Here is a 72089-nt window from a genome sequence, read left to right as displayed (position 1 = left end):
ACGTTAAGCAATACACATCAACCATCATCATTAATTCGAACGCAACACCCACAGGAGCGTCTGCGAGATTATGTTAGGGCTATGCAGACGCCTTTTCGTATGGCGGACCCCACTGCACCTGAGGCCGTTAAGGTCTCGCAACTTATTCGGCGATGCCACCGCCGTTTCCCGCTGCACCTGTTGGGCCGCTCTTTTCCTTACCCCAAGAAGCTTGCTCATTTTACTCAGCAAATTGCCGAGCCATCTACATCGACCGTACGAACCGTCACGGAGGAGGGAGGTGAGCTCAATGAAGGCAAGGCAGAAGTCCGCTGGTGTCGACAGGATTCATCGGGTGTCGCTGACGTTGGAGCGGAGGCTCAGGTGAGGTGGGATTTTGACGCGATACGAGACAGCCCTGCGGAGCGAGCGAGGATAGCGATCATGAATGTGGTCACAAAGTTCCAGGATGACGAAGCAGCCTCTACACTGTGTTTCGGCCACAGGAATGTTTTATTCGCCGTTCAGGAATACATCACTGCGACTGAACGGTTTTCTTGCTAATTTACGGTTTCAATACTTTTCTCTTTATTTCTTTTTCCGCAAATTTTCAATTGGCACTTCAAATAAAAATAAACAAGGTTTTTAGGATTGATGCAATGCTGAAGGTGTCGGGCAATTTCACCTTATAATCTGCCAATCCACTCCTTTGGGTACGAGCCATTTGCAGAGGAAAACAACAACAACAACCGAGAGTAATGGAATTCAGGGACACGACAATAATACCAGATGGATCAAAGTCTGGTGCCGAGGCGGCCCACGCACGTGACATTGAGAGGAACAAGAATGCCGTTGAACAGCATGCAAAGGCTTCCGCCGAAACGGTGACGCTCAAGGACAGGTATGCCGAGGAGGTCTCAAAACTCTCCTCCGCACTCAAAGCGAAGTTGAAAAAGACTGAATCACTCCAACGCGCATTCCGCTCTCTAAAGAAGGAAAGAGATGAGATTGCAGAGAGCATTGGGAGTGCCAGCTCAGACTCAGCACTCGACCCGAGCACCGCGATTCGGCGACTCGCGAATTTGAATGAGGCGCTGTGACGGGAGGCTGAGTCCGCCCAAGCTGAGTACGAGTACGAGAAGCTGCTCTCTGAGGAAAAGGCAAGGCTGAAATACATAGGGGAGGCCGTCCGCATGAATTACGAGTCCACGCTGCAGACTCTCGTGGAGAAGCTTCGGGAGACCCAGACCAAGCACAGGAGAACTGCTTGCGTGTTGAAGAACTGCTTGCGAGCCAGGAACAGTACCAGGAAAAAGGGAGGTTGAAAGACGAAGGGCTGCTTCGGCTGAAGCACAAAATGCATTAGTACGCCGGTAGGCTGAGCTTTCAGAGGCTTGAGTACGCCCCCAAGTTGGAGAACATTGAGAGGAGGCTGCATGTCAGGCACACTGCAGAGATGGACGCACTGATGTCGGAGCCCAGGGCCTACATTGACGCACCGAAAGAGAGCCTGCAACAAGAGTTGTGGGACATCAAGGCCGGCTACGAGAAAGAACAGTGAAAGCTGCGCAGAAGCCTCAAGATCGAGCACAGCTTGGTAGCTAACTCGCAGAAGGCAGAGTTCGGGCTGGCGCTGGAGGCCCTGAAGAAAGCACACAAAGCGCAGATTGAGAAGTTGAAGGAAGACTATGCGAGTGTCATGGAACAACTAGCGATAGGAAGAGCGTAGGTAGAATTGCACATGGCCACGAAGATGTCTGCCATCCAGGAAAGGAAAAAAAAAACAGGGGCTCACTAAAAAGAGATTGCCGACACCTCATGGGTAGAGTGTGCCTCAGGAGTCAAGCGGCTGCATGACAAATTGGTGAAGGTGTAGCAGAAGCTGCGTTCCTTACATGAACGGCACGAGAAGGACCCACCAAGGGAGGAGAAAGTGGTTGCTGCGAAAACTACAGGTTTTTCCGCTCACTTTATTCCAAGTGCCAGCTTTAATAATCTACTCGCCATGGGAAATCATCAGAGAGCCGAGGTATTTATTCTATGTGCCAAACATTTATTCTAAGCGCCAACTCAATGAGGCCGCGTGCCACCGTGTTTAATCCAATCGCCAATGTCTCTAATTCAAGTGACAGTTTGTTTAATCCATGCGCTAAAAACACATAGTTTTCCGCTTCATAGAGTATAAATGTCCGAATAATGTAAGCATGAAGTCAAAGGAAGAACTTTTCCCTCGCCTATACATGGTAGCGTTTGTGAAATGAAGTGTGCAATGCTACTTCCCCTTACCATTTTGGTGTCATAGCTTCAGAAAACAGTGTATATTAATTGCATTCACAGGTACTAAATGAATTTTTTCATAGAGTATATGTTAGTCTATGCTTCATCGCTACTGCATTATTCCAGCTATGTACACCATCGCATATGCAGAGATACATGTCGTCTGCTTAGCAGAGGGAATTGGGCTACTTGTTCGCTGTCGTCTGCTCAGCTCAGTGATAACAACGGTAACTGACAGATGATATTCATTCGTTTTTGAAATCAGAAACAACTATTCAAAACTTAACTTAGGGTTCATGTAGAATTAAGTTTCTTGAAAAAGTACTCAAAGGAGATACTCTTGTTTTCATGTAAAAGACGACGCTTGTGTTGATAAAGCGTGTTTGCTTGAAACACGCCTTCATCAAATACACATAATTTTGTTTGAATAAAAAGATAACTAATATGAATGTAAGATAAGACTTCCAATTTCCAAATCAGGATTATGAGTTTACGCCTTATGTGCACTGCTGGACGAAAACCTCTTCGAATAATCAGTAATCGACTCTGCCCTGTGAGGGCCCCCTAATTTATTGAACATGTACCTGCTTTTGACTCATCAGTGCCCATGGTCAAGTTTTCCATATCTTGGTATGCATTCCGGCACTACAATAACAATATTATGTTTTTCGCATCACATGACCTGGCCTGGTCGTGTAATTGTATACAAATCCAATTATGAGCTTTGTTGACGAACACAAAATATTCGTTAACACGCTCCTACTTTTTCTTTTGTTGCCATTAAGATTACTCAACCCCGGCCAAGGACTTATGTACAGAAATGTAAATAGCAAGGTATGAGCACTCCAAACACGGCTGAAGCAAACCGCAGCCGCAATTTTTCTTTCCACGAACACTCCAGGCGAATACCAAAAATAATGAATAATTCTGCCTTTCGACTATTGGCTTTTATATTGTAAGAACTTCATTTCAAATGCACTGCCATGTTTACGCCTGGTATTGTGCTTTTGGTGCATGGAACAAACTGAATGGCACCTGAATTTAAGTCATTGGCAGTTGTATTTAACACAGTGGCACACGGAATAAATTCAATGTAACGCAGTCTGACTGAGTTGGTGCTTGGAATAAATGTTTGGCACATGAATTAAAGAGCTTGGCGCTCAGAATCTTTAAATGGCGTGCAGATTAATTAAGCTGGTACTTGGAATAAAGTGAGCGGTAAGACCTGTAGTTTGTCTGCGGCAGAAAAATCTGTAATGGCTGTGTCACTAAATAGTTTAGATGAGAAGCTTCCAAAAGAAAAACCCGAGAAAAAAAGCCGTTCAGGAAGCAGTTGAGGAAAAATACCACGCCACTGCTTCTGTGCCAAAACATAGGGAGTGCTAGGCAGAATGTTCGAACATTTCGATGTAGGACATCCTGTACGAGCGGTCTGAACTGATGAAGCAGCTGAGGGGCCTCAGCGCCGTTGCGGACAAACTTTAGGATGAATGGGATGAAAAAGAAGACTTCTGGAGTCTTTGGAGACAGCGACAGAAAGGGCGGACATGTTCAGGAAGGAAGTTGCAGCAAACGCAAGTAATTACACAGGTGTGTGTGCCCTGCACCGCAAAGTGGCTGTCCTCGAGGTCCGAAAGTACGTCGAGGAAGGCGATGAAAAGCGATCTGGCCTCAACATCAGCGATGAGAGATGTGGGTGCCAGAGGCATTACGAGTCACAGCCTCTGCAGGGACGTCACGCTTCTACGGCTGCCGAGCTTGCCAGCGTTCAATGACTACTACGTTGAGGAGTGGCCAGCCTCTGCAGGGACGTCACACTTCCACGGCTGCCGAGTTTGCCAGCGATCAATGACTACTACGCTGAGGAGTGACCACCACCTAGATGTCAGAGATCCGGGTGGCTACAACGGCAAAATATACAGCGAGATGCTTATTACGACCACGGCACCGTGCAAAAATGTCAGCACCAGGAGGTATACTTTGACTACTCTGGATTGGCTAGCTCGGTAGGACCAGATCCGCACCAGAAGCATCGGTTTCCCGTCGTGTTGTCACCGACGACCGCAGTCACTAACGTGCCTGAGACCGATCCGCCTACATCTTTGGGCGGCAGTGTAAATGGTACCCCTGCGGGAGTCAACGACTATGATGTTTGACAGCCCATGAGGTATCACGAAGTGTCGTTTGACAGACCAGGCATAAGTTGTGGGCACCACGTGCGGTCCGCCATGGCTAGGGATAGCCCCTGCAGCTATGCGACATGTCCTCTCCACTTTTCCCGACGGGAGGAGGCAGTATGAGAACGGCGGCTACTAGCGCGCCGACCTTAAAAGAAAGGAAGTGGACAAGGACGATCAGGTGTGCATGGGGTGGCACGTACAGCGGCTGGTAGCAGGCAGTTAGCTCCCCGTCTTCCCTGCGGGGTTCGGGGCCGAGTGGCCGTGGAACCCCCTACAATAGATCGATAGAATGATTGATTCATAGATAGATAGATAAATAGATAGATAGATAGATAGATAGATAGATAGATAGATAGATAGATAGATAGATAGATAGATAGATATGATCAAGCTCGCTGAAGTTTGCTAAGAAATGATTTGCTTTAAAAAAGTGTGCAAAAAAGACACCACCTTGCGGTGCTTCTTTTTTCTTGGACAAATGTTTGGAAAAGAATGCTGTTCACTCGGACACCCAAAGTCTTATTTGACAAGTAAGTTTCGATTATGGCAAACATTCTGCCACACACGCCAAGGTGGGACGGGTCTCTGTATATAGCAAAGTGTCATGCTGTATCATAAGCCGTTTCGATATCAAGGAACACAGAAAGCAAGTGTTGTTTGTGAACGAAAGCATTTATGATCTGTGCTTTGATATGGAGAAGGTGCTTGGTGAATCCACTCTCTTAAAACTCGCACTGAAATTGGTCAAATTATTTGCTTCAAGGAAAGGTGCAAGTTAGCAGTTTACAATTTTTTTCGACAAATTTGTACAGGCAGCTTGTAAGTGCGATAGGTCTATAACTTGAAACTGAAGAAGGGTCCTTGCCATGTTTCTAAATGGGAATAACAATGACCTCTTTCTAGGAAGTAGGAATAGCGCCAGTAAATTAGGTAGCATTATACAAGCGAAACAAGGTTTTGCGTTTCGATTGGTAGGTTTTTCGACATTTCATACACCACACGGTCCTAATGTGGGGAGAAAATGCTGCAAGAGATTAGCGATGTTTGGAGCTCATCTAAGCTGAAACAATGATTTGGCCTCTATTTCGTACATTTGCGTTCTCGTTTCTGATTTGCGATTTTTGTTTTCCATTTTTAGGAAGTGTCAATATAGTGTTTCAAGCTGGGCACCCGTTCGAAATGTGCACCGAGAAAGTTCGCTGGATCTTTCAAGCTTTCACTCTGTGTGTTTACGAGTGGAAGTTTGTGTATTTGTTTTCCTGCTACCCTACTAACCACAATCCAGACTTTAGCCTCCTGTGTATATGATAGTATCCCGGATAAAAACTTCTGCCAGCTTTCTCTTCTGGCCTCTCGACGCATTCTCCTGCTTTGAGGCTTTCTTTTCTTAAAGCTGTGAAGATTTCTGGCTGTCAGTGATTTGTGAAGCAACCTCCATGCCCTGTTGTGCTCCTTCCGCGAATTCCTATACTCAGTGTTCCACCAAGAGAAGCGTCGCCTGCCGGGCAGTCCAGGTGTTTGCGGCATTCACTTGGCTGCTGCGTCAGTAATAAAAGCTGTAACGTATCGCACAGCTTTGTCCATATATGTCACTGTGACTTAATAGTGCAGTGTTGTGAAACTGTTCCCAGTAGACTTTGTTTATCCCCCTTAAGAGAACATGTGAAAGACATTCACTTGATGTTAGTGAACTAAAGGAACTGGTCACTTCTACATGAAATATTTATGATTTTTAATTTCAGTCGTGGTAGAAGTGAAGAAGGTATGATACTGAGGTCTATAGACGAATATGCTTTGTTGGGGAGGTTATAGAACGTAGGCTCTATCCTAAATAACAGACAGGCACCGGAAGAGAAGAGAAACTGTTCAGTGTGGTGACCTCATGAATCACAATAGGAATCAGCCCACAGACCGCTATATGCATTCAGGTCCCCAAGGACCAGATAAAGTTCACGTGGTTTGTCTATTTAGGGCTTGAATTCATGTTGTTCAAGACGGTGGTGTGGAAGTATGTACAGCGTGCAGACGGCGACGAGCTTGTTCAGCAAAACTGCTCGGACAGCCACCGCCTCAAGAAATGTCTGGAGCGGTGAATGAGTGTCATTTACTACTTAACTATAATCGCCGCGCCACCAGATGACGTCACAACATCATCTCGGTCCTTTCGAAATAAGACGCAAGCAGTATATTTTTGTATAGGGAGACTTCAGGTTTATTTTCTGACCAAGCAGAACTTTTGCTGAGTGTTTGTATAAGAGCTCCTAGACATCATCCCCGTTTTGAAGCCGCCCTTTCATGTTCTAGTGCATAAAATGTGTTTCCATGCTGGAACAAAAGGTGTGCTATGTGTATGTTAAGAGAGTGACTTGTGTAAGGTGAAAGTTTGAACTCAAGTAACAAGGCTGTCATCGGGCCCTGCTATCAGCTTTTTAGTTTTCTTGGCACGCTTCAAGGATCTGCACTGATCTTTCGGAACCTGGGCTATCGCGGTGTTCACTACCTACTGGGAGGCAGTGGATGCCCACACGTGCGAGCAGGTGGATTGAGTTTGGGGCTACGCCTGGTGAGATGAGGCGTTGGTACCTGACGAACCTAGAGCCACCGGTGCTTGTTCGGGAATTGGCGGGGCAGGCTGGGGTTCTTCCGCCAAAAGCCGAAGTGTCGCAGACGACGGCTCGCTACTAGCGTGTCGTTGGTGTGGCAAGGGCTGATGAGGTTCTGTCTCTTTGCGCACCACTCAGCGTAAGGTGTGCTCTGAAACGGTGAGCCGCTTTCACGTGCTTCGAGAAAAAAATTTGTTTATACTTTAATGTGCTGATATCTTTTTTAGTTTTCACCAGTTTGGACATGAACGCGATTATGCATAGTGACTGTCATTACAGTTGACTCTGCGTGCAGTGTCCATACAGTTGTCGGATGAAACACGTTTTAGCCCGCAGTTAGCACGTTTTATGGCCGCGGCAGCCTAGCAATCCAAGCCCGAATCTTCGGCACTTGAAACAACATATAGGACTAGGAAAGTATAACCCAACAGTTAATTTTTTATAATTTGTTTGAGATTTTGGTAAGAACACTGGAAGCAAATAATACGATTAGAAGTTTTTGTTTAGATTCCTTTTTTTGTCGTCTAATGATCATTCGCTTTACGTCTGCGACATTTTATCTATTTTTTGCCTTTAGCAGTTCTGCTTCAGACAAGTTAATGGGGTCTCCTTCCGACAGAATTCCACCTGAGCTGTTCATAAATCTTTGTGGTGTCACTGAAACTGGTATGCTCCCTTGTGATACGATATTGTTGAGCTTCTGATACTCTTGTTTCAATGAGAGTTTAAGAAGAAGGTGGCAAGTCGCCATTTTGGTCACTTTTTAGCCTGGCTTCAAGGCTTCGCTCAAGGAATTCATAACAATGAATAGTGAGATAGTTCTTGTAAGCTTACCATCCTTATCACTGAGTAAGGCGCGAAATTTAGACAAGTTTTCTATTGGTCGGATCAGATATTGGAGGATATCTTTATTTATCCCCTTTTTAAGGGAAACGATTAAGGAGGCGGAGAAGAAATTTGTTTTCATAATAGTTTTGTGTACTTTGGCAGCAATGGTGCTGACGCAACGTGTAGGCCTTCTTCGGGACGCTGCAGCACTTAGTATGCAAGGCTGCTGACGCCACTTGTACAAAGCCATTATAATCTAATATAGCTTTCCAAGAAAACACATATATAGGCAGTTAGCCTAAGCCACTTACAAAAACGAGAAAGTAATTGAAGTGAGTAGGTGACAGGAGAGCAAGGAAGAAAATAGGAAAGGAAAAGTTCAAAGAAGAAGGGTAGGAAAAGTTGGGTTTTAGCAGCGCGAAAAATGCACGAAAGACAAGAAAGGGACGAGACAAGCACTGACTTCCAACTAAAATTTTATTGACGGGAAGACCGTTAATATGCAATGGAGCACAAAGAGTGAAAAAATGACGTATTTTAAGATACAAATTATCAACTAACGCCATGCCTGCTGCGCCTACCCTCGCACCTCAAGAAACATATCTCTTTATCTGATAGGGCGACTGAAGGCTTGCTTACACATGCGCTGCTTTCAAGCTCCATTTGAGCAGCCTCATAAATTATACGCACGTTTTCCTCTTTAATCTTGCATAGAACTGTTGTTTTTTCAAACAGCGGAGTGCACCCACACGTGCTCACGTGTTGCGCTAAGAAGCCATCTTTTCCGCCACGAACATTATTGGCATGTTCCCGTAAGCGATCGTTAAGGCATCTGCCCGTCTGGCCCACATAACATGCACCGCAAGAAAAAGGGGTCCTGTAAACGACACCTAACGCGCAGTCCACAAACTGCGTTCTGTGCCTCACCATACACCGTTTCCCCATACTCTTTACGGGGCAGGTCCTGTTTGTCAACTGGGACAACTTATCAGGGGCACTGAAGACCACTTTCACATTGAGGCGCTGTCCTATTTTCTTTAGGCGGTGTGACACAGAATGCATGTACGGAATAACCGCTACCTTTTCCCTCTTCTCCGCTGTGGTGCCAACACTGTTGCAATCAGTGCCCAATCGTTTCCTTTTTCTGTGCATTGCCTCCGCCACGGAAATGAGCAAAGTGCGAGGGTACCCTTCTCTTTCTAGGCGCTACGACTGTGCCAAGAGACTAGCTGCTAAGACGTGGTGACACGACCTCTCTAAAGCATTGTGAAAACATGATTGAACAATGCCTCTCTTTACTAATTTGCTATGCGCAGACGAGAACGGAAGAACAGGCTTCTGCGAGCGAGGCTCGTAACACCAGCACGTGTGGTTCTCCGAAAAAGAAATCTTTAGGTCAAGAAAGCGGATGCTTTAGAGAGGTCGTGTCACCACGTCTTAGCAGCTAGTCTCTTGGCACAGTCGGAGCGCCTAGAAAGAGAAGGGTACCCTCGCACTTTGCTCATTTCCGTGGCGGAGGCAATGCACAGAAAAAGGAAACGATTGGGCACTGATTGCAACAGTGTTGGCACCACAGCGGAGAAGAGGGAAAAGGTAGTGGTTATTCCGTACATGCATTCTGTGTCACACCGCCTAAAGAAAATAGGACAGCGCCTCAATGTGAAAGTGGTCTTCAGTGCCCCTGATAAGTTGTCCCAGTTGACAAACAGGACCTGCCCCGTAAAGAGTATGGGGAAACGGTGTATGGTGAGGCACAGAACGCAGTTTGTGGACTGCGCGTTAGGTGTCGTTTACAGGACCCCTTTTTCTTGCGGTGCATGTTATGTGGGCCAGACGGGCAGATGCCTTAACGATCGCTTACGGGAACATGCCAATAATGTTCGTGGCGGAAAAGATGGCTTCTTAGCGCAACACGTGAGCACGTGTGGGTGCACTCCGCTGTTTGAAAAAACAACAGTTCTATGCAAGATTAAAGAGGAAAACGTGCGTATAATTTATGAGGCTGCTCAAATGGAGCTTGAAAGCAGCGCATGTGTAAGCAAGCCTTCAGTCGCCCTATCAGATAAAGAGATATGTTTCTTGAGGTGCGAGGGTAGGCGCAGCAGGCATGGCGTTAGTTGATAATTTGTATCTTAAAATACGTCATTTTTTCACTCTTTGTGCTCCATTGCATATTAACGGTCTTCCCGTCAATAAAATTTTAGTTGGAAGTCAGTGCTTGTCTCGTCCCTTTCTTGTCTTTCGTGCATTTTTCGCGCTGCTAAAACCCAAGTATGCCATACCAACTAGCCCAGTCAACCGCTCTATTAGGTAGGAAAAGGTTACGGCCGATTTCCCTTATGTGGATCATTGCAAGGGTGGAATTTATGTGAAGTTGGAGCCAAAGAGGTGTGTTGTCTCTACCGAATGCCTTAAGGTCCAATCACCCAGCGTTCGCTCAACCTCCAGTATCCTCGTTTCTCTGGACACGGTGCGGCCACGCACAGCTAGGCATGAACGGAAGCTTAAAAGCCAGCGTTAGCTCGGGTCTGTGCTGTAGCTACACACCAAACGCCCACTTGTGCCCACGCCCTGTGGGATATAATCCAAAATTATCAAATGAGTACGCGAGTGTACACAAACTAGAGTGACAGGCATGTCCCTCGAGCTATAGCATAAATTGATATTCTAGTCACGCCGGTCATGGAATTCTTTTCTTAACGGAATCGTGAAGCCTTCGCCAATAATTTTAAACTACGTGTGCTCGACGAATCCTGGCAGTTCATTCAATACTATACCTTGACTCATTTGATCGTTTGAGCTCGATGAATACATAAAAATCACAAATTCGGTTTCCCATCTCACGCTCTCGTCAACTGCGCAGCCGACGTCACTTTAAGACAGCCAATGAAGGTTCTCTGTCACCGACAAAACATGAGGACGCAGCGATGTTTTTGAGTCTTACTCTACCGTGGTTCCTAGCATCACCGTGTTTGGCGCCATCACTACCATCCAATTTCCCCGAACTACAGCGTCGTCTGCTTGAGGGGAGTCGGCTCAAGAACACGGGAGCGACAGGGGTGACGACTGCGAAGGAGCCTGCGCCCTGCAAGCACTCGTATCGAGACTGCGTGGCAGAACCTCCGCTTGCGGAAGCCCCGACCACAAGTTTCCACTCTGCATGACCATACTATCGAGGGACATCGTGGTTGATAGCTCGAAGCAATGCTTAGCGCTGGGCAGCTTGTGAGAACGAACGTTGTTCGCACTTTGATAAGTTGTGCGTGCGGCACGGTCTGACGACGCACACGCTTGACGTAGCGAGGGCTAAGCACTCGACACATAGTGCGATTCAGCGTCCGATCCGGCGTGCGATGCCGCATGCCGCACGCGACGTACGACGATTCACGACACATGGGGGCGAATGAGTCATCAGCGCTTACGCTCCGCCATGAACGGCATCTCAGCTTGCACACTCGGAAGACATCGTGTCCCCTTACAAAATAAACAACCTCACACAGTCATGGTTCGTTGCCTGATAACATTGATAACAAAGCTACGCCTTCGCCAGTGACAATCGCCACAGCTTACCTTCCTTCCCGACTCCAGGCGTAGGCTTAGCAAGGCTGTTGTTCTGGGTGGTGCCGCTCGCTTTCCAACGTGAGCTCATAGTCGAGCGCTTCTTTTTGCAAACACGATAAAAACTTGTAGATTCATATATAATGCTTTACCAGTGCAACTAGTGTTGTCGACGGTCTCGATCTAAAGAGCAACGAAGGCAACGAAGCCAGCCGGTTCGCCAAGACGGCCGGTCCCACTGTTTGTTTACCTTCGAAATCGCCTTCCATCACGGCTCAATATCTCGTTGGTAGCTCGGAAACAGCCGTTGCCTTGCAGAAAAGCACACTTCAAGCATCAATTTATTCAATCATCAGTTATTTCTCATCAAAAACAGTTTATCAAACGTTTTTCGTGCGGGCGAACACGACGATATTGCCACGTTCCATTTCACAAGTTTTTGTTATCGTTCCGAAACACCACACGATTCTCGGCGCAAACCACGCCTGCAGGTTTCGAGAAGGTTCCGGACTGAAGTAGATCGATTCGATAAGGTCACGCCCACTCTGCGAACGGTACGGATTGTTCTGGAACCTACGCCACCGCCAGCGATAACGCTAGAACATTCGACGGCAAGGGTATAAATGCCGACGCGCTTCGCCGCTTGTCAGTTGTTGATCGAAGGCCGACGCTCCGTTCGCCGCTATCAGTCTGAGACTGCTATCTGTGCGAGACTGCTGCTGTAATTGGACTTTCTGTTTACCGGGCACAGGTTCGCCCAAATAAACAGTTAAATCCCAACAAGAAGTCTCCTGTCTTCGGCCACGTCACGACCCCGTGACATTTGGTGGAGGTGCTGCTTCGTTCATGTACCGGACGCCCCCGTCAAGCCGTGAACCCAGCCCACGTCGCGGAGAAGACACCGACGCCAACCAGGAGCAGCGAACAAGCCGCCGACAGCAAGGGCTACCACCGGAGTACGGGCTTCTACACGACAAGCCGCGGAAGACCAAGGCCATGACTGCGACTGCAGCGACAATGACAACCGCAGCGTCCCAGCCCACGATGGTCATGCATCAACCCAGGGAACCACCAATTTTCCATGGGTCATCATTCGAAGACCCGGAGTCCTGGCTAGAGACATACGACCGTGTGGCCGCCCTCAACCACTGGGACCATGACGAAAAGCTGCGTCGTGTGTTCTTCTATTTAGAAGACACCGCAAGGACCTGGCTCGAAAATCGGGAGTCCACGCTCCGAACGTGGGATGCTTTCTGCGGCGCATTCCTGCAAACGTTCGCGAGCGTCGCTCGAAAAGAGAGGGCCGCTGCTTTATTAGAGACCCGGGTTCAGCTACCAAATGAAAATGTCGCCATTTTCACAGAAGAAATGACCCGACTATTCCGTCACGCTGACCCAGACATGCCTGAGGAGAAAAAAGTTCGTTTCCTCATGCGAGGGGTCAAACAGGAGCTCTTCGCGGGGCTGATAAGAAACCCACCGAAAACCGTCCAAGAATTTGTAGCCGAAGCGACCACTATTGAAAAGACCCTGGACATGCGCACCAGGCAGTATAATCGTCGCCTGACTGCAGACTGCGCTGCTGCTCAAGCCAGTAACTCCGGAGACCTGCGTGAAACGATCCGAGCGATCGTGCGGGAAGAGCTGCGCAAGCTGTTGCCTTCAGCGCAGCCTCAAGTGGATTCGATCGCCGACATTGTGCGAGAAGAAGTTCGGCAATCGCTTCAAATTCCCCACGCACCGCTGCCCGAGCCGGAAGCTATGAGCTACGCCGCTGCACTGCGCCACAACGCTCCTCCCCGTCCACGCCAAAACGCCGCCCCATCGCACTTCCGTCGACAGACGCCACCGCCGCCACCACCCCCACCGACGTCATACCGTTCGCCAGCGGCCCAGCGCAGTGCACCGAGGAAGACTGACGTCTGGCGCACCCCTGACCATCGCCCGCTCTGCTACCACTGCGGCGAGGCCGGACACACATACCGCCGTTGCCAGTACCGACAGATGGGATTGCGTGGCTTCGCCGTCAATGCACCGCGCCCACAGCCAGGAGAACGACCACGTGACATCGCCGACTACCTGACAGGAACTCGGTGGACACCACGAAGCCCTTCCCGTTCGCCGTCGCCCAGCCACCGCACGTCACCGCACCACCGACAGTACTCTGGCCCAACGCGGGGCCGGTCTCCTAGCCCGTATCCGGGAAACTAAGGGCAGCAACCGGTGGAGGTGCGGTTGCTGTGCGACGAACTACCGAAGATCCTCCGACGACGACGACGCCGCGACGGAGCTTTCCGAACACAACGCCAACCAGGCAAAGCCCTGACGGCGAAAGCTCACTTACCGAAGGTGGCCTGACGACGCAACATGGAAGCAGCGGAACAAGCCGACGCAGCCGTGACCCGACGCCACGCCCTAACTGTAATGCGAGACGGCGAATTAGTGACCTCGACGTTCTTATCGACGGCCGCAGTGTGACCGCTCTCGTCGATACTGGAGCCGACTATTCTGTCATCAGTGGGTCGTTCGCCGCGAAGTTAAAGAAAGTTAGGACAGCTTGGAAAGGCCCTGAAATCCGCACAGCCGGAGGTCATCTCGTAACGCCTGCAGGAATCTGCACAGCGAGAGTCACCATTAACGGCCGTATTTATCCTACAGACTTCGTAGTCCTACAGCGTTGCTCGAGAGATGTCATCCTTGGCATGGACTTCTTATGCCTCCATGGTGCTGTCATCAACCTAAAAACAAAGTCGATAACGTTATCCACAAAAGAAGCACTACCGCCGCACACGCCGTCTGGACACCATGCCTTGAATGTGCTGGAAGAACAAGTCACCATTCCGCCTCGCTCAAGCGTCATTATTTCAGTCGGCGCTCCTGAATCACCTGACTTCGAAGGCGTCGTTGAAGGCAGTCAGCATCTGTTGGTCACCCGAAATATTTGCGTCGCAAGAGGAATTGCAGAGTTGCGGGGAGGCAAAGCAACGGTTATGCTCACAAATTTCAGCAATGAGTACAAACATGTGAATAAAGGAACAACGGTCGCATACATCGAAGAAATTGTCGAAGCCACCAGTGCTTTCGCCCTCGCCGATTCTGCGGAACCTGCTCAGAGGAACCAAGCCCCTCCCATAGCTTTCGACGTCAATCCCAGACTTTCGAACGATAAGCAAGAAAAGCTGAACGCCCTGCTCCTGCAATACGAAGATTGCTTTTCGTCGTCATCAAAAATTCGGCAGACCCCAATCACGAAACATCGCATCATAACCGAAGAAAATGCCAGACCACTCCGTCAAAGTCCATACAGGGTTTCGACGCGAGAACGTGAGGCCATCAAGAGACAAGTTGATCAAATGCTGCGGGATGACATTATCCAGCCGTCCAAGAGCCCATGGGCATCCCCCGTGGTGTTAGTGAAGAAAAAGGATGGGACCCTACGTTTCTGCGTCGATTATCGCCGCCTGAACAAAATCACAAGAAAGGACGTGTATCCTCTCCCACGAATAGACGACGCACTTGATCGGCTCCATAACGCCAAGTACTTTTCGTCAATGGACCTCAAGACTGGCTATTGGCAAATCGAAGTCGACGAAAGAGACCGAGAGAAGACGGCGTTTATAACACCGGACGGCCTCTTCGAGTTTAAAGTGATGCCCTTCGGCCTTTGCTCAGCGCCTGCAACTTTTCAACGCGTTATGGATACAGTACTGGCAGGATTGAAGTGGCAGACTTGCCTTGTGTACTTGGACGACGTCGTCGTGTTTTCCTCGAGTTTCGACGAGCATCTTCGGCGCCTTGAAGCTGTACTTCAAGCCATCAAGACTTCCGGACTCACACTGAAGCCAGAAAAGTGCAGATTTGCGTACGAAGAGCTCTTGTTTCTGGGGCACGTTATCAGCAAGTCTGGAGTTCGTCCTGATCCACGGAAAACAGCCGCCATCGCCGAATTCCCGCCGCCCACTGACAAGAAAGCCGTGCGCCGATTTCTGGGCCTGTGCGCCTATTATAGGCGGTTCGTGAAAAACTTCGCCCGCATCGCCGATCCTCTCACTAACCTTACCAAGGCCGACGTGGAGTTCAAGTGGGAAACGCCACAGGAACACGCTTTCCAGGAGCTTAAACATCGCCTCCAGACGCCTCCGTTACTTGCCCATTTCGACGAATTCGCCGAGACAGAAATACATACTGACGCAAGCAGCGTAGGTCTTGGCGCCGTTCTTGTGCAGAGGGCTGACGGACTTGAAAGGGTTATTAGTTACGCCAGCCGATCGCTATCCAAAGCAGAAGCAAATTATTCCACAACAGAAAAGGAGTGCCTCGCCATCATCTGGGCTACGTCGAAATTTCGCCCATACCTCTACGGCAGGCCTTTCAAAGTTGTGAGCGACCACCACGCCTTGTGTTGGCTAGCCACTTTGAAGGACCCTTCAGGTCGCCTCGCACGATGGAGCCTGAGACTTCAAGAATATGACATTACTGTCATTTATAAGTCTGGCAAAAAACACTCCGACGCCGACTGTCTCTCTCGTGCGCCTGTCGACCAACCGCTACCCGACGACCCGGATGACGACTACTTCTTGGGAACGATAACTACCGACGACTTCGCTGAACGACAGCGGGCCGACCCGGAACTTAAGGCCCTAATAGAATACCTCGAAGGCAGGACCGCCGAAGTCCCGAAGGTATTCAAGCGCGCACTTGCGTCGTTTTTTCTACGAAACGGTCTTCTACAAAAGAAAAACTTTTCACCGCTTCGGGCTAAGTATCTCCTTGTGGTGCCTTCAGCTCTGCGACCAGAACTCCTGCAGGCCCTGCACGACGATCCGACGGCAGGGCACCTCGGTGTTTCTCGCACGCTCGCGAGGATACAAGAAAGGTACTACTGGCCGCGTCTTACCACCGACGTCACTCGTTATGTGAGGACATGCCGGGACTGTCAGCGACGCAAGACACCGCCGACAAGGCCAGCGGGACTTCTGCAGCCAATTGATCCACCTTGCCGACCTTTCCAGCAGATTGGTATGGACCTACTGGGGCCGTTCCCGACGTCGGCTTTCGGAAACAAGTGGATCGTGGTAGCTACCGACTACCTCACCCGCTACGCCGAGACAAAAGCCCTGCCAAAAGGCAGTGCATCCGAGGTAGCTAAGTTCTTCGTCGAAAATATCGTCCTACGTCACGGCGCCCCGGAGGTCCTTATCACCGACAGAGGAACGGCATTCACTGCCGACTTAACTCAAGCGATCTTGGCATACAGCCAAACAAACCACCGCCGGACGACAGCGTACCACCCACAGACCAACGGCCTCACCGAGCGGCTTAACAAGACGATCGCCGACATGCTGTCAATGTACGTCGATGTCGAACACAAGACGTGGGATGCCATTCTTCCGTATGTGACCTTCGCATACAACACGGCGGTGCAGGAGACGACGCAGATATCTCCATACAAACTGGTCTACGGAAGAAGCCCGGCAACGACGCTCGATGCCATGTTACCCAACGTCACCGACGAAGAAAACCTCGATGTGAGCGAGTACCTTCAACGCGCCGAGGAAGCCCGACAACTTGCGCGTCTTCGTATCAAGAATCAACAGACGACCGACAGCCACCGTTACAACCTTCGACGACGCTTCGTGGAATACCAGCCCGGTGAACGTGTTTGGGTGTGGACGCCGATACGCCGACGTGGACTAAGTGAAAAGCTTCTGCGACGGTACTTCGGACCGTACAAGGTGGTTCGACGTCTCGGCCCACTTGATTACGAGGTTGTCCCCGACGGCATCACGAACTCTCAACGACGCCGATCGCGACCTGAAGTCGTCCATGTCGCGCGCCTCAAGCCGTTTCATGCACGTTAACAAACTGAAACAGTGTTTTTTGTATTATTGTTGTATTGTAATTTATTCATTTTTTCTTGAATTATTATTGTACCTTCATCTTTAGTTAAAGCATCGGGACGATGCCTTTTTTCAGAGGGGGGCAATGCCACGTTCCATTTCACAAGTTTTTGTTATCGTTCCGAAACACCACACGATTCTCGGCGCAAACCACGCCTGCAGGTTTCGAGAAGGTTCCGGACTGAAGTAGATCGATTCGATAAGGTCACGCCCACTCTGCGAACGGTACGGATTGTTCTGGAACCTACGCCACCGCCAGCGATAACGCTAGAACATTCGACGGCAAGGGTATAAATGCCGACGCGCTTCGCCGCTTGTCAGTTGTTGATCGAAGGCCGACGCTCCGTTCGCCGCTATCAGTCTGAGACTGCTATCTGTGCGAGACTGCTGCTGTAATTGGACTTTCTGTTTACCGGGCACAGGTTCGCCCAAATAAACAGTTAAATCCCAACAAGAAGTCTCCTGTCTTCGGCCACGTCACGACCCCGTGACAATATGCACAAATACCAGGGCAATCGGGGCTATCGGAGCGGCGAGAAAAAAGCTTGCGACGGGATCCCATACATGGCACCCCTTTTCACGCTCCGCACTGCCATTGGCCGCGGCCATCAGACCAGTGCAGATGCCGCGCGGCTAAATTCAGCAAGTTGGATGCTTGCTCAGCAGATCACTTATTTTAACTGCTCATCATACAACTCAAAGCGCAAAAATCGCTCTATTACTTTTTTCCTTGGTTGTTATCAATTATTGCTTCGGAGCAATATGAAGCTAGCACTGTGTTTCTAGCTTCTTAATGCGACGTTTCATAGACACCACATATTGATTCCTATAGTAGCCGATGGTCGCGCGTGGTCGCTAGCGATCCCCAAAAACCTGCAACTTTCAACGGTCGTCAATAAATATAGAATGGATATTGTGCCGTAATATTTCGGAATTGGCATGTTTGATTTCTAATACATCAGGGAAAATTCAAACCAGAAAGTTTAAAGTTTCGTTTCCCGACCCCTTTGTGTCAAGTAGTGCGCACGCCCCTGGGCCATAGAATACTGGATGTGTGCGCCACGCAAATGTTCTAGGTTAGCTTTAGATCCTTGTTGCTCAGAAAATCTTCATAGATGCAAATATTGAAAACGACGTATACGTTCGGAGTCAAAACCACCTATTTCGCTTGGGCAGTAAACTATCACAGACTCCCACCTATGGTTGAAGCTTCAGCAGAAAATGTTTATTAGGTATGTCTGGGCAACGTCCAATGCGGTAGCGACGTTGGCTAACATCTTTGATAAAAATGTAATAAACATTACACTACACTAATACGACTTTATACTTAAGCATTGCATGTGTTGGAAGTACAGTCGCATGCAGTTCATTCGATGAAACCTATTGAAGATATGTGCACCAATATCTGTAGCAATGTGACATAGTATCGTGTACTAGCCTTTAAGCGTCATTAACTCCACATCCCTCGCGATTCTTCCACTTGCGGAACTGCTCAACTGGCGCACTGAAAGTCAAATAGATGTACCCGTAACGCTTTGCTCAAAGCGGAAAGTCTAGCGCCGCTGGCTGCTCCGCACGAACTTGATCGATTCTCGCAATGCATGAAATGCAATGGGACGCAAAAACTTTGTTTTTGTCTTGCAAGACAAACCATTTCTTTCCAATTCTTCCTTTACTCGCTTATTTTCGACCTTCCATGCATCCTCGCACATACGCACTCATATCAAGGCGAATGCTTCAGTTGATAATTAAAGGCTGCAATGCCCGATCAGTTAGTGCCGGAGAGATATTTATTTATTTATTTATTTACTTATTTATTTATTGTACCCTCAGGGCTTTACAGCATTGCAGAGGGGAGCGGGCACTGACGAATAATGTTAAAGAAAATAATACATAGACAAGACACTAGAACACTATTAAACACTGGAAAGCAACTATTATCAACTGCAACTACGTTATACAGCCAGTAGAATATACAAGAAAACTAACAACAAAATCAAACGTTTACATTTCCAACACCAAGTATGTTATCGAGCGAATTTTTAAAACTACAAGGCGAGGTGATGGATGCAACTGATTGTGGGAGGTGGTTCCAATCCTTGCAAGTTTTAGGCAGGAATGAGTGGGAATATGTTGATGTCTTGAAGCGAGGAACAGCAACTTTCTGCGCATGGTCAGTACGAGTTGAAATGTATGATGGTGGGGTTATTAAAAATGAACGCAGAAGGGAGTTGTTGTAAATTTTGTGGAAGAGTACGAGACGGGATATCTTACGGCGTGTATTGATTGATATGTGGGGTTTAACGTCCCAAAACCACTATATGATTATGAGAGACGCCGTAGTGGAGGGCTCCGGAAATTTAGACCACCTGGGGTTCTTTAACGTCCACCCAAATCTGAGCACACGGGCCTACAGCATTTCCGCCTCCATCGGAAATGCAGCCGCGTCTTACGGCGTGTAGCGAGTAAAGGAATGTTAATAATTGATTTCTTGTTTGTTACGCTAGCGATACGGCGATAATCTGATAATATAAATCTAACAGCGCGATTCTGAATGCTCTCAAGTTCTTAACTAAAGTGATATTACCAGGGTCCCATATCGATGACGCGTATTCCAAATTCGGACGAACGTACGTAATCTAAAGAAGCTTTTTTAAATCAACAGGGGCCATGTAAAAGTTTTTTCGCATAAATCCTAGAACCAGGTTTGCCTTACATGTGACAGAGTTGATATGATGTTTCCAAGATAAGTTGTTAGTAATATGGACACCAAGGTTATAAGAGGGGACGGGATCGAGTACGGTGCTGTTAAGGAAATAATTTGGACATGCGGTAAAATTACGTGATATGCGCATAGACTTGCACTTCGAAACATTTAATTCCATTTGCCATAATTTACACCAGTCAAGCACGTTAGTCAAATCTGTTTGGCGGGTAGTGATGTCATTATTATTAGATATTTGGCGATAAATTACACAATCATCCGCAAATAGGCGCATTGTTGAAGAAATATTGTTAGGCAAGTCGTTAATGTAAATTAGGAACAGCAATGGCCCAAGGACGGACCCCTGTGGCACTCCGGAGTGAACTGGTGTAGTAGACGAGTCGAAATTATTAGCCGATACCTATTGGGAGCGGTTGGTAAGAAAGCTACGGATCCAAGCGAGCACATATGAGTCAATGTTTAATAGGCTTAGTTTATGTAGTAGTAGGGAGTGAGTTACTTTATCAAAGGCTTTGCTGAAATCTAGAAAGATGCAGTCAGTTATTGTTCCAGAGTCAAGGGATATGTGTAAGTCATTAGTAAAAAGTAGAATCTGTGTTTCACACGAATACTGTTTTCGGAAGCCATGCTGAGCGTGTGTAAAGAAATCATTGTCATGAAGAAACTTGATAAAGTGAGAGTAAATGACATGTTCTAAAATTTTACATGGTACTGATGTGAGAGAGATGGGACGAAAGTTACCTGGATCGTGGGTTGTTCCGGACTTATGTAAAGGTACCACCCTATTAATTAACCAGTCGTTAGGAAGCACTGCCGTAAGAAGAGACTGTGTGAATATTCGTTCAAGGATTAGAGAAGAATACTCTGCCGTGTTTTTCAAGAATTTTGTGGTGATACCATCGCAGCCACATGAAGATATAATCTTTAGTTTATTGATGATGGACCGTATTCTTTCCGAGCTAATGACAATGATGTTCATGATATAAAGGAACGAAAACGAAAAAAAAAACATCAGTAAAAGCATGCCTCCCCAGTGTATACTTTTCTATATATTTGTTAATATAGACAGGGACCCTGTCACCTTATTGAAGTCCCGATAATTATAATGAGATTTCAAATACCGAAACGAGGATATATTATATTACTGAAGGGCTTCAGAAATTTCGATCAGGTGTTTTTCAACGTGAACTCGCATGGCACGGTATGCAGGGTCATCAAGCATTTCACCTCTATCGAAATGCTACTGCTGACCAGAAGGATGCCGGTGTCAAACCTGCGTCGTTCAGGTCAGCAGCCGAATACCGCAATCGCTACACTACCATGGCTGTTTTTTTATATGCCTGCTGCGTACCCACAGAGCACCATGCAGCTACGTGGTTCCTTATAACGAGCCAGCCTAGTGGGCTCACACGACTTAGAACTAAACACGTGGAGCAGAAGAGGGGGAAAAACTTCATGCTTGAATACTGTTTGCTAACGAAAACATAAAGGTTGAGAAAATAAAGACACCTGTTTCCTGTTCAATTTCGATCCGACACGCATATGTTGGTAGCTGTTGGCAAATTTTTTCCGAGCTGCATCTTGAGAAGCAAGAGCTAGGATAGGGTGGAACTTAAGATCCTCCTGACCATTTCAACACAACACGTCTAAAGAAAGGAGGGAACGTGTTATGTGTCGTTATGCAAAGAAAGTTGTGCGGAATTCTGCAAAGAAAGTTGTGCGCACGACTTTTTAGAGCTCTCATACAACGCTCCTACGAAGCGAACACAGCTACAAGAGTGCGCGAAGAACTTCGAGAGTTTTCTAATGGGCACAATATTTCCATTTTGCCGTCTAAAATGCGAAGCACTTCTTCGAAAACTTCGGTGACTTCGAGCATTTCTATCTATCTAAGCGCTTACGTTTGGGTGCTCTCGTGGCCATTCTCTTAGCGTGAACTAAAGTTACGATGGGAGAGTAAGATGGTTTGACTAATATGGCGCGCTGGTCAAAACATGAGTGATGTCACAATCTTGTCGCATAAGTCATCAAACGCTTCCCGCCAGACCCACGAGCCGGTATGTACCGCTGGCTTGCGGGCATGGGCCACAGGTGATTTACACTTAGTAGTAGGAACGGCGAGAACACTCATGGGCAATTTTAACGCGCGAGCGTCAAAAAATGCCCGACATCAGAATTTTCGACCAGACGAATGCAAGAATAAAAGAAAGCGTCCCAGCTTGAATCGAGCCTAAGCATTCTGCATGCAATGAAGCAATTTACCACAGAGCTACGCCTGGTCTAGGAACTACTTTTCAAATGGACGCTAATCTTCGTGAAACGTAACTAGTGGCTCCAGTGCTGCCTACCCCAATTTTTGATACTTAGATATGTACTCCTTTGATACAGCCGTCACGTCGGTTTAACACTATTTGTGGTTAGTTGCCATGCGCTTAAATTTAGTTATGTGGCAGTGTCCAGGAACTGCATCCTCAAGAGCATCAGCACTTCATATCTGCTTCTGGTGTTACTAATACGCATGTTCCAGCTGACATTGTTGCGCAAGTTCGAACAACTCGTTATATAAACATCTTCAACTCTTCACATAAGTCTGTGCGTGCAACATTTGTATACGTATTTATCGTCATTTCATTGCCTCCGCATGCTTCACCTAACGTGGATTCCCAGGTGCGTGGGATCTGCCGAATTTTTAATTCTTACTTCTATTCAAATGTTTGTTATTACAACTTTATTTTCTTTCACTTGTTTACGCATGCCTGCCCCTAAATGTCTGTTTTTCCTCTTTTCTGCTGTTCAACGTGAGTTTGTGAACACGACTTTCTTAAAATGAGTTTATTCGACTTAAACTCGAAGCCCCAATCTTCTACATATATGTTTTGTACGCGCTGTATATGTGACGTTATGAAAATTTTAACGTGACCGCATAGTCCCCAGACCCATTTTTTCGAGTTCGAAATTTATCGGTGCCACGTGCGCCAAACCAGCGCACTCATGTTGCTTCCACAATACTTCGTGTTAGCGCGAAGATCTTGTGGGGTTGCTGGCTGACGCGTGTGAACGAAGCGCACCAGCGAGTGGCTGCGCCCTCTGGAGGGCGTATTGTAAACGCTTTCAACTTCAGCACGTTCTTCACAATACTGGAAAACTCGTTCTAGCCATATATAGTCACATACACAGGGCGGCCCGCATTTTCAAGTGTTATTTCAGAAATACCAGATACCAATTATGAATTTTCTTTTTAAAGAAACCAAATGACTTGTGTTTGTATACTTTGGCACATATTACCACTCTACTGACGAGAACACATGTTCAATATTTTTTTCTTTAAATTGATGAATATAGAAACAACGCCGGAGTTTATGGAAGAGTCGAAGAGGTGGAGAGAATTTATTGAATGACAGCGATGGAAAAGAACCCACAACTACCGAAAAGGCAAAAACAAAATAGGGAGCAAAACGGTTCATGATAATTCAAAAGAAAGCACTTTACTGTTTGAAGCGAGTTCGGGTTTTCTTAGAACGAGTAGTTATAAAGCGGAATTCAGAAAAGAAAAACAGTGTACATACTGTGGGTAGTTGAGGAAACGATGGAACAAGTTCTGATTGAATGTTACGATATCCATTCAGTTATGCGTGTAGGTACAAGCCTACATGATGGATGGATGGATGGATGGATGGATGGATGGATGGATGGATGGATGGATGGATGGATGGACGGACGAACGGACGGACGGACGGACGGACGGGTGGGTGGATGGATGGATGGATGTATGGATGGTTGTATGGATGGATGAATGGCTGGATGGATGGATGGATGTATCCGACTGCATCCTTTAGGTCGGGTGGTGGCTTACAGAACCTAGCGATAAAGATAGGTAATATCACGATGTGTTTAATATTTGAATTTCACTCGCACCTTGATTTTTGTCCCCAATAAGTTAGCCTCCTCCTCGTTATTTATACCAGTTTAAAATCTATATTACCTTCATTGCCCCTAAACTTAATGCTTTGAAAAATTCCCCTCCATTATCTTGAACTTTAGCGTGGAGCCCTTTCCAGAAAACTACCAAATGTTCAGTAATTTCCTTTTCTTCTACACACGCACTACATAGCGTGCCTGTGCCTTCGTATTTGACTCGGTACGCCTTGGTCCGCAATACCCCCATTCAGGCCCCGAATAGAGGAGAACTACCCCGACAATTATCGTACAACTTTTAATTTGCCGTTTCCTTCTTGAATGTTCGTTAGGTCTCCTTCTTAACCGACGTTTCCTTTCGGCTTGGTATTGGCATAGTATAGAGGCAAGTTAGCGACACTAAAGTATTGATGGCAGAAATGCGAAGCATTTTTCAGCGAAATTCAACAACAGTGAATCTATCTATCTATCTATCTATCTATCTATCTATCTATCTATCTATCTATCTATCTATCTATCTATCTATCTATCTATCTATCTATCTATCTATCTATCTATCTATCTATCTATCTATCTATCTATCTATCTATCTATCTATCTATCTATCTATGATATATGGTGTTTTTTGGCGCAAGGGCCATTTGATGGCCAAAGAGCGCCAGTTCATGGGACAAAGAATGTGGACAATGATTGTGATTAGGGGCTGTATAAGGGCCATAAAATTCCTCGCAACAAGGCGGGTAAAAACATGCGAGTAATAAAATCATGACCATGACGTGAAAGGTGTGTGTGGTGTAAATAGGTGACAAACGTTGGTGATAATGAAAAACGATGGTGGACATGTCTGGCATTAGCACATGTGCCTCACTCGTTCGTACCTTTGCGTCCAAGGGCCGTGAGGCAAGTGCTTTCTTGGGTAGCCACCGCAGCAAAAACCTCTCTGGTGAGGTTGTGCTACGTAATGCCCTGGTATATGATATGAAAACTATGAAGTGCTTTTAAAAACGCCAACAAGGATTTATGACTAAAAAGCGGTTCCCTACCGACGAACATTGCCGGGTGTAAAGGTATATGTTGTCGGTAGGGTAATGGAAAATGTTGTTTTCTTAGAGTTTCTAAGTGTTTGCACTAGATTAACGTGTGAAGGACTGTTAATGCTTCACCACATCTGTCGCACAATGGTGGATCGCCACCGGACAAAAGATATGTGTGTGTCGTGTATGTGTGTCCTATCCTAAGTCTCGTTAGTATTACCTCCGTATGACGCGATTTCGATACGGGCAGCCAATGACCAAGGTATGGTTTAATAACGTGTAGTTTGTTTTGTGTGTGTGTATCCTACTTGCTCTGCCAGTATACCCTGAGGTTTCGTTTGAGAGACGGCTTAAGATCAAGGACCGGGATTGATATGGGTGTAGTGGCAGTGCTTTTGTGAACGGATGCAGCAAGCTGATCCGCCCTCACGTTGCGTTGAATCTCACGGTGCCCTGGCACCCAGCACACTACAACATGTTGTTCGAGTGTGTAGAGTGTGCACAAAATGGAGTAAAGTGAGACAAGGACCGGGTTTTTTTGTTTTTTAAGACTGTGCCGAGCCGTTACCACACTAAGGGGGTCTGTATAAAGTACTGCTTTTTGTATTTGTAATTGTTTGATGTGTTTAGCCGCCACAAGTATCGCATAGGCTTCTGCTGTGAAGATACTTGTGCCTGGATGTAGAGGGCCAGCATCCGAAAAGGATGGGCCGACAGCAGCGTAGGACACAGAGGAGTTAGACTTGGAGGCAGCTGTAAAAAACTCAGGACGTGTGTATTTGTGTTCAAGTTCGAGGACGTATGTTCGAATATGGGCAATAGGCGCATGCTTTGTAACTTCTAGAAAAGACACATCACAGTCTATAGTCTGCCATTGCCACGCTGGCGGGTATGCTACAGGAGCCATTAAACTGCGTTCAAGCAAGACTCCAGTTTCCTCAGCTAGACCCTTCAGGCGAACTGAGAAGGGCTGCCTCATCGAAGGCCTGTTTTGAAACAGAATCGAGCTTGACAAATCATTAATAGTAGAGTATGAGGGGTGCTTCTTGTCTGCTTTCACCTTAAGGGTTTAAACAAAGGACATGTAAGTTCTCTGCAGATGAAGCCACCACTCGTTTGACTCAACGTAAAGGCTTTCTACGGGGCTGGTGCGAAAAGCACCCGCAGAAAGGCGGATGCCCAAATGATGCACGGGGTCCAGCATCTTCAAAGCACTTTGAGTTGCAGACTGATAGAGAACGGCCCCATAATCTAAGCGGGTGCGAATGAGGCTTCGATACAGATTCATGAGGCATTGCCTATCCCTACCCCAAGTAGTACGTGACAATACTTTTATAACATTCATGGCTTTTAAACATTTTGTTTTTAAATACTTGATGTGCAGTACGAAGGTCAACTTGTTGTCCAAGATTAATCCTAAGAATTTATGCTCCGTATTAACAGACAGACGTTGACCGTTCAGTTCAATGTCGGGTTCTGAGTGCATGCCTCTCTTTCGAGAGAACAAGACACACGTGCTTCTTTGTGGGTTAAGACGAAATCCGTTTTCATCTGCCCATTTGGAGACCTTGTTTAAACCCAGCTGAACCTGCCGCTCACACATTGCCAAGTTGCATGACTTGAAGCCAAACTGAACGTCGTCGACATATGTACAATAGAACATATTGCCGGGGATAGACAAGTGCAAGGAGTTCATTTTGATAATAAAAAGTGTGCAAATAAGTACACCACCTTGTGGCACGCCTGTTTCCTGGACAAAATTTTGGGAGAGAACACTGCCCACACGGACACGGAATGTCCAGTTTGACAGGTAACTTTCGTTTATGTGAAACATTCTTACGCGTACCCCAAGGTGAGGCAGGTCACTTAGAATTCCAAAACGCCATGTTGTATCATAAGCCTTTTCGATATCGAGGAACACAGAGAGAAAATATTGTTTATGGACGAAAGCGTCTCTGATCTGTGCCTCGATACGAACAAGGTGGTCTGTGGTGGATCTACTTTCCCGAAACCCGCACTGAAATGGGTCGAGCAAATTGTTTGTTTCAAGGATATGTACAAGTCGGCAGTTTATCATTTTTTCGAAGACATTGCACAAGCAGCTTGTAAGTGCAATAGGCCTATAACTTAACAAAACTTGTTGTTGGGCTAGTTGGTTATACATCATATACTTAGAAATTTTGGCGCAACCTCGACTCACGCAAACACTCACACAAGCACACACACTTACACCAGAGCAACACACACGACACGCAGCGCTCACTACCAACTGTTTATTGCTCCTATCTGACCTTCTTAAATACGTACATCGAAATGCGCAAAGGCACAAATTAACAGAACTGCGCCAGTAGAACACCAACATGGCGTCACCACACCACTAGGAACAAGTAAAAAGTAAAAAAAGTAAAAAAAGTAAAAAAAGAAAAAAAAGGGGGGGGGTTAACACGAAAAGGAGATATAATCGCTAAACCCTCGCATCAAGGAAAGATATTTCTTGTTGATGCAACACCAAAGATGGCTCGCTGACACATATATCTTTATTCTTTTCTATATAATATGCTTCTAACAGCAAACGTGCTGATAAATTTGAGCTTCTCCCAAGAATCCTTGTATCCGAAAATCGTGGTTCACACCCACATGCGGCAATATGCGACACAAGATGTGCGTACTTATCCTCGTTTTTCTTAACCTTTAGCGCATGCTCCCTAAGCCGGTCATTGAGGCATCGCTCGGTAATGCCAATGTACACGTTACCGCAGGAAAAAGGAATGGAGTATACAACTCCCATGGAACATTTTACGAAGGCATTCTCATGTTTTTTCACGCAACCGCGTCTCTTGCCATTGCAAATACGCGGACATAACTTGGCGAGCTTTTCTGGCGCAGAAAAGCTCTGCGCCAGAAAAGCTCGCCAAGTTATGTCCGCGTATTTGCAATGGCAAGAGACGCGGTTGCGTGAAAAAACATGAGAATGCCTTCGTAAAATGTTCCATGGGAGTTGTATACTCCATTCCTTTTTCCTGCGGTAACGTGTACATTGGCATTACCGAGCGATGCCTCAATGACCGGCTTAGGGAGCATGCGCTAAAGGTTAAGAAAAACGAGGATAAGTACGCACATCTTGTGTCGCATATTGCCGCATGTGGGTGTGAACCACGATTTTCGGATACAAGGATTCTTGGGAGAAGCTCAAATTTATCAGCACGTTTGCTGTTAGAAGCATATTATATAGAAAAGAATAAAGATATATGTGTCAGCGAGCCATCTTTGGTGTTGCATCAACAAGAAATATCTTTCCTTGATGCGAGGGTTTAGCGATTATATCTCCTTTTCGTGTTAACCCCCCCCCTTTTCTTTCTTTTTTTTCTTTTTTTTCTTTTTTTTTCTTTTTTTTACTTTTTTTACTTTTTTTACTTTTTACTTGTTCCTAGTGGTGTGGTGACGCCATGTTGGTGTTCTACTGGCGCAGTTCTGTTAATTTGTGCCTTTGCGCATTTCGATGTACGTATTTAAGAAGGTCAGATAGGAGCAATAAACAGTTGGTAGTGAGCGCTGCGTGTCGTGTGTGTTGCTCTGGTGTAAGTGTGTGTGCTTGTGTGAGTGTTTGCGTGAGTCGAGGTTGCGCCAAAATTTCTAAGTATATGAGGCCTATAACTTGAAGCTAAAGAAGGGCCCTTGCCCTCTTTCAAAATGGGAATAATAATAGCCTCTTTCCAGGAGATAGGGATAGTGCCAGAAAACCAGATGGCATTGTACAAACAGAGTAGGGTTTTCGTGTTTCTGCTGGTAGGTTTTTTAACATTTCATACACCACACAGTCAGCACCTGGGGCAGAAGTACTGCAGAAGTTTAGAGACGTTCGGAGCTCAGCTAGACTGAAAGCTTGGTTATATGCCTCGTATATAGTGGTTTTGTGTTCGAGTTTCTGCTTTTCTATTCTTGCTCTGTATTTTTGGAAAGTGTCAGTATAGTGAGACGAGCTGAATACCCGTTCAAAGTGTGCACCGAGGAAGTTTGCCTGATCTTCCAAGGTATCAGCCTGAGTGTTTACGAGTGGGAGTGAGTGTACTTTTCTTCCTGCTACCCTACGAACCATATTCCAGACTTTGGCCTCTTGTGTATATGAATTTATCCCTGATAAAAACTTGTGCCAACTTTCTATTCTGGCCTGCCGACGCGTTCTCTTGCCTCGAGACTTTATTTTCTTCTATCTCTCAAGGTTTTCCGCCGTCGGCGAGTTCCGCAGCAACCTCCATGCCCTGTTTTGTTCCTTTCGCGCATTCTGACACTCATTGTTTCACCACGGGACACGTCGTTTGCCGGGCAGTCCAGACGTTTGTGGATAGCACTTGGCTGCTGCCTCAGTAAGAAAGGCCGTGAAGTACTGCACTGCTTCATCTATGCCTATCCGCATATGTCAGTACAATTTAAGTGAGTAATCTTTTGAAATTGTTCCCAGTCGGCTTTGTTTACCAGCCATTTGGGAACATGTGGAGGACATTCATATATTATTGATGTACTCAAAACTAAAGGAAAATGGTCACTTATGTACGGATTTTTTATGACTTTCCACTGAAGCAATGGTACAAGTGAAGGAGATGCGATACTCAGGTCTATGGAAGAGTAAGTTTTGTTGGCAAGGTTATAGTATGTTGCCTCTTTCCTATTCAACAGACAAGCACCTGATGAAATGAGGAATTGTTCAATGAGACGACCTCGTGCATCACAGAGAGAGTCACCCCACAGACCATTATGTGCGTTCAGGTCCCCAAGGACCAGATAAGGTTCAGGTAGTTCGTCTATTAAAGACTAGAATTGAAGTTTTTCAAGACGGTGGTGCGGAGGTATGTACAAAGAGCAGACAGTGACAAGTTTGTTTAGAATAACTGCTCGGACAGCCACCGTATCGAGGGAAGTTTTAAGGGGTAATTGAGTGCATGCTATTCCTTGAGTAACCATAACCACTACACCACCGGATGGTGGCATGCCATCATCTCTATCTTATCGGAAGAATACGTACTTACGTAAAAAGTTTGTGTTTGTTCGTTTTAAGTGTGTCTCTTGTACACACAGCACTCTTGGATTGTATTCATGGAGGAGTTCTTGTAAGTCATCAAGGTTTCGGAGAAGGCCTCGGATGTTCCACTGTAATATTTCTGTCTGCATATTAAAAGAAGAGATGCTGCTGTGTGTACAGAGAGTGTCCTGTGTTAGAGTGAGCTTGTTATTTTAGGTGGCAGGACGGTCGTCCGGCCCCGTTATTGGTTTTTTATTTTTCTTCGCGCGCTCCAAGGAGGCGCGCCGCTCTTTCGGTACCAAGGGTACCGTTGTGTCCATTGCCTCCTCAGAGGCACTGGATGCCCGCACATGCGAGCTGGTGGTTCGGATTTTAGGCCTCGCCTGGTGAGGTGAGGCCTTGAGACCAGAGGACCCTGGAGTCTCCGGCCTCAATTTGCTTGAAGGCGGAGTAGACTGAACTACTGCCGCCTTGGGGGCAGGCGCCACAGCCGCCGGCTCGCTCTGCGCTGGCCGAAGGGGTGGCGAGGGCTGGTGCGGCGTTGCCCCCTGACGCGCCGTATCAGCATATGTTGCGCCGTAAAATGGCAACACTCTTCGTCTTGTTTCTTTGAATGTGATGTTTTCTTTGACTTTAAGAGTGATTATTTCTTTTTCTTTCTTCCAGTTAGGACACGAACGCGAATACGCGGCGTGTTCCCCGTCAGAATTCACGCAGTGAGGCGTAGTAACACAGTTATCAGATGTGTGGCCGTGGCTACCACATCTTGCACAAGTTTCCTGACCCCGGCAGTTCTGCGAGCCATGACCAAATCGTTGACATTTATAACACCGTCTTGGATTGGGAATGTAGGGACGGACAGAGAGTTTGATGTAGCCTGTGTCTATAGATGAAGGCAGTGTGCTAGATGCAAAAGTGAGTATTAAATGTTTGGTAGGTATTTCTTTGTTGTCGCGTCTGATGACGATTCGTTTCACATCCGTGACATTTCGCTCTTTCCACCCTTCAAGCAGTTCTTGTTCAGACATTTCAAGAAGTTCTGCTTTTGAAACAACTCCACGTGAGGTGTTCATTGATCTATGAGGTGAAACAGATACTGGGATATTACCAAATGCTACGAGACTGCCAAGTTTTTCATAGTGGTGTTTTTCAGGCAGCTCAAGGAGAAGGTCTCCGCTAGCCATCTTTGTAACCTTGTATCTTGGGCCAAAGAGCTCAGTCAGAGATTTAGCAACAAGAAATGGAGATATGGCTCTGGCTTGTTTTGCTGGCTTTTTGCTGTGCACTACATGGAATTTTGGAAAGCATTGTCTGGGTTGGCTGAAAATTGAGATTTGATCGGTGCGTCCCCTCTTAAGCGGAAGACGATCTAGGAGATGGGGAAATGCAGGTGTTCCCATAGTAGTGTACTTTTTTTTCGGCAGCAATGGTGACCACCCACCATGGAGTCCAACCAGGGGACGCTGAAGCACTTAATAGCATAAGGCTGCAGACGCCAGCCTTACATTGCCACTATAACAAAATATAACTACTCAAGGTTGAGTAATTACACAAGGTTAACCCTTGCCGCCAGGAAACATCGGAAGTAAATGGAAGAGAGAACAAGGCAGGATATATTTAAAGACGAGAAAAGACTAAGATGTAGGAAGAGAGAGATAGAAAAAGGCGACTTCCGATTTCCCCAGGGTGGGTCAGCTTAGGGGTGCCATCTACGTCAAGCCGGGGCCAAAGGGGTGTGTTGCCTCTGCCGGGGGGCCTTAAAGGTCCAATCACCCAGCTTTGCCTCAACCCCCAGGATCCCCTTTTCCCCGGACCCGGCAAAGCCAAGCACGGCTAGGCGTGGGAGGGAGCCGAAACTCCCCCGTTAGCTTGGGTCCGTGGTGTCGCTACACACCAAACGCCTACTTGCGCAGGCGCCCCTGCGGGGTATCTATCTATCTATCTATCTATCTATCTATCTATCTATCTATCTATCTATCTATCTATCTATCTATCTATCTATCTATCTATCTATCTATCTATCTATCTATCTATCTATCTGTCTATATATCTATCTATCTATCTATCTATCTATTTATCTATCTCTCTATCCATCCATCTATTTATGTAGCCGCCTACAACCCTTACTTTTCCTTTACGTTTCAATGATGGTACCTATACTGACATGTTCCTTTTCTCAAATTTTGGTATCACCCCATTACACTCCGTTCAGCGCAAACCATGCCTACGGTGTTCGAAAAGCTTCGAGACTGTATTAGATTGCTTTTTTAAGATAACGCCCCTTCGTGAATATTACAAATTATTCTAGAACCTACAGCGCCGCTAGCGATAGCACTAGATCATTCCATGGCAAGTGTGTAAATACCGAGGTGCTTCGCCGCTTGTCAGTTGATCGAGGACCGACGCTCTGCTCGCCGCTATCAGTGCAACTGTGTTGTTGTGGTCTGACATTCCTTTTGCGTGTCCACAAGTTAGGCCCGCATAAGTAGTTTATTATCCGACCTGCAGTAAGCTCCCTTCGTCCACGTCACGACCCCGTGACATATAGTGGAGTTGTTGCTCCTTCCATGTACGGATGGCCCCCATAAATTGTGAAGCCGGCGCAAGTCGTGAAGACATCGACGACAATACTGAGCAGCAAACAAGCCGCAGGCAACAAAGTCTACCACCAAAAGTCGCGCCTCTAACTGACAAGACTCGGCAGACCAAGACACTCACCATGGCCGCAGTAATGACGATACACTCTGTGCCGTCTGCACCGATCTTGCTCCGGCAACCTAAGAAGCCACCGACCTTCCACGGTTCAGCCCTTGAGAAGCCGGAATGTTTGCTGAAGGCACACTGCCGAGTGGCCATTTTCAATGCCTGGACCAGCGAAGATAAGATTCGTCATGCGAGTTTCACCATACAGGATGCTGCTCGTACATCCTTTGAGAACAGGAGCGAACCCTGACAACATGTGACATATTCAGCAGGGCGTTTCTCGCTACATTCACGAGTGTTATACGTAAGGAGAGAGCCGAAGCGCTGCTTGAAACTCGTTCGCAGCTTCCAAACTCAAACGTGACGCTATTTTCGGAAGAGATAACCAATATCTATCTTCTGGCACGGCAACCCCAATATTCCTGAAGACACAAAAGTTCGCTTCTTCATGCGAGGAGTTCAAATTCCAAGCGACAACAATTGCGAAGGCATTCAACTTCTAAGCGACGACGATTGAAAAGACGCTCGAAATGCGCACGTGACAATTATATCACCGCTGGACGCCTCAACTGGACTATCGCCGACATTGTTCACCAAGAAGATCGGCAATCCGTTTGGGCAGCAGCGTAGCCTCAGTCGCAAGCGATGAGCTATGCTGCTGCAGCCCCCCGCTACGCTCTCCCTTCACGCCCAAGTTCACAGGCCACAGCGTCCCACTTCTGCCGCCAGTCACCGCCACATTCGACGCGACAATGTCCGCTGACTGTCCAGCGCAATGCTCCAAAAAAAAAACCGACTTGTGGCGTGCTCCCGACCACCGACTTCTCTTCTATTACTGCGGAAAAGCTGGCCACACTTACCACCACTGCCAGTACTGCCAGATGGGACTGCGTGGTTTTTCAATAGATGCACCGTGTCCACCGTGCGAGGAAAGACCACGCGACATCGCCGACTACCTTGTAGCAGAGCAGTGCACGCCCCGCGGATCTTCCAGTTTGCCGTCACTGGGCCGCTACATGTCACCTCACCACCGGTCATACACTAAACCGACCTGGTCCCGGTCACCTATCCCGTACTCGGAAAACTAAAGGCTGCAGCCGATGAATGTGCGGTTGTTGTATGACGAACTCCTGAAGATCCTCCGCCACTGACGTCGCCGCCGGAACGAAACCCCAAGAACTCGCCACAATGTCAGCTTAGTTCTGACGCCGAAAATTTGCGGTCAGAATACGACTTGATGACGCAACGTTGAAGCAGCGGTACAAACCACCGCAGCCGTGATTCGATGCCATTATAAAACTGCAACGCGAGACGATGAACTAGTAATCTCGACATAATATTCGACGACCACCTCGTCACTGCTGTCGTCGATACTGGAGCCGACTCTTTCATCGTAAGTGAGACATTCGCCACGAAGTTGAAGAAAGTTAGGACAACTTGGGAAGGCCCCAAAATGCGTACAGCCGAAGGCCACCCAAATACGCCAGCAGGAACCTGCACAGCCAGATTCACCATTAACCAAAAGATTTATCCACGAAGCTTCGTCGTGCTACAGCATTGCTCCAGAGATGTAATCATTGGGATGGATTTCTTAAGCTTGCATTGTGCCGTCATTGACCTGAGAACAAAGCCGATAACATTATCCAAATAAAAAGCATTGCCGCCTCACACGCCGCCAGGAAGGCATGCCTTTATAATGCTGGAAGAGCAAGTCGGCATTCCACCTCGCTCTAGCGTCAGCATTTTTGACGGCACTCAAGAATCAACAGACTTGCAAGGGGTCGTTGAAGGCGACCGGCACCTGTTGATCAATCACGAAATTTTGTTGCCAGAGGAATAGCCGAGCTGGGAGGAGGGAACGCAAGAGTGATGCTCACAAACTTCTGCAACGAGTACAAGCACGTGAGCAAAGCCACGTTGGTTTCCTACATCGAAGAGATACTGTAGATAAAGCAGCGCTTTCGCCTTCACCAATTCCGCCAAATGTACTTCGATGACTGAAACCGTTCAACCAGCTTTCGACGTTAATCTGAGCCTTCCAAAGCATAAACAAGAACAGCTTGAAAACCTGCTCCTGAAATACAAGAACTGCTTTTTTTTTGTCACGGGCTATTTGACACACCCCTGTCGTGAAACATTGAATCGTAATAGAAAAAAAGTGCCAGACCACTAAGTCAGAGTCAGTACAGAATTTCGACGTGAAAACGCCAGGATATGACAAACCAGGTCGACAAAATGCTCCGGGACGTCAATATTCAGCCTTCAAAGGGTTCATTGGCGTCACTAGGTGGTGTTAGTAAAGACAAATGATGGAACACTACGCTTCTGAGTTGACTATTGCAGGCTCAACAAGATAACTAAGAAGGACGTCTACCCTCTCCCTCGAATATACGACGCCCTAGATTGACTCCAAAATGCCAAATACTTTGCATCGATTGACGGCAAGACAGGTTATTGGCAGATCAAAATAGACGAGAGAGACCGAGAAAAGACTGCGTTCATAACACCATACGCCTTCTTCGAATTCAAGGTCACGACTTTTGGACTTTGCTTGGCGCCTGTGACGTACAAGCGTCTTGTGAACAAGCTGGATTCAAGTAGTAACTTGTCTCAAGTGCTTGCACGATCTCATCTTTTTCTCAAGCTTCGACAACCACCTTGAGACCCTTGAAGCTGTTATACAAGTTACCAAAACCTCCGCATTCACCCTGAAGCCAAAAAATGCCCCTTTACCTACGAGCGACTCTTCTTGGTACACGGGATAAGAAAGTCCGGAGAACGCCCCGATCCGCAGAAGACAACAGCCAGCGTTGCGTTTCCGTTAACCGTCGACAAAAAAGACCGCGCGTCAATTTCTCGGCGTCAGCGCGTAATACAGGAGTTTCTTAAAACTTTTGCCCGCATCGCCGAGCCACTCACTAACCTTACACAGACCGACGTCGAGTTCGAGTGGGAAATGCCTCTGGAGGAAGCATTTCAAGAAATAAAACGACGCTTGCAGACACCTCCGATACTTGTTCAATTCGACGAAAATGCCGACACGGAAATCCACACCGACGCAAGCAGTGTAGAGCTAAGAGCCGTCCTGGTGCAGAAGATTGACCGACTTGTAAGGGTCATCGGTTTTGTGAACAAATCGCTATATGAGGCGGATGTCCACTATTCCACAACAGAAAAGGAGTGTCTTGCTAAAATCTGAACTACCTCCAATTTCGTCCCTACTTGTATGACAGGCCTTTCAAAGATGTGAGCGACCACCATGCCCCCTGTTGGCTAGCTAATTTGAACGAACCTTCAAGTCGCCTAGCACGGTGAAGTCTGCGGCTTCAGGAATTTGACACGACCGTCCTATAGAAGTCAGGGTGAAGGCACTCTAACGCCGACTGCTTCTCTCACGCCCCCATTGACCCCCTGCAGCAGGGCAACGAGACGGCCACTGCTTCCTCGGAACTTTAATTGTCGAGGATTTAAAAGAACGACAGTGTACCGACCCTGGAATAAAGGGCCTTGTGGAATACTTTGAGGCCAAGGCTGCCGTTGTTCTGACGATGTCGCAACTTTTTCGACGACTGCCGGCTGCTTCAGATGTATCATAAAGGACATCGAGCAACAGACTGCCAACAGATTGTGAGCTCCTCCAATTGTCAACAAATACAGGCTTCTTCGATGTGCTCTAGACAGGCTAGTAGAGCTGTTAAAATATGAGCGCCACCATACCATGCTATGAGCAGTACCTAGGTGCACACTGTGTCAGATAGCAATAAGAGCCTTGATACAATACTATTGCAAATCTTCAGAGGATGGATAAAAGGCGCAAAGAGCAGCTGTTATGTAAGAGACATCATAGATAGTGTTAGTCAGCGCACTTTCAATAAAAAGGCGTTTCCAGGAAATTTAACGTGAAAGTATTAGGAGAAATTGACATTACCGTCAGCATGTTTGGAAACAAACCTGGTCACATGGCGCGTCGGAGACTAGTTGTAGTCAATTTACAAAGCCAATACGATGATATTAAGCACGTCTTGAAAGCAATGGAAATCTAGCACATCTGTGAAGTGGTTGCTGAAGTACTCGAGTACCTCAAATTCATCAAAGAGGTACAGAATAGTCGTCAACAATTAGCTTATGCACTTTGCTTTCTACATATCACTCAGAAAGACGGCATTAGCTTACTTACTATTTCGCTCAGACCAACTGAAAAAGATTCTTGGGAGCGAAGTTACTTGGCATAAAGGTCTCAAAAGTCTCCTTTCCGTTAAAACCGCGCTGGGTTGGATAGTACAAGAACCCTTAAACGATGCAAATATTCTTCCACTCAAAAACGCAAACGTTTGTGTACTAAGTACAAGTTGTTGCTTGAGCGACGCCCTGATGGAGTAACGCATAAGCTAAGAACTACAAATGTTCTGGCAGCTCGAACTTTTCGGAAGCACATATGCGGATGAACCATCCTCCCGCAAAAAAGAGGTGCTGAAAGCTTTCAATGAAACCATTGAGGTGCGACACGCAAGGTGTGACGCCTGTCTGCCTTGGAAGGACAGGCAATCAGACATGTACATCAATCGTGCGGTAGCAATTAAGCGACATCGCTGCCTACTTCACCGGTTGTCCTTGAGCAAAAAAGTACTCCTTCAGTACGATGCAGCAGTCAGACAGTACCATACTGATGGTCATACTGAGCTAGTTTTCGTTATCGAGGATGCGACCACTGCTAAATGTTACATGCTCCACCTGGAAGTGAGTACAGAATCATTTCACACAGCAAAAATCCGAGTTGTCTTTGATGCATTTTCCCATGCCTCAGGAGGGACTTCATCGATTGACCACTTGGAAAAAGGCGCGAACCTGAGCAACCATATATATTGAAGATGTTGCCACGTTTTCGTCAGCACCAGTAGGGCGTAACAATGCACTTCTTGAAAGCGTTCCTGCAGATTAAAAGTAAGCCGAGTGACAGGACGCTCTGAGATTCGTGTGGTTTGAAAGAACGCCAGCAGGAGTGCCGGAGATGAATCGCGTTTGCAAACACCACATTACTTGCGTGCTCTATGGCGCTATGGCAAGCCCTTTCTTACTGGCGGCAACATTGCAGCATCATCTCAAGAGCGTATCCAGAAAGTATTGCCGGACAGCTAAGAAGTTGGTGCGTTGCTTTCACGTGGATCACGTAGTCATCAGTGTTCGTACCGCATAGCAGGCCTGTGAGCTATATGGCAGGGCTACAGAAATCTTCGCTAAAGCTTGAATGAAGTTACAGAACTGGGCAACTAACTTCAATGATTTTGCAAACTGCGTAGAGCAGCCTGACCAGGCGAATATACTGGGGCTACTGCAAAACACCAGGTATGAAAGGCTAAGCTTGAACGTTCATCCCATTATTGAATGTGTACAAGTGGATAAGCCAATGAAACGGTTCGTCTTACAGACTTCTGCTCGCTTCTTTGATCCTCCAGGTCTTGCAGCCCCATTGCAGCCCCATTGCAGCCTCATTTGGGTGGGTGTGTCAGCTGGCCAACGGTCAACATGGCAACTAATCCGTTCCTGTTCTACATGCAGATTCTACTTTTTGCTGGGGTGACCAAAGCCAGCGCATCTCAAGCAACAACGAACATTACCGATGAAACCACGGCGGCATGCTGCGACAGCGTATGGTTTTCGCTAAACTACACTGAAGATGGGATCAAGTCACGTGCAGCGCGGTCTACGTCACCGGACCCGGCTTTAAATGTACCTCGTCGCACGGCTTCCTTCAGTGGGTGTGTCAGCTGGCCAACGGTCAACATGGCAACTAATCCGTTCCTGTTCTACATGCAGGTCTGTAACACTGCGTCTTCCTGTAAATCCAGTAACCGCTGTTTTATCCAGCTGACATGCCCAGAGTGTTTCAGTGCTATAGCTATGTTTGTGCAGGATTTCGCATGTGCTTTGTTGATTCTTTGCGGTGATATAGAATCAAACCCAGGTCCTACCACCGAAGAATTGCTCACTGAGATTCTAGCGGGGCAAAAGGTGATACAGAAAAGGCTCGATGAAATTGAACAGAAATTTAAGGTTGTCGACTCGACAGCCTCTCTTATTAAAGAGGTCTCCTCAGTCACCCACCTTCTGGACAAGAAAGTGAAGGACATGGAAAAAAAGTTAGTCGACCTTGAGGACCGCGGGAGAAGAAACAACCTTTTGGTGTTCGGCGTTCCAGAAAAACAGAATGAAACACAAGCAGACCTTGAGCAAAGCGTTGTGAAAGGTATTTTCGAAGAGGTACTAGGCACAAAAATAACGTCTATCGAAAGGATTCATAGGATAGGCCGTAGTCATAGTCGCAAACCTCGGCCTGTAATCCTAAAGTTATTTGACTACCGCGAAAAGATTAATGTTTTGAAAAACGGCTGTAAGTTAAAAGGACAGCGAACTTCTATAGCAGAGGATTTTTCCGCGTGCACTAGACAGAAACGAAGAAACCTGTGGGAGAGCACAACTGACATCAGAAAGTCTGGTAAAAAAGTTAAGCTGATTCACGATAAAATTAAAATTGAAAACAATCTTTTTGAATGGGATGACAGCCAAAAAATGAGAGTTCTTGTTCAGCGCAAGAATACTAGAAACGAACAGTGACCAGCGGTCGTTAATAAACCATTCCTTTGCCTCCAGTTTAATGCTCGCAGTATTGTGAATAAAGTTGACGTGCTGGAAAGTGTTATTCTCTCGTATAAACCTCAGGTAGTCGTAATTACGGAAACTTGGTTGCACAATGACATATCCGATTCTGAAATCGTCCCGCCAGGCTACGCTATCCTTCGTAATGATAGAAGCTCCCGAGGGGGAGGAGTTGCCATTCTTTACCAAGATACGTTACATATAAACAGACTTTCCCCTATAGCTGGTGTTGAATGTGTCATCGCTAAAATATGCCTGAATGAATGCAGCTTAGTAGTAGGTGGATTTTACCGCCCCCCAAATGACAACAGTACATTCTTCGAGAAACTAAACCAATTCTTATGTGACAACGTCGTCCACATCAATAATTTTTTGATAGCTGGTGACTTCAATCTGCCATCCATTGATTGGAGTAACGAAATTCCGGAGCCTCTTAGCACTGTTGCAGAACAGTTAACTGATCTAGTTTTCTTTCATAACCTTTCTCAGTTAGTCAAAGAGCCAACTCGCATCAGCAACTCAGCGAATTCTATCCTAGACCTTTTTCTCGTTAGCAGAAACCTGCTTAGTAAAGAACCCGTAGTTGCCGTTCTCGATGAAATATCGGATCATAAGTTGATTACATTGACACTGAATCTTGGCCATGTGCCTAAAAAGAAAAACGAAGTGCGTGTTGTCCCGGTTTTCGCACGTGCAAATGACGTGGGCATTTTGGATGCAATGGATGAATCGTTCTCAAATTTTCTTTCTTTCTATCAATCAAGTGATTGCAGTATCGATGAGTTATGGCTATTTTTCAAAAATCTCGTTCTTAAGTGTATCAAAGATTTTGTCCCTATGAAAAGTAAAAGCATAAAAAAATTTTCAAAACCATGGCTTACTAAGGAAGTTGTTCGCCTTGAGCGCAAAGCGAAAAGGATAAGAAAAACGTGCCGGCAACGCCCCTCTCCTGCGAATGTATCGAAACTGTGTGCCATACGCTTGGCTCTTAGGGACAGTATCGCTGAAGCTAAAAATTACTACTTCAACGTGACATTAAAAAACTTTCTCTACACGGCTCCGGCTAAATTCTGGAGACATTTTTCCTCAAAGCAAAAATCGCAGTTAAACCTTACTGTGAACGGTGGCAACGTGTCGGATAAACTACAATTAGCATCGACTTTTAACCGCTTTTTCTGCTCCGTATTTGTACAGGATGATGCTAGTGACCCATCTTTCATTCCTGCAAAAGATGCTCCGTCTATAAGTGATATTTTTGTGTCCGAAGAAGGTGTGCTGTCACTGTTGTTAAAATTGGACACAAAGAAAACTCCTGGAATTGACGGCATACCCAACACCTTTTTAGTCAGGTACGCTGAATGGTGCTCCAAGTACTTATGTTTAATATTTAAAAAATCGCTCTCAGAAGCTCAACTACCAACAGAATGGAAGTACAGTAAAATTATTCCGATACCGAAAGGTGGGGACTCGCGCCAAGTAACTTGTTACAGGCCAATCTCCCTACTGTGCTCCTGCTCAAAGACGCTAGAGCACATAATTTTCGCGCACATATCGTCGTTTCTGGAAAAGAACAACCTTATTGATAATAGGCAACATGGTTTTCGCAAAGGTAAATCTACAGTGACGGCACTCCTTGAAACCGTGCATGATTTTGCTGCTGCTATTGATGCTCAATCTCAAATAGACGTGATTTTTTTGGATTTCCAAAAAGCTTTTGATTGTGTTTCGCATTCAAAACTAATAATAAAGGTTAGGGCAATTCTAAAGAATACTGCATTAGTATCGTGGATAGAGGCCTACTTGCGCCACAGACAGCAATGTGTTTCAATTGATAATGTTTGCTCAACTCCTGCAGCTGTCGGGTCGGGCGTTCCACAAGGGTCGGTGTTGGGGCCGTTATTCTTCCTAATATTTATAAATGACATAGTTGACCAGGTACCGGTCAAAATTAAACTATTCGCAGATGACTGCGTAATTTATCACAGAATTGACAACCTTCATGACCACGTCCAACTAAAAGAAGCTCTTCAGCACGTTGAGAAATGGTGTGAAACCTGGCAAATGAAAATTAACCCCCAAAAGACCGTTCTCATGAGGATAACTAGAAAGAATTCACCGCTACAGCTTAGCTACAGCTTAAATGGAAGCGTATTATCCAAAGTAAAATCTTTTAAATACCTAGGTGTCATACTCACATCGGATCTTCGGTGGAATGAGCACATTTCTTACATAAAGAAAAAAGCAGTAACTAAACTAGGATACTTAAGACGAACTTTGCGCCAAGCTCCTCAAGATATGAAGCTACTAGCCTATAAAACGTTTATCCGACCAATAATCGAATACGCATCGATAGTATGGGACCCTCACACGAAAAGGAACATTGTCCACTTGGAAAGTGTTCAAAGAAAATCGGTACGCTTTATTTTTAATATGTACAGCTGGCGGACATCGGCAAGTACGTTAGTGGAAAGGGCTGAATTGGAACCCCTGGAATTACGACGCCACACGGAAAGACTAGGGTACCTATACAAAATTTATCATAATAAAATAGGAATAGAAAGGGATCATTTCATTCAACCTGTAAGTAAGCGAATCACACGTTCTCATCACTCAAAAAAACTACGAGACTATAACTGCCGAACAGATGTATTTCACAACACATTTTTCCCACGAACAGTAAGGGAATGGAACGAGCTCCCAGCCGATGTCGTGGAACGCATGACCACAGCAGATTTCATTTCAACACTTCAGGCTCATTTGACGACTGTGTAAATGTACGAGTTTACTAATCTTCTTTGTATATGTTCACTTGTGTGTTTCTACTTTTATGTATCGTCACCTTATATGTAAGGAAATACATATATTCTTTTATTCCATGTATGTATTACTGGCATTTAGAATATAATGGTTACAGTGTAGTTACCTACTGTTGTGATGATCGATATAACTGATGATATTATTGCTGTAGAAGAGTACCTAGTGTGAAGCATGCCGTTATCGCTTTCTTTTGCGCAGTATGTATATATATCATCTTTGTATTCCCACTCCTGCTTACAGCCTTTTTTAGGCTAGCAGTATTTTGCAAATAAATAAATAAATAAATAAATAAATAAATTTCGAACCCGCGACAAAATACTCTTTCAGCGCATTCGGCAAATACGATTTTATTGGTATTGTGAAATTTTACCTCAGCTTGCCCAAGAACAGAACATGCGGTGCGAAGAAGTTCATGACGTCAAGACTCTTTCAGTTCCCTGGTGTCGTTTGTCAATGAGAGATTTTCATTATGAGCGGCATGTTTTCACGGACGCAAGCAAGGCCGCTTACGGGGCTGTTGCTTACCTGCGGTACAGCTGCGATGGTGCACCAGGTCGGCTACTTATGCAAAGGCCTGAGTTGTTGCCATAAAGCAGCTTTTACGTCCACGGCTCGAGCTTCTTGGAGCTTTATTAGGCGCCCGACTTGAAAATCTCCTAACTGCAGCAATGGATATCAGTTCCTCTAACTGCTATTTTAGACAAATTTAACATTGGCGCTGGTTTATATCCGACGCATTCTTTCAAGGTGGCAGCTGTTTGTAGAAAACTGTCACAGAAATTCAAGATCTCACCAACTCTTCCCAATAGAACTATTGTTCTCGAAAAGAAAACCCAACCGACCTAGTTTCCCGCGCACATGGGCAAAAGTCTAATTAACAAGGAGATTTGGTAGAGAGGACCAGTTCAGTTGGCCGGAAACGAAGAGCTGCCTCAGAACACAAATACTAATTCGAAAGCTCTCCAAGTTGATTTCAAAGAGGAGTCATAAGTAGACTTAGTGTTACAAGCTGCTACTCTAGCGTCGCCAGCGCGAAGTCGGCGACGGGAATGCCAGCAGGTTAGTTCGTTCCGTACGTAAGCAGAGACAGTGAAGAGATCAGAGACGTGAGAAAACAAAAACTTTACTCTAGTGATATTGCAGCACACGGGATCTAGTACAACACTTCAATAAAGCTAACAAAATACGTCAACACTTGATACAACAAAACATACATATAAAGAAACAATAAATCAACTTACGAGAGGGAACTATTACAAACTACACAAACTAACAACAATAGAACTACGGAGGAGAAAGTTCGAAGATATAAACAGGTGAAGGCATACGTGTGATGACCGGCAGCGTTGCGTCCCCGACGTTCGGATGCGAGAAGTCGAAGAGAGTTCTGGCACGACTGCGATGTTGGCGGTGTTGCAACGCTGGTGGTTCCGGGAGGCTAGTGCTTGCAGGTGACTTCGGGCAGGTTGAGCTAACTCGAGGTGAAGTCCCGATGTCTACGTTGCAGACGTTAATATCGCGTCACAACTAGACGAACGGCTAAGTTTAGGTGGCCAGCCAATACAGAGCCACACTAAAAACTTCTAGAAGAGATACTCGTTGATCTGTTTCTACACCATGTTTGTATGCGACTAGTCTGCCTAGCAGGGCAAAATCCTGCGCTTAAATCCCCCTCGTGTCTCCTCACTCTCTTCCTTGGGGACATGAGACCTCTACACGGGTCCAATTATGCGCGTTTCATTGATGGAAACTCCGCCTGAAAAATATATTGACCCCACCCCTTTTTAGTTAGGAGAGGGCCCTCAACTAGCGAGAGTGACAACCTGTTGGGGTGTTGTCATACGGCTCGGCCACCAGAGGTTTTCCCACGGTTTGCCCCGTGGGAACAGTCAGACTGTTTGGCTCTCAGCCGGTGCGTCCCGTAGTCTAATCCTTGTTCGGGGTACATCACGGCCTTCCACGACCCTGCAGACGCCGCCGCAGTTACAAAAGGATCAAACGTCGGCGGCGACGTTCGAAGAAGAGCACCCCATTCTGCACTTCTCGGCTCTCTTTCATGCGCCTGCCATTCCCACGGTCAGTGGGGGAGTACGGCGCCCGCTAATTGTCGTGACACGGGGTCGCCAAAAATGGCCGTCCGTGGCATTGCCCCCCACTTTCCGAGTGTTATTCATAACATTTGTTCACATGGAGGGGAATTTTTCGACAACAAGGAACAAAACACCACCAACAAGGGAGACATGAGGACTTCCCTCCCATACACAACATATATAGGCAGAGTGCTTCAAAGTAACAACAAAAGGGAAAAAACAATTGTTAGAGTACCAGCTTCAGTTACACGCAACAATATCAATGCGCCATACAAACAAGAAAAAAATAGCCGTGTACGGCAGCCATCAATACAGAATACACTGCACGAATGTATACTACGAAACAAAACGGAACAGGTGCGCTCCTCTACTGTAGTGAAATCCTTCAATGTCCATTACAACATGTAAAAACAACCAATGCACCAAGCAAAAAGAAATGAACTCAAAATACGCTTCTTGTACAATGAATATGCACATACAAACAGAGAACAAACGACGAAAGGAAAAAAATAACATGCTCATAGAGCTCAAGAACTATATCGGGCATAAGTAATTGGCTCCCACGTTTTCGCTACGCTTAATATGCGTAATGGTGAACTGGCACTCTTGGAGTAGTAAACTCCATCGAAGTACGCGAGCGTTCAGCTGTTTTGCCTGTTTGATATAACTCAGAGGCTGGTGGTCTGTCTGGACAAAAAAATGTACTTCATATAAGCACATGGAGAATTTCTGAATTCCCCATACCAACGCGAGAAATTCGCGTTCGATGGTACTATAGGAAGCCTCCCGTGGAAGCGGCTTTCGGCTGGCATAAGCTATGAGGTGCAGCTTGCCTTCGTGGGCCTGCATGAGCATGGCTCCGAGACTCGTGTCCGATGCGTCCGTTTGAAGAACAATTGGTTGGTGCAAATTTGGTAGCCGTAGCATCGGCTCCGTAGAGACATGTTGTTTAAGACTTCGAAAAGCCTCCTCGTGGGCTGCTGTCGCTCTCTTCGTACCTTTTCAGTAAGTTGGCGTGGAAGATTTTTCTGCCGCCAGCCATGTCTACGACGTAGTCAGCTTCACCTTTCTTTTCCCGGACTTCAAAAGGGCCCTTCCATTGCAGCAGCAGCTTGTTCGTGTCGGTGGGAAGTAAAATCAGTACCTTGTCTCGGGGGTTGAAACTCCGCTCCTTCGCCTTTCGATTGTACAGCTTCGTGTACCGTGCTCCGGCTTTTTCCAACTCTTCGTGTGCCAGGCAGCACGTTTCCTCCAAATGGTTCCGAAGGTCGAAGACATGCTGGTACGTCGTCTTAGCTGCTTTAGTCAAGTCGGCGTTCGTCCACAGCTCCTTCAGTATCGCCAAGGGTCCCCTCATATGGCGGCCATAGAGAAACTGGAAGGGTGAAAACCCCATACTGGCCGGCGGAACCTCCCTATAGGCAAAAAGGAGAGGTGCCAGGTAGCGGCCCCAATCTCTTGGTTTTTCGGCGCACATGCGCTTCAACATTAATTTTAAGGTGCCGTTGAATGTTTCCACCAAGCCATTCACCATGGGTGATATGGGGTGGTGTGGAGCTGGCGCACGGAAACGAGCCGCGCTATTTCCTTCATCAGGTCCGATGTGAAGTTCGTGCCACGGTCGCTCAGTGCCTCGCGGGGGACGCCAAATCGGGAGAACATCTCGACCAGGGCTTCGGCCACTCACTCAGTTTCGATACTCGGGAGCACCACTGCGTCTGGATACCGGGTGGCATAATCCATCAAAGTCAAAATGTATCGGTTCCCATGCGTTGAGGGTGGGTGAATCGGTCGCACTGTATTGATCGCCACTCGCTCTAACGGCGTGTCGATTATAGGTGCCCTCCCCAGTGGAACATGTGGTACACGGCCCTTTGTTACGGTGCGCTGACAAATTTCACTTGAGGCGACGAACCTTCTTACGTCAGCTGTGATGCCTGGCCAAAAGAACTCCTCCGAGATCCGGTCCTTGTTTTTATGCGTGCCCAAGTGTCCTGCCATGATACCATCATGTGCTGTTTTAAGCATAGCTTCTCGGTGGCAGTGCGGAACGACTAATTGGCGTACAAGCCGTCCGTTGGCCTCTGTGTACTGTCGGTACAGCAGTTCCTGTTCTTGTTTATACTCGACGCTTCTTTTCTCATTTTGGCATGTTTGCTTCCTGCCGATCTTCTAAAAACACTGTTTGAGTGTCGTATCTCCCCTCTGCTCGCAGCCCTAGTTATCTCCCGGCAATCCCGCCGTGGTCGCAGGCGTGCGAAGCTTGGCAAATTTTTCCGGCTGTGCATGTACTTGGGAACGGGTTATAGCTGCTGCTACAGGCTCTTCTCTTAACTCCTTTGTCGAGAGAGGTTTTTCAGTCTCCTTTCTGGAATCATTAGGAGGTCTTACGCCATCGATATTGCCCAGAATGAGGTCATACAGTGGATCTAGCAGGCATAGTGCTGTCAGGTTGCCAGTAAAGTAGGGGGTGTCAACCTCAATCCGTGCTTCGGGCAGCATCCTCGCAGTTCCGTCAACCAAGTAGACGAGTCTGCTTGTACCTGTCAGATCGTCTTCCTTCACCAACTTCCTCCGCACGATTACTGTGTTGCACCCCGTATCCCGCAACACTGATATTTCTGTGCCTCGGAGGGTCTCTGTGGCCACTGGTAGGTTGTCGGCCAGATTTTTCGGCCGTGTCACCCTTGCGGCGTTGACGACGGGGACTTTTTTGCCATTCCTAAGCTCGATATACCCATCGCATATGGGATCCTCACGCGTTTCCCTTGGTGCGTAGAGGCAGGACGCCTGGAGTGAGTTATTTGCTCCTGACCGGCAGTCGTTTGCCCTATGTCCTTTTTTTCCCACACTTGAAGCAGACGATGGCTACATTAGAGGCAGATCTGTTGCGACACAAGTCCGGTGGGTGATTCCCACGATTGCAAATATAGCACCGTTGTAGTGGAGCGTGGCTGTTGCCTCCTTTCTCGTATTTCCCCTTCTCGTCCGTTATGGGACTATTTTTCTTTGTTTTCGCTAGGCTTGCTCCACCCTGAGCTTCCAAAAACTGGTCTGCCAGCTCAAGCATGTCTCCCAGGAATTCCGCTTTTCTTTATTTCAAATATAATGCCAGGTTCGGACCACATCCATGCAAAAACCGCTCTCTAATCAACAATGCGCGGAGGGACTCAAATTCTCTCTCAGGTTTGGACAGCTCAACCCATCTATCGAAGTAATGTCTCAAGCGAGCCGCGTACAGTGTTGCTGTTTCACCCCCTACTGGCCTCTCCTTATTAAACTTGTCTCGGAACCCATCCGCCGTGAAGCGAAAACGCTTCAGGAGGGCGGTTTTAACCTTGGTGTAGTCCGCTGCATCTGTAGGTGGTCGCCTGCCATGAACACTTAGTGCCTCTCCTGTCACACATGTCGAAATCGCCGTCGCCCATTGGCTTTCAGGCCACTTTCGCCCTCTGGCGATGCTCTCAAACCGGCGTATAAACGCATCTAAGTCGTTCATTCCTTCGTCAAAGGTGACGAGCAGTCTACCTGCGTGTATTCTCAAACTCGGCTCCTCCCAGGCATCGCCGTGCTCACTGCTGGATCGGCTCACCCTGCTACTCTCACTGAGGCGAACCTTTAATTGCAGTAACTGCACTTCCCGTTCTCCGGCTTCCCTTGCCGCTTCTTTTGCCGCTTCTCGTTCTTTCTTCCTTTCTTCGCGCTCTCTCTCCTTTTCTTCGCACTCTCTCTCCTTATCTTCCCGGGCCAGTGCCCGCTCTTCTCTGGCTAATGCCTGCGCCTGTTCCTGCTGCTCCTTAACCCATTGTCTCAGTTCGGCGCCCTTGAGGCCTAACTGTTTACCGTGCGCGATCCACTTACCAAAATCCATACACTCAATACTGCAACTGTGACTATAATGCCACTATAAAAACAGCACAATCATATGTAGGATGCAACCGCTTCAACTGTGCGGCTCTACCACCACGCTGTCCGCACGGTTCTCGTTCACCCCTCACTGTCTTACTCTTGTACGGAACGTCCTCGTCGCGGACGCCAGTTTTGTTACAAGTTGCCACTCTAGCGTCGCCAGCGTGAAGTCGGCGACGGGAATGACAGCAGGTTAGTTTGTTCCGTACGCAAACAGAGACAGTGAAAAGATCATAGACGTGAGAAAACAAAACAAACTTTACACTAGTGATATTGCAGCACACGGGATGTAGTAAAACACTTCAATACAACTAACAAAATACATCAACACTTGATACAACAAAAAATACATATAAAGAAACAATAAATCAGCTTACGGGAGAGAACTATTACAAACTACACAAACTAACAACAATAGAACTACGGAGGAGAAAGTTCGAAGATATAAACAGGTGAAGGCGTGCGTGAGATGACCGGCACCGTTGCGTCCCCGACGATCGGATGCGAGAAGTCGAAGAAAGTTCTGACACGACTGCGATGTCGGCGGTGTTGCAACGCTGGTGGCTCCGGGAGGCTAGTGCTTGCAGGTGACTTCGGGCAGGTTGAGCTAACTCAAGGTGAAGTCCCGATGTCTACGTTGCAGACGTTAATAACGCGTCACAACTAGACGAACGGCTAAGTTTAGGTGGCCAGCCAATACAGAGCCACACTAAAACTTCTAGAAGTGATACTTGTTGATCTGTTTCTACACCATGTTGTTCAGCGACTAGTCTGCCTTGCAGGGCAAAATACTGCGCTTAAATCCTCCTCGTGCCTCCTCACTATCTTCCTTGGGGACAAGAGACCTCTACATGGGTCCAATCATGCCCGTTTCATTGATGGAAACTCCGCCCCAAAAATATATTGACCCCACCTCTTTTTATTTAGGAGAGGGCCCTCAACTAGGGAGAGTGACAACCTGTTGGGGCGTTGTCATACGGCTCGGCCACGAGAGGTTTTCCCACGGTTTGCCCCGTGGGAACGATCAGACTGTTTGACTCTCAGCCGGTGCGTCCCGTAGTTTAATCCTTGTTCGGGGTACATCGCGGCCTTCCAGGACCCTTCAGACGCCGCCGCAGTTACAAAGGATCAAAAGTCGGCGGCGACGTTCGAAGAAGAGCACCCTATTCTGCACTTCTCGGCTCTCTTTCATGCGCCCGCCGTTCCCACGGTCAGTGGGGGAGTACGGTGCCCGTTAATTGCCGTGACGCTGGGTCGCCAAAAATGGCCGTCCGTGACACTTAGTAACGCTCGATTTGTCCTCAACATCGGTGCACGATGTTTTGGACCTATCGAACTAGAGTTCCTGGTTGAGGGTGCTACGAGTCACGACTTGGATACTGAGGCTCATCGCAGTCTCCCGTGACCGGCCATACCATCATGGACACCTAATGACGGGAGAGCTTGTGGCCTTTGAAAGGTATTGGCTGTCAAATATCCAAAAGCAACAATTTGGCCACAAATTAGCAGCCCTCCAGACTGGACAGGATTTACCTAAAGCGTCAAAAATTCCGAATTTGCACCACTTTCTTGGGGACGAGAATGAATTGCTGAGAATTCAAACAAGACTGTGAAATGTAGTGAACCACGGGTGCATCAAAAACGCGATTCTATTTCCCGGTGGCCACTTCGCAACTGAACTCATCGCAAACAGTTTACACCAGCGGCTTCTACACGCAGGAGTCGCAACAATCATCGCAAAACTCCAAGAGCGCTTCTGGGTGACGAAGGCGAAGTAGCTTGTGAAAGGAGTGATCGGGCGGTGTACCTGCCCTATTGCAAAAACAGCATGAAGCCAGTACATATTTCGGCACTGGTACACGCTGGAGGCACTGGTACACGCTTGTAATCACTGGCACTTCGCTGGGCGCACTGGGAAAAACCACTGCATTTCAAGCTGCTTGAAGATAATTATGGGGCGAAGCTTTCGGAGGTGATTATTGTGATTAAAGTTAAGATAGTACTGAGACTGATTGTGGTTGTGATACTAATACTTTTTTTATTCAAAGAGATAGTGCTGAGACCGATTGTGATATAGCGGTGATTCTTCTTTATAGCTGATATGAGGTTCCGAGTTCCGGGTTACGTTTGGGCTTCATAATCACAGCTTCATTAGCTATCGTCTCTGGTGTGGAATTTTCTTGTCGATATTGCCGCCTTGCTACTGCTTCTAGTTGTCTCAACAACGCGTTTGTTTGGCATTTTTCCCGCTTAGTCTTCGCTTCCTTAGCCCTAGTATGTAGTGCAGAACTTTGCTGTCGCCATCGCCGCTTTGCGTCCGCTTCCTCCAGTTTTGCCTCCGCGGTAGCTTCCCGTCGACGGCGACGCTGATACTCAGCACGTCGCGTTTTCCTGCGTTCGTCTGCGTTCATATGAGAGAAGAGAATGTGTGGTATGGAACGTGGTTACATATATATATAGCATTGACAGCAGCGCCATCACATCTACAATTAACCACAGCGCCTTCTGTTGCTTATAAGTTGAAGGTTACATGCAAAACGGTTACCACCAACGCCCTCTTGCTGAATGTTGAAGGTTACATGGTGTTACGGACAGGCGGGAGACGGTGGACATCGTGACGTCTTAAGGAGCTTCGCCCCTAAAAGTTGTGTCGCACTGGTAGGGACACTGGCTCAACCGCAGTCATGGTGCTGCGCACTTTGAAGCACTGGAATTTTCACTGGCAAGCGCTGGGGAATAATGGAGCAACACTGTTTCTACCAGCGCAGCGCGCACGTTATTGTAGCATGTGCCGTGGTATGTTTCGGTGTCGTTGAATGTAAAACGCTTAATTCGATGGCACGGAGAGATGCTACCCTAACAGATACCGAGCATACGTAATTTTTGTGGCGAGCGTACTTATCAATGCAATTTTAATGCACCTTCTTCGTATATGCCCACGCGTATACCGGTCATATTTGCATCATCCGTGTATTGATGTAACGATACCAAATTGCAGTGTTTGTAAGCCTGGAGCTGCATGCCACTCCTAACAGAAAAAGGAAATCGTTTTGGCCGCAAAGTTGACGAAACGTAAATGAGCTCTTTCGATCACTTCACAAGGTTTCCCAGCGGAGGCGAGAAAAAAAAGGTGTTCGATTCCGCCACACCGCGTAAATGTATGTTTAGCCATGCTTATCCTTATACTTACTTCAGGTAAGAGTTAGAAATGTTCTGAAGCTCAAATGCAGAATATTCAATCATCCACACTCGCTGCGTCGAGAGCGGTCTTACCCATTGCCCGGCCCAGCGAGCATTAAACCTGTCGTACCGGCCGCGTCGGTATATATGTTGCCGGTGCTTCTTTCTTCGTGTACACACAACTTTAAAGTGTGAGAGTAGATGTAAAGTATAGTTTAGACATCCATGAACGTAAATCAACTATTCGGTCTTGTGTCGATGTTCGCACAAGGAGCGCTGACTCCTGAACGTCGCGCTTTCAGCTACGCAGGCTGTCACCGAAAGCTACCAGTCGCACTTAACCAGTACTTCTCTGACTGATATGTAACAACACGCAATTTTCAGTTAGTAATTTGGTAGGCCTTCGTGAACTTTCACCCCGGCATATGTTTTCAGCGGATTGAAATGGTATCTCTATGGGTGTTTTTTTTATTGTTGGTATTGATATAAACTGCATTTATCTGTACACGGGCACGCCCGCTGTATACTGCCAGCGGAGGCCAGAAAAACAGCTGTCGCACGGCTTTGCCACTCCGTAAATGCATTTCTGGCATTGATTGACCTTCCACTTATTTCAGGTACACTTTAGCTAACAGTTAAAAATGTTGCAACGCTCAAATGCAGAAAATTCAAGCATCGCAACTCAGCTGCTTCGAGAGCAGCCTTACCCAGTGCCCTGTACCAGCGAGGCCTATTGTGCCGGCCACGTCGGTGTACATGCTGCTGGCACATTTTACTTTTAATAGGCACACTTCTAAAGTGTAAGAATGACTGTAAAGTACAGTTGAAAAAACCCATTAGCCTAAATCAACCCTTTATTTGCGTGTGCGGTGCCCGCACAAGGAGCGGCGACGATCGATATGTCGTGCTTTCAGCAGCGTAGGCTGTCACCAAAAGCATTCTTCTGAGCGAAGGAGCCGGTATTTCTCTGACTCGTATGTAAGAACACGCAATTTCCAGTTGGTCATTTGGTACACGTCGGTGAACTAACATTTTAGCATACTTTTTCAGCAGATTGCATTAGTCATTTCTTTGGCGGTTTCCTAGTTGCAGGTATCGATATAACTGCTAATATGTAATCTGGCACGCCGGATGTTTACTGCTACATTGCCACTTGCGCGAAAAAAAAAACTCAATATTTACTCGTGTGCGCGGATATTTTCCGAACAAGACATTCAAATCATTTCTACATGTTGACCAGTAGCAAGTGCGAGAACCGACTATCAAAGGAAAAAACTATCAGCAGCAACAGCTTACAATCCATGGCTGCTCCTCCAGTCAATTTAAAAATTTTCAGAATTGAGGTGTGGATGCTTGAAAAAACTTTGCGCTCTTGCTAATATCCGCACATCATTCGGTGCCTGGAAGCCGTTCGTCACTGTTCAATCAAGACTTCATTGTTATTTGGAAAAAAATATCGTATCAGTCTTGACTGTGCGACTTGTAAACATGAAGTTGAACGGCACGTTCTTTGAATAAATAGTCATTTTACAACCCCATGTGCATTTTCTGCCGTGGCCGCTCCGAGTCCCAGTACACCTGCACTGAGAGGCGCTGGTACCAGCGCCATACTGGGCCCATAATCAGGCATGGCGCTAGACGCTGGTACCGATTGACGCTGGTTTTTGCAATAGGGTTGTGCACGAGATTAAGGATGAAGTCTCCGACAGCTCCTACGGCAGCGGTACCTGCTAACCGAGTGAATGTGTTCGAACCCTTCGACATTACTAGTGCACATTTTATTGGACCGGTGTACTCGAAAAGTGAGCCAACGCGAAAATCGTAGATTATGCTGTTCACTTGCGCGGTAGTACGCGCTGTTAATTTAAAGCTTGTTTTACGCTCAACAGCGGAGAGTTTTTTTGGAAGCTTTTCGGTGTTTCACTGCACGTCGTGGATTCCCTTCAGTGATTTACTCTGACAATGTGCTGTGTGCTTTAACCGTGCTTCTCGCGAACTTTGTGCTGTGTATGACACAATTAGGGTAAGTGAGGTCGGCGATATTCTGTCTGCTCATAGCATCACGTGGAAATTCTTTGCTGACCATGCTACTTCGTGTGGCGGAATTTGGGACCATATTGTGGGGTCAGTGAGAGACAACTTGAAAAAAAGCTTTAGGAAAACCTCTTCTAGATTAGAGTGAATAGAGCATGGTCCCAGCAGAAATGGAAGCGATCATAAATAGGAGACCACTGACGTACTTGTATCCTGCACCAGAGGAACCAGAAGTCTTAACACCTGCCCATTTCTTACATGACAAGCGATTGAACGCACATCCCGACTGGCAAACTTCAGCCGTGGTGCCCATATTCCATACGGAGCTGCTTAAAGTCGGATACAGTGACAAAAGCTACAAAAAAGCTTCTGGAATCGTTGGTATAAACAATATTTATTGCGCCTTTGAAGTGCTAATAATAGGTCAGTGCAGTGGTGGTTATCACTGGTATTGCGGAAAGCAATATAGTGATAGTGCACGATGATGTTCTTCCTAAGTTGTTTCAAAAACTCGCACGTGTTCTTAAGAACGTTACGATAAACGACGACATGGTTCGTGCATATCGCCTGAAGCTAGCGGACGGCGAATTTATAACAACCCTATTGCAAAAACTAGCTCCACTGCGTACCAGCGTCCAGCGCCATGCCTGATTATGAGGCAAGTATGGCGTTGGTTCCAGCGCCTCCCAGCGCAGGTACTGAGACGCTGGAGCGGCAGCGTCCCAGTAAACTGCGCAAAATGGCTCCACAGGCTTAAAACGGGGGTGCCCATTCGCCATGTATATATATATATATATATATATATATATATATATATATATATATATATATATATATATATATATATATATATATATAGCGCGCATTAACTTTGAAAAAAAACATTTAAAAAAACAAAACATTTTCGAACGAGATTCGAACTTGTCACCTTCTGATTTCGACCTGAGTACTCTACCCTCTACCAGAATTTTTTTTCTTTATTTCCGGTAAACTTCTCAAACGGGTTACTAAAATATATATCAATTCACTACAAACAATACAAAAAACTTAAAAATAACTAAGCCCGTTAAGCATAACTATAACACATCACATCCTAGAATTCCTTCATGGTCAGTAGGGCTTCTACCCTTTCTGCCCATAAAAGTACACATTCGTCTGTTCTTACTACCTCAAGTAATCTTGAGATGCTTTTCTTAAAATACTCTCTTGCTGGTCTTCTGTCTGGGTCACAATGAAATCCAGCCATTCTAGAGCGCCATATACTGTGCAAGGCAGTCATCACGATAAAATCGAAAGGTAATCCATCCTCATTCTCTATTGCCAAATACCTGATACCATGAGGGTCTAACGGAAACTCTTTTTTGATTGTCCTTTGTAATACGTCCCAAAAATAAACTCCTTCCCAACAGTGCAGGAAAATATGGTCGATAGTTTCCGGTTTTTTACAGATTAGACAGTGAGATCCCCAAGGCATATAAAACCCACGCTTCTCTAGGAAGGTTCTTACAGAAAGTGTTCCAGTGTGTAATTTGAAAAAGAAGGTTTCGCACTTGGAGCTGCTGGCATTTTTTTAACTCGTTTAAGTACGTTCTGACCCTTGCGTGCTGTATATAGCGCTCTGTACAGAGGGACGGGGAGCATCGTGTCACATAAATCTTTGTACAGTTTTTTTCTTTCCAACAAACCACAGGTAGTCAGTTGAAAAGCGAACACACAAAAACCGCACACTGGCCACTACTTCTTTCATGTATCCTTGCACAGCCCCTGGGGTAACATGGGTGCTCACAACAAACTCGGGCAACATTCTACTTAGTCTTGTTTGGCATACTGTTAGTAGGAAAGGATCTCTTGTCTCACGAAAAAAGAAAAACCTATTTACTCACTGACTGATAAACAGATGCCCTAGCACAAGACCTCCACACTTCGCCCATCTAAACAAATTCGTGCGACTGCACCTTTCCCTGTTAGACCCCCACACAAATATTGCAAACACCCGATGTGATTTTTGCTAATTGACCCGGGAACAGTACAGAACGTGCATCACATACCACAGCTTAGACACAAAAAACCAGTTGCATGCAGTAGCCCTAGCAAACATGGACAGATACGTTGCATTCCACCTATTCGCTTTTTCTTTAATTTCTTTTGTTTGCTGTGTCCAATATTCGTCAGTACTTTTGTATGACTCGAGCGGTACTCCGAGGTATTTAACTGGCGTTCTTGTCCATTTAATGGCTGCGAAAAATTCTGGTGTTGAAGGCCAATATTTATGCCAGAAGCCAAGTCATTCACCCCAGTTTATGTGGCTTCCTCTAACTTCGGCGAAAGATTTAGAAACTCTGATTGATTCTTCAATACCGACATAGGTAGTGCTACAAATCGCAACATCATCAGCGTATGCGAGTAGTTTGACCTCTGAAGATTGTACTCTAAACCCATTAATGATGTCATTCTGCAATATCGACCGACATAAAGTTTCAATTTAGATGCAAAACAACAGTGGATTAACAGGGCAACCTTGACGCACTGAGCACTCAATTCTAATGGGGGGGCCCACTGTCTTGTTGATACTTAGTCTCGTACTCCCCTTTCGATATGCCATGGCTACTCCGTCAATAATTATCTTACCAACATTAATGTGCTTCAATACTGCAAACAAAAGTGCGTGGGCAACGTAATCAAACGCTTTCTCCAGATCCAGCTGGAGTATGGCCACACGAGCTTGACTGGTGTCAACACATTCGAGCACGGATCGCATTATATGAACGTTTGTAACTATGGACCGACCTTTGATTCCACACGTTTGGTGTGGACCGACGATATCTTTTATTACTGACTGAAGTCTGGCCGCCAAAATTTTCATTAATATTTTGTAGTCTACGTTTGTCAGTGCGATTGGCCTGTACGCTGTGATGTGCCTGAGCTTTTAAGCCTCGTCTGTTTTCGGAATGAGAACGGTACGCGATTCACCAAAAGATGGTGGTAATTTTTTTTCCTGATATGCCTCATTAAAAACGCCTGCAAGTATAGGAGACAGTTTACTTTTAAAACATTTGTACCACTTGGCACAAAGACCATCTGGTCCTGGAGATTTTCCGGGATTTACCTTATCAATCGCCCGTTCCACTTCAGATGCAGATATAGATAATTCCAAAGCGTTTTTCACTTCCTCACTCACTTTCGGCATGCGTCCTAAATATTCTTTTTTAAATCTTTCTAGGTTTACTTGTCTACACGCAAAAGAGTTTTCAATATGACTTGAAAATACGGATAAAATGCTGTCCGTATCAGTTACTTCGGGACCATCCTTCTCTATTTTTTCGATATGATTCCGTCGAGCGTTCGTTTTCTCCACCCCCAACGCTCTTTTGGTTGGCGTCTCTCCAGCTGCAAAGGCCTCAGCCCTGGCACGGACGAGTGCACCGCAGTAGCGTTCCTCGTCATGCAGTGCAAGTTTCTGCTTAATATTGCGTATGTAAATTTTATACTCTCCTGGTTGTTGGCACTCCAAGTCTATTAGTCTTTCCTAAGTCTTTCGGAGTTCTTTTTCTGTCTTTTTTCTTTCGTAACTCAATGCGCAAGAACGATCAATAGCTTTTATTTTTATTCGCTGCTTGAACTCTTCCCATTGTTCTGCAAGTTTAACTTCATCGTCCATTTTTATTTCACTGATACAGTTCATTACCTGATCTAAGAAATATTCGTCAGTGATCAAAGTGGAATTCATCTTCCACAGCTCCCATGAGAAAGTTCCATCTTTTGTTTTCTCTCCCATATCACATTTAACTAAACAATGATCACTGAAGTGTATAGGGTAGACAGCATATGTTTTACAGTGGGCTATTAATTCAAGCGAAGCGTAAATGTGATTAAGGCGCGCATGGCTATTCCCCTGAAAATGTGTGAAACGCACATCCCGCGTTCCCTTCATGCAGCTGCCCACGTCTTCTAACTCGAATTCAGTAATTACGTCCGCTAGCGTCCTACTACTTTTATCGTAAATGGCGCGTCTGTTTGCTCGAACTCGCCCGTTGAGGACGCAGTTAAAATCACCAAGTAATACATATTTCCTTTCCAAAGTGAAGTGCTGCGTTAGGCTTGAAAAAAAAAGTGATCGCTCCTCGCAAATGGTTGGTGCATAAATACACACTATACGCCACTGACATTCACTGAATACAAAATCACAGGAAACCAATCTACCAGACGGGCAAGAGAAGGTATCTTGCACTACCAGACCCGGTAACTTCTTAATGAACAAAACACAGCCTGCAGAGGTGCCTATTGCTTGAATTACAATTGCGTAGTAACGCGCTGTAAACCTCAGCACCATGCCCCGGGTCTCCTCCTCACCGTCTACTTTTGTTTCTTGTACAGCTAGTATATCCAGATCATGATCTACAAGCAGCCTGTAGACTTGGCTCTGTTTCCGTTTGGCGGCAAGACCTCGAACATTTAACGTTGCCACTCTAAGTTTCGCTGCAAAAGCCATGTTTACACCATGAAGAAGTTAGCCCGGGGCATGATGCTTACCGTCAGCGTCTAGCATAGAGCTAGCCATCTTCGGAGCCTCCAGGTGGACCCGTGCCACTGGAGGGCAAAGGAGGTCAGTGTTTGTCCAATGTCGGGTTGGGACGCAGCCTTGTGCTGCTGCGTCTGAACGAAGTCACCTTCGCAGGTGGCCCCTCTTCATTCTTTTCACTGGACGCCTCACACCGTCCTGCAGACTGCTCGCGGGGTCTTTTGCTTGACGCCCCACTACTGATACTCTCGCACGACACTGGAAGTTCGGTTAATTCCACCGGCTCCGGCTCCTTCGATGGGGTTCTTGTGAAGCCTTCTGCGGTTTGGCCGGCTGGCTCTTGAGTAACCTCCCCAGATTCTATTTCTGCTTGTACTGTTGGTTCATCACCACCAGTCGGTGTGGCAGTACCTGTTGAAGCATCTGGGTTCACCACGTCACCTGCGCCTTTCGCCGCGTCTTCAGCCTCGGTCACGTCCATCACCAACTCTGCTGTGTCTTCACCCTCCGCTGATCCTACAGCCGATGCGTACGTGTGCATGCACGCGTCTTCGTTGTGGCCAAACCGCCGACAACGCGAGCGTCGGGGTACCTTACACTCTCTTCTAACATGGCCGGTACCTTGGCAGCGCAGACACTGCATTGGCCGACCAGGTGCAACCACAAGTGCCAGTTCACCAGCCACCCTGATTTGATGCGGGAGATCTTCAACCTTCACGCCACTCTTGAGCTTAAGAAGCACAGTTCGTGTGGTTGACCCCTTGTCGCTGACTCCTTGAACACGCCAATTCTCCCTGGTGACTTGTACGACCTTCCCATAAGTCGCCAACGCCGTTCTCACGTCTTCATCGTTGACGCCATACAGCAGCCTATGAAGACGCAGCCGCACCTGCTGATCCTGGGGGTCTACGATGGTGCAGCGTCGACCCTTGACTTTCAGCTCCTTCACGTCCAGCAAGCGTCTCGTAGCGTCCGCGTTGTTCATGGTGACTGCCCAGACATGATTTATCTGGTAGGCCCCCAGTGCCAACACCTCCGGCAGTAGTCCTGTAGGTCCGAGCGCGTCTCGGAGATCTTCTACTCGATACGGTCTGCCACGCACATCACCGTGTAAAAACACAGTGTTTTGCGCGACGCGTCCCTTGGGCAGTGGTGGCAAAATAATTTCGTATCCTGCGTCTTGGTCTTCGGTCATCCTGTTACCACGGCTAGTTTGTGCCGCAAACGCCGCTCCAACGGAGCACATGATTCTTGCGTCCGACGCGCGTGAGTGCCGACGAAAGAATGACACCACGCCAGAACATGCATTTCAGGGGTGGTAAAATGGCCTTTTATCCAAAAACGCGCCGTTCAACTTCATGTTTACAAGTCGCACAGTCAAGACTGACTCAATAATCTTTCTTAAATAACAATTGCGTCTTGATTCCACAGTGACAATCGTCTTTCGGGCACCGAATGACGAGTGGATATTAGCAAGAGTCCAACGTTTTTTGAAGCATCCACACCTTAACTCTAAAAATCTCAAATTAACTGGAGGAGCAGCCACAGATTGTCAGCTGTTGCTGCCGATAGTTTTTTTCTTTGATAGTCTGTTAATTATCACATTTGCTACTGGTCAGCATGTAAAGATAATTTAAATGTCTTGTTCGGTAAGTATCTGCGCACACGAGTGAATATAAAGTATTTTTTTCGCGCAAACGACGATGTAGCTCTACACATCCGGCGTGCCAGATTACATATTTGCAGTTGTATCGATACCTGCAACTAAGAAAGCACCGAAAAAATGACTAATGCAATCCGCTGAAAAAAATATCCCAGTATGTTAGTTCAATAACGCGTACCAAATTACCAACTCAAAAATGCGTGTTCGTACATACGAGTGAGAGAAGTACCGGCTCCTGCGCTCAGAAGGAAGCTTTCTGTGACAGCCTGCGTTGCTGAAAGCACGTTACATCGATCGACGCCGCTCCTTGTGCGGGCTCCACACACGTGGATAAATGATTGACTTTGGCTCAGGGATGTCTAAACTTTACTTTATAGTCAATCCTACACTTTAGAATTGTGCTTACTTAAAGTAAAAAGTGGTGGTAGCATGTACACCGACGCTGCCGGCGTAATAGGCCTCACTGGGACGGGGCACTGGGTAAAGCTGCTCTTGTAGCTTCTAAGTTGCGATGCTTGAAGTTTCTGCATTTGAGCTTTGAAACATTTATAACTGTTACCTAAACTGTATCTGAAGTAAACGGAAGTCAGTCAATGCCAGAAATGCAATTACAAAGTGGTGATGCCGAGCGACAGCCGTTTTTCTGGCCTCCACTGGCAGTATACAGCGGGCGTGCCAGTGTATACAAATATATGCAGCTATTTCAATACCAATATGTAAAAAAAACACCCATAGACACACCAGTGCAATCCGCTGAAAACATAAGCCAGGTAGACAGTTAAAAAAGGCGTACAAAATTACTAACTGAAAATTGCGTGTTGTTACATATCAGTAAGGGAAGTGCCGGCTAGGTGTGGCCCTCAGCTTTCGGTGACAGCCTGCGTAGCTGAAAGTGCGACGTTCGATCGTCAGCACGTCTTGTGCGAACATCGACACAAGACAAGATAGTTTATTTAAGTGAATAGATATCTAAACTATACATTACAGTTATTCTCACACTTTAAAGTTGTGTGTACACGAAGCGAGAAGCAGCGATAAAATATATACCAATGCGGCTGGCAAGACAGGTTTAATGCTCGCTAGGCCGTGCACTGGGTAAGACCGCTGTCGACGCGGTGAGTTGGTATGAATGATGATTCTGCATTTGAGCTTCGGAACATTTCTAACTCTTACCTGAAGTAGGTAGAAAGATAAGCACGGCCAGACATACAATTATGTGGTGTGGCGGAATCGAACGACAGCTTTTTCTCGCTTCGCTGGGAAACATTGGGAAACGATCGAGATAGCTCATTTATGTTTCGTCAACTTTGCTGCAAAAACAATTTCCTGTTTCAGTCAAGAGTGGCGTGCAGCTCCAGGCTTACAAACACTGCAACTTGGAATGGTTACAGCAATTGCACGAATGGTGCAAAATATGGCTGGTATACGCGGGGACATGTTAAAAAAGGTGCATTATAATTGCTGCGATACGTACGTGCGCCGCAAAAACTACGTATGCTCGGTATCTGTTAGGGTAGCATCTCTCCATGCCGTCGAATCAAGCGTTTTATATTCAACGACACCGAAACGTACCACGGCACACGCTACAATAACGTGCTCGCATCGCTGGTAGAAACAGTGCTTGCTCCAGCATTCGCCAGCGCTTGCAGTGAAAATTCCAGCGCTCCACAGCGTGCTCCAGCATCACAGCGGCTGAGCCAGCGCCCCTACTAGTGCAACACAGCTTTTTCTCAGTGCGCCCAGCGAAGTGCCAGTGATTACAATCGTGTACCAGTGTCTCCAGCGTGTACCAGTGCCAAAAAACGTGCCGGCATCACGCTGTTTTTGCAATAGGAGTTGCCTATTCAACATTTATGTTTCTTAGAAATGCACTCGCAGTAATTCGTGGGCCGAGAGTGTTAGTTACAGTGAACTTTTCGCGCACTAGAGAAACGGAAAAATGAGGGAGAGCGCGTGGCACATGAGGGTGTTCTTGAATATGTGCTGTAATGAACGGGAGCGTCGAGACGCTCTGCTTGTCGTCTCCAAGTGTATTAGTCATTTGAACCCGGTTTTCTACAAAAAAAGTCATCAGATTTTACAGTTGCTTCAAAGGTATTCAAGCAAAGACTGGCGTGTTTTTTGTAGCGTAATGAAATCCTCGTAAAGAAAATCTTTTCACCACATCGGGCCAGCTACCTCCTTGTAATACCTTCAGCGTTACAACCAGAAGTTTTAGATGCTCTACACGACGATCCGACGGCTGGACACTTTGCTGTTTTCCGTGCTCTCGCTAGAATACAGGAGAAATATCACTGGCCACAACTTTCCTGCAATGTGACTTGTTACATCTGTACATGTCGGGGCTGTTAACGACAAAAGACGCCCCCGACTACGCCAGCCCGACTTCTATAGCGTATCGAGCCCCTTGCCGGCCATTTCAGTAAATCGGCATGGACTTCCTAGGACCGTTCTCGACGTCGAATTCCGGAAACAAATGAATTGTCGAAGCTACTGACTACCTCACCTGCTACGCTGAGGCAAGGGCGTTTTCCAAATGCAATGCCACCGAGGTAGCGAATTCTTTGTCGAGAACATCGTCTTGCGTGACGGCGCTCCGGAGGTCGTCACCACCGACAGAGGTAGGGCTTTTGCTGCAGAGCTAACCCAAGCGGTTTTGTCATACAGCCAGACAAGTCACCACCGTACAACAGCGTACAACCCACAGACTAATGGTCTCACCAAGCGCCTAAACAAGACCGTCAATAACATGCTTGCCATGTACGTCGACATCGAACGCAAGACGTGTAATGCCATCTTTCCGTACGTAACCTTCGCATACGCCTAGTTGCTTAGAAAAAATTCAGTCGCTATTCAGCGCTAAGTGTGGTCGCAGCGTGGTTTTCATAAGTCTTTGCTTTGTCGTGCTGTCTTAACTTCAAGTATTAAGAGTGTCCCTTTCTAACAATAAGCTCAGTGAAAGCATCGCTCCTCTGGTGTGTACTGATGCGTGCATGCTACTTCCTCAAAAAACGTGGCACACTGACGCCCATCCTGAAACTGGAGGGACTTTGATGGGAGGTTTTTTCGACGAGTTATTCTTACTGTTTAGTGTTGTGGACGTAGCTCATAACGTCGTTTAGGATAGCGTAATCTCGCACAGTTATACTTGTGTGAGCCGTGAATGAAAATCCTTGTGCGTTGGGAAGCAGCGTGTTGAAAAACAGCTCCCAGTCAAATGCCTGCAAAGAGAGTATAGAAAGCCAAATAAATGGTTAGCTTGAAATTGGGGCAATAATATTATCGTCGGTAAGGGTAAGATCGAAACTTGCGACGCGAAAATCCGTAATTTTGGTGACACACCCCTCCCGCAACGGATCATTCATAGCTGCCCCATGTTTCTTTTTTTTCAATTTGTAGGAAAGGGTACGAAGCATATAAATGCTAACGCAAACAAAATGAGTTCCTTGAAAAAGACAAGTTAATTGTCCAAACATCGGCTTAAGCAGGTAACCGCTGTTTATGCACGGGACACATGAAAAACGTAAATGGTCGTATCACTCCAAGCAGTGAAGTGCACCAAGTTTCAATAGTGCTTCCAAAGAACAGTGCTGCATGTACTGACATATCACAGGCGCTCAAACAAAAATCCACTTAAATTAGACAACTGATAATTTATTATGACATTTGATGCAACTTAATTATCCGTTCTACGTTGTGAAGGATGCCGACCAACAAATCTAGCTGCCATGGTCGTCAGTGAGTATGACGTTCAGTGTTGACCCGAACGTCGTCTGATCGTAACCTGCTTGGCCTTAAAACGCAGGTGATATGTTAGGCGCATTTGTGCTTACGTTTTATGATCATCGTCAAGCTAATGCAACTGAAGCAAACAGGCCTTTGTCTTGTTTCACCAATCAACCCTGTTTTTTGTATGCTGCTACCGAGACCTACGCACCTTTTTTTTTAGCTCATCTGGCCGCCTTCTCGCTCCCATTTTGTGTGTTTGCTTTCTCTTGAAGGAATGAGAAAACCAATATATATTAAGAAAAATCCAATGTTTCACATGTTTCTTCCTCAGGGGTGAGAAGGCCCAAGATATGCGGCACTTATATAACGCTGCTTGACATTTCTATGTCAAGCAGACAGACATATGCCAAATGTTCACCTTGCTCTTGCAATGCAGTCAGTTAGCCCTAATCATCAGCGGTTATCCTGCCTACGCGCAACGTGTTCAGTATATCAATTTTTCTTGTAGGTTTTGACTATTACGTCCTTAACACAGGTTTCTTTCTTGCACCAATGTGTTGTGTTCGTCTCCTAAAGGACCAGTCAACAGGCTTCGACTTTTTTTTTCTACACCCCAAACAATCTGGCGCATCTTTCGCACGCCTGAACAACCTCCTCCCACGCGCAGTGACGTCAACTCGGCGGTCGGTGACATTTCTTATATTATTCTTTGTGGAGACCTGGTTGAGACCAATCGAGGAGCTTCATGCTGCGTCATGTCACCGATCACCGAGTTAACGTCACTGCGTGTAGAAGGAAGTTGGTTACATGCATGAAAAATGCGCGAGCGTTCCTGCGCGTTGCGGAGTTTGATGACTGGCCCTTTAAGGTTACACCTATGTTGTTGCTTTCCATAGCTCGTTGAGTCGCCCTGAATTCAAGTGGATTGTTTTAAATGCGGAGCATGATGTCGCACGACGTCACGCTTTGGCGTTGGCGGTGGCACTCTTCACACGTTCACAGCGCATGCTCGCGTCTCGCGTCTCATGCTGCATGCTGCGCTTGTTGCTAACTGTAACTAGTGTTCCTTTCTCTCACATAGCAAGGCCGAGGCAGGGAGCGTCTTCTAGTAAAAAACCCACTGCTCGCGAAGCTCAACCGTTCTCTTATCACCCTGTATATGTAGGCACTGGATCGAGCTTTCGGAATTCATTCAAGAGCGTCTTTACTTGGCACTTTGCTTAACTTTAGTAAATGAGGTGGTAGCAACAGTTCTTTACACCAGTATAGCGGGGAACAACAAAACATCAGCGTCCCACCACTCATTGAAGGCAACGCTTCTCGTTCAATCAATAAATAGAAATAACAAACATGAAATAACATTAGGCTTTCCCAAACCATACTTATTACGCAACATTCACACGATGTCCCCCTCCCCCACTTTACGACGCATTTAGTCGAGTTCCTCTTGTGGGAAAACGCCGATAGTTCCTTTATTATCGTCCAGTTGTTTGCTCCGTAGTTAAGATATGTGTAGAACGAGAATATGGTTTTATTTTATCGAGCCGAGGGATCAAGCATTATTTCTCACAGGCTACTATCAATGGACCACATTGATACAATGATTCAAGGGATAGTGAAATACTCGGAGTAGTATACTGCCACCTATTATATTTTCATGTATAGGGAGAAGGCTTTTGAAGTGGTCGTTATGGGAGATATAAGACATAAACACATTGGAAGAAATCTACATAGGGTACAGTCACGGCTGTCATCCTTAAGGCTATAGAATTCTAATAAAAAAAAGATGTAAAGCAGGGAGAAATGATCTGCTCACCACGAGTTCATATGAAGTTTTCAGAGCTCTAGGTTGCAATGATATAGTGATACGAGTTAATGCCACATGATACATTATTCACATGTGTGATTCGCAGATAACATTACAATTTTCAATAGCTTAGAAGACGAAATGCGACTCAAGGTTACTAAATTAGACAAAGAGAGCAAAAGAGGCTGGTCTGAAATTTAATATGCAAATAATTAAAGTGAAATGCACCACCCTCACAGGATGTTGTTGCACATAGCTCATATATAGATAAACGTTAAAGAACACCAGCTGGTGAAAAGTTTCAATGTTTTCAACTATGGTGGCTCTCATAATGATGGGCTACTTTTCGGACTATCATTTTTATGACAAACAAAGCTGTGAAGCGCTCAGCGCGAATGGGATGACAAAATTGTGATTACATATACCACAGGTTCTAGATAGTTTTTTATGAATTCTGTGAGAAACACGTTGCATGCTTTCTTTGATCTTTATCAGCACTTTATCAGCATGCTTCTTTCCCGTATGCTTCATTTGTAGACATATTAGTAGCAACTGGTAAGTAGTGTGTTTTTCACAGCCTGTGCTTCACATTTATTTGAAAATTATACGTGCGTAACAGCTATAAACGTAACAGTGTAGTGCAGGCGTTTTCGGTAGAGTTAGGAAAGAATGTTCGCGTATAATTTAACAGCCTGCATACTGAGTACTTAGGGAAGCTCTGTGCCCGTAAGAGACAGCAATGCAATTAACCTGTTGCGTATCCTAATTGATGAATGTGCAATGCCTTGATAACTCTGCAGTTGTCTGGAAAACATCTGTGGTCTTTATCTCTGCATTGGCGCAAACAAGTGACCAGCCATACGTGTTGCGATGTAACGCAAGATGTGAACAATATGGTTGTTCAGCAAATTGTTGTGTTCTCTTAAGCACACAATATGGCATCGGCCTCTCTGACCTACTTGTAAACTCTAAACGCACATGAACTGTGGTAAACAATACCGCGCTTCTAGGCATAAAGACACATGATTATCCCGCAGAGACATCCTTCATTTTTATGTCGCTTTATTTTCCTTAGAACAAGCGGATAACTTAAGAAAGTTTTTTCAAGGACCAAAATAACTGATTTTACTCCATACCAATGGCCAAATTTCCTCAGGCCATGCAAAACTTTGTGTACATGTTTTAGTACTAATGCGCACCATCGGGGTCTCGGTCACCGACGCCGCATTGCAGCACCCGGCCCGTGCTTCGCGAGCTCTTACTCATGACAATGGCAACATGCACTTTTGAGCTTCCTAATTTGCGCAGTGAAGATGTGCTAAATACCCTGTTGTATGTCGACAAACCCTGCCTCGTTGTCCCATCAACACCCAAGTTAAGCCTGATAAATTGTTCATGTTTCCTTCAATGAAATAAACTTTTGGCTGGCACAAGCGGCTGTACCAACGTAATAATTGACGACGAATAAAACGTCATTCATCGGCGCTTGACTGGCGTCAAGGAAGCGTCTTGCGGATGCCTGATTTTGGTCGGTTAGAGGAAAATAGTGGCAGCTCCAGCTCCTGGATATTCTTGTATGGGAGGCTAGCGACATCGAGGATAACATTATGGACGCTGCCAAGAAACGTGATCGATGTCTAGTGTTGCTTAGCGCTAAAGCTTTGTCCGTAAGTTGCGCGTGACTGCTTTTCTTCGGTCTGTTATTACTGTAAAGGGAGCTTCGTGACGCAATGCGTTGCGACTAATAAAGAACTGCAATGCTTCAGCAGCCGTGGCTCGGGATATCGCCTCTGCCTCGGCATAGCGTGTTAAATAGTTTCGACTATCACTCATTTATTGCCGTTAGAAGACCGAGAAAAACGGACGAGAAGGTTCATGCCCACTTAGTCAAATGGCGTGCGAGGCGGGTCAACTGGTCGAAGTAATCCAACCGGCTTGCTTGATGGTGACTTGCGACGCTGACATTCAAGACAGCATTTTACGTACTGCGTGACGTTTGCCGAAAGGCCCGACCAATAGTTCGTCACGGATACTCCGGCGAGTGTTCGTGAGTAGCTGTGCTGTAGTATAGTGACGCAGGCGTGTCTCTAAAGCCTGGTGGCACCATGGTGTTGTGTACAACGTGTTCGGAGGTGACGGCAGTGGTGCCTCTCGATTGAGCGGCAGATGGAAGACGATGACATCGGCGCAAAACGTTACGTGTGATACTGCGGCCAGTTAAAAAGGAGAGAAAGTTTGAGCGAAATGTTGCGTGGTCATGGCCCCAGTGAACGCGAACAAGAAAAAGGCACGAGGGAGAAAAAACGCCGGGCCTGCGTGGTAGGCGCACCACAGTCACAGCGAAAGCTAGAAGAGCGGCCTTTTAGAGCCTTTTCGAAACACTCATTGGGTAACTGATGCAGGCACACTTGCTTGGTACCAACTAGGGCATTAATAATAAACTTTGGGTAGTAGGATAGCATTCACTATGCTGTTTTTTGCATTATTCTGCAAATCGTGGTATCCGTTAAACACTTGCAAGGAATTTCGTACATTTGTTCATGCAGTGGCTGACGACGATGGGGAAATATGGCTGCAGTGGGTATGCACCACAGCTAATAGAGAAACAGCAACAAGCTTTTGTAATGGGTTGGAGCATTGCACGGCACACTCGTTATGCTAATCACATTGTGCGACGACTGGTTGTCCTTTTGCTGTTTTAAAACGCTTTATAGGTCGTAATAACGTGATTGCTTTCCCAACGTCACGCCTGCCTAAGGCAAGTTTGACAACACGTCATGAGCACCGGTGTAGCTCAGTTGTAGAATACTCCACTGGCACCCAGCGGACCCGTGTTCGAGCCGCACTGTGCCATTGGTTCTAGGTCATGCCTGCCTAAGGCGTGTTTGACACCAAGTTAAAAGCACCAGCGAACCTCAGTGGTAGAATATTGAGCTGGCACCCAGCGGCCCCGGGTTCAAGCGCGACGGTGTCATTAGTGCAAGATTTTTTTTTTCAGTTTCGCGTGATGAAGTTATGGACACCGGTGCCGGCGGTGGAACAAATGCAACTGCGCGTGGCTCGAAAAGCGATCTCATAACAGCTTTCGCCATAAAAGAGGAGGACATTCCAGGACGAGTCGAGGGCAGAACGGGATCAAGCAGACTGGAGTGAAGATCCTTGGTGTTGCGTGACTGCGGTGTCGGATTCCATACCCAGACCCCTGAAGTCAGGCGAAGCCAGGACGCTCCATCTGCTCACAGTGTACACAGAGGTACGCGGCCTTCGAGAGTTCCGGCCGTGCCTGTTCAAAGTCACGTCCCAGGTATCCAAGTCTTGACTCCGGTCCTAAACCGCCCATGTAGGGTGGAAGCTACCGGGCTGTGATCACCTTCTCGGAGTGAGCCAGCGTCAGTAAGCAGCCGCAGTTCCTGCGAGGGCAAGGGCTACCTCGTCTTCCGCCAAGCGTTAACGAGCTGGTCAGCGCGTGACTCAAGTTGCTGAGAAATTGCCAGCGTTCATTGCCTGAACCCACCAAGCTACGGCTGCCATCAACGCCACCGGTGACTGTTTATTTTCACAAACATTATAGCTCGACTACATATAGGACATGTTTTAGTTTGTTAGCTTAGACTCAAAGTGTACATAGCAACTTTATCATTTTTTTCCTTAGTTAAGCATAAATTTCCTACTCTTCTTGTCTTACTTCAAACGGCTTCGTAGTCTCTTACCTATGAGGCTTTCTCTCCAAGCAGCAATTTACTCAACCATAAACCTGCATCACAAATTGGCGTCCGCTACGACAGAATGAAGACTTCAGTGGTTCTGTGGTGGTAGCGGTAGGCGTATTAAGAATATGGCAAGCACACGATATCTAGTGGTTTTGGCCGAGCACATGGTGCTCGAAGGCGAAGAGCTGAGGGCGTGGTTAAATGAGCAGGAGGCGCGGGCACGAGATTAGCGAGGTGCAGAACGCAACGACATAAAGGAGATGCTAGAACTAGAAGAAAGAAGAGAGAAATCTGCAATTGCAGCTGAAAAAAGCCGAATCGGAAGGCAATCGTAGCGAGACGAGAACAGCTGACCGTGGATCTATAGGGAGCGCTTTTTGCAATATGAAGCCTCACAATCTAATTCCAGTATTTAATGAAAACCGGGACGACTTGGATGCTTATTAAGAAGGATCAAAAACGTTGGCACGGGGCAAGAGTGTCCGAAAGAAAAATGGGCCACAGACTTAACCTTATACTTAGGTGGGGAAGCGTTGAAAGCCATTCGACGGTTGCCTGCGAAGGTAGCTTTGCTTTAACAATTTTGGTTTACGGCGAAGGGCTACCGGGAGAAATTCCGCCAGAAGAAGCCTCAAGATGATGAGACCGGGAAACAATACGCGGCTAGGCTTTCTAATTTCTTTTATAGGAGGGTGGAAAAGTCAAAGACAATTGTCTTATATTGGTCTGTTTGGTCTTGGTTCCACGATCACTGCCGCAGGTGGCGCTGGTGTTGTTTATGTATATAAGCATGCGCAAGATGGAATAAAGGGGCTTTTGTTCCGATGGGCACTCAAGTTGTCTAGTCGTTTATTAACCGGTGGCACACGCCGCCACTACATTGGCGACGAAGATGCTCGTTTAGGAGGGGGTCTGATTTTCGTCATTTTCACGGACTGTTTCCCGCACTATGAGTGTTTTTGGACTGGCACCACCGCCCCCGTTCCTACCCACGCCTGGCCGCAATGGATCCGCATCTTCGAGAATGGCCTGCTCGCATCTGGTGTTTCGGACTGTGCGCCGGACCGTCGCAAAGTTCTCCTAATCCACAGCCTCGGCGTAGAAGGTCGGCGCATATTTCACACACTATCACTTCACTCTTCGGCCAACAAAAGTCCGGTGAAGCAACTACTGGTACGGGTTCGGGAGATGTTAAGTACACTTCTCAGACACCGCATCAAGCATCGTCGTAAGATACCGCTGTCGCAGCGCTGCATGCGCACTTCACGCCAACAACAAATGTTGTGGTCGAGAGGCACCGGTTCGGCAGGCGCGTGCAGCAAGTCGGTGAAGCAATCAATGAGTACATTACCGCGTTATGTGAACTTTCTGCTACGTGTTCTTTTCCTTCTCAGGAAGATTCCTTGCGTGACCAGCTCGTTGCGGGCGTATTATTATCTCGGAACTTGCGCGAGTGGTTGCTGCTTGAAGGGTCTTCTCTTTCGTTCGCTCGAACTGTACTAATAGCGATGCAGTTTGAGCAGGCAACCAATGATTGCAAAGAATTTGCTACTGCAGATGTCCACAGCATAAATGCTCGCCAAAACACCCCTCCACACGCATCTTCTGCCAGTGCCCCCCTCGAAGCGGTCGCGCAGCCAACAGGGCTGGTGTTACCGCTGCGGTTCACCTAGGCACAACGCATCGTCATTCCACTGCCTCGCCAAAAACAAGCGGTGTCATGGTTGCGGTGTAATGGGTCATTTTCGCTCAGTTTGCAACAAAAATTCCGTTCCTGTTCGTGAACTTGACGACGAAAGTTCGATAGCTGAAGAAGTATTGAGCATTCTTGCCGTGACGACATCCACTCATCTCGCAATCTACGTATCGGTAGCAGTTGGGAAACGAAGTTAACTTCCTCGTGGATTCAGGGTCATCCGTATCGATTTTGACGCATGACCTATTCAGACAGCATTTGGAAGGTCAGCAGATTTCAGCTGCTCGAATTAGACTACTGAACAATTCTAAAAAACCCATTCCAGTGTGTGGTTGCTTCTTTGCTGATGTCACATACAATAACTGTACAATGAAGCTTCTTTTTTATGTCATTGAACAAGGCACCTCGCTTTTGTGTATTGATGCAATTAGGGCGCTCAGTCTGCAGATTGATGGGCCTTCACTACAGTGGCTCGAAACGACAGTGGTGCGTACTAGCGCTCGAACGGAGCACACCGCCGTCATGACAGAGGCGGAGGAGTCTAGTCACCTTCTATCAGAATAAGTCGAAGAGTTTGTTGCTATTTTAAATCCAGGACTTGGCATCGCAAAGGGTTTTGTTCATCCCGTCAAAACATGGTCGTCAGTTCAGCAAGTTGCTTCAAAACTCAGACGCCTTCCGCTCTCACTGCGGCCACGAGTCTCGGAAGAACTGCGCCGCTTGGAAAAAATGGACGTGATAGAGCGAATAAAGGCATCCGAGTGGGTGCTCCCCATTGTTGTGGTTGAAAAGAAAGATGGAGGTCTCCGCCTTTGTGTAGATCTTCGACAGGTAAACAAAGCTTCGTAGTAGATAGGCTTCCCCTCCCTCATACAGAAGAGCTATTGCATAGTTTAGTGGGCGCAACCCAATTTTTCAAGCTTGACCTTGCATCAGCGTACCATCATGTCATGCTTCACCCTGACAGCTGCGATTTAACGGCTCTTATAACACACAACGGCCTCTTGCGTTTTAAGCGCGTGTGTTTTGGGCTCGCGCCAGTACCATCTGCTTTTCAGAGTATGATGTCGAAAATTCTGCAGGGCTGCAGCGGCGCCCTGTTCTATATCGATGACATCTTTGTGTTTGGAAAGGGCAGAGAGAGGAACACATGGCGAATCTTACCGCAGTGCTGTGGTGCATAAAAGAGGCAGGACTCCAATTGAACACGAATTGCGTTATCGATACGCCGGAGCTTGCGTTCTTCGGCCACAGGATCACCGGAAACGGTATTGTGCCGTTGAAAAAAAAAGGTTGCTTCCATACGAGACACTCCAGCGCTTACGGATCATGCCAGCCTTTGATCATTTCTTGGATTGGTCGATTATTGTTCTAGGTTCGTTCCCAATTTTGCTGACATGGTTGAACCAATGCGTGCCCTGCTAAGAAAGGGGCAGCGATTCGTTTGGTTTGACGAGATAGACGCTAGTTTCAGAAAGACCAAAGTCGCACTGGCATCTAGCTCTATACTAAAATGTTCGATTAATCTCTTCCAGTCTTAGTGTCGACAGACGCATCAGAGT

The sequence above is a fragment of the Rhipicephalus microplus genome, chromosome 6, assembly GCF_043290135.1.
Source record: "Rhipicephalus microplus isolate Deutch F79 chromosome 6, USDA_Rmic, whole genome shotgun sequence".
NCBI lineage: Eukaryota > Metazoa > Arthropoda > Arachnida > Ixodida > Ixodidae > Rhipicephalus > Rhipicephalus microplus.
This window is presented reverse-complemented; position numbering follows the sequence as displayed.